The sequence below is a fragment of the Papaver somniferum genome, chromosome 9, assembly GCF_003573695.1.
Source record: "Papaver somniferum cultivar HN1 chromosome 9, ASM357369v1, whole genome shotgun sequence".
NCBI lineage: Eukaryota > Viridiplantae > Streptophyta > Magnoliopsida > Ranunculales > Papaveraceae > Papaver > Papaver somniferum.
In genome coordinates, this window is record NC_039366.1 from 63675859 (window position 1) to 63747947 (window position 72089).

The window sequence follows — 72089 nt, forward strand, 5'->3', positions numbered from 1 at the left end:
ATATTGAAAAATAGAATTACTTATGAAATTTTAATGAGAATAGAAAATAGGAAAAGTGGGGTGGCAAATAGGTGTAACCAAGAAAAATATACAATCTGATTTTATGCCTAAGTCTTTTTTTGATCATCTACGACCTACCTTTTTGATCGATCTCATATCTTCATTTGCCACATTAAACACTGAGTACAAATACTGACTGCCAACAAACATGCTTAAGGAGAGTGTTTTGTCAATCCGTTACCTGATTCATCATCACCCATATATAGGTTACTATCTTTGATAATATGGAAAGAGACAAATGATCTATCTTTGATGATATGGAAAGAGAAACATATGCGCTACACGAATAGAGAATAAATTCGATAAAGGGAAGGTATTGATTTGATATTGAAAAAGTGGGGGTACAACAACCACACCCAATATTTCGCTTAGCAATCTGTATGGAAAAACTCCAATATACTTTCTAGAGAATCAACTAAACAGTCAGACTCAATCTATAAAAAGTATATCAAAGAGTTTATATCTCAATCTCTCGATTTGATATATACTCAAGCAAATAGACATCTGCGAGTCTTTATCAAATACTAGAAAGATAACTTGGATGGTACCAAAGACCAATATCAAGTGTCAATCAATTTAAATCAACAACCAAAAAGGTCGGATATTCTAATTGATTGAACGACGCACGACCTGTGATATTTCAATTATATAACAAAATATAATGCGGAAAAGAAATAACACAGACACCAGAATTTTGTTAACGAGGAAACCGCAAATGCAGAAAAACTCCGGGACCTAGTCCAGATTAAACACACATTGTATTAAGCCGCTACATACACTAGCCTACTCCAAATTAACTTCGATCTGGACTGTAGTTGAACCCCAATCAATCTCACACTGATCCAAGGTACAGTTATGCTCCTACGTCTCTGATCCCAGAAGGATACTACGTACTTGATTCTCTTAGCTGATCTCACCCACAACTAAGAGTTGATACGACCCAAAGTCGAAGACTTTAATAAACAAATCTGTATCACACAGAAAAGTGTACGATAATAGATAAATCCGTCTCCCACGAATATACCTACGAGTTTTGTTCCGTCTTTTGATAAATCAAGGTGAATAGAAACCAATTGATAAACCAGACTTATATTCCTGAAGAACAACCTAGTATTATCAATCACCTCACAATAATCCTAATCGACGCAGCGAAAAAAAATATTGTGGAATCACAAACGATGAGACGAAGTGTTTGTGATTTCTTTTATATCTTTCCTATCGGAGATATCAATCTCAAGACAATTATTACAATTGTACTCGTACGATAGAAACATCAAGATTAGATCACACAACTACGAGAAAGTAGTATCGGTCTGTCTTCACAAACCCAATGAAGTCTTTAAGTCGTTAACCTGGTTTAGAAGAAGAAACCAAAGGTTAAAGGAGAATCAACTCTAGCTTAGCACAACTAGTATCACACAGAAGGTGTGGGGATTAGGTTTCCCAGTTGCTAGAGTTCTCCCTTATATAGTCTTTCAAATCAGGGTTTGCAATCAATGTTAGCTTGTTACAAAGCATTCAATATTCACCGTTAGATGAAAACATGATTTAGATTCAAGTAATATCTTTCAACCGTTAGATCGAAAACTAGCTTGTTACACACAAATGAAATGCACGTTTATAGGCTTGTGTAACCGTACCCAAACTTGTACATTTGTTGGTTCAACAATAGTCAACCAAATGGTTATCCATATGATCACTTTCATATCAACCATATTCTTCTTCACCGTAACTAGTTCAAGTGACTCAAATGAACTAGTTAGAGAGTTGTTCAATTGCGAGGAAATCTTATGTAACTACACAAGACACAATCGAAGCAAAAACGATTTTTATCACTAACATTGAAAAACATGCTTGAGATAGCAACACATGCGAGTTCGACCGAGAAATGCTCTAACAATCTCCCCCTTTGTCAATTTTAGTGACAAAACTATCAATACATATGGAATACAAAAAAATAAGTAAATTAACTTTTGTAGCTACTATTCCATACGTCTAATCTTCAACATTACTTGAAATCTTCGTCACTTCCAAGTACTCCAATGATCCCAAAGGTTGTAAATTCAGCATCATCGTTGTTGAAAATTCATAGCTATAACAACGAGAAAACAATAGTTCTCAACCATTGTTATACAATGTCATAGTATCATTACACAGTGTCAAAGTTCAATTTTATCACAACTTCAACAACAATACTATGGTGATATGTATCACTCCCCCTTAGCCAATACTCCATCTCACATGGAAACCACTCCCCCTTACATAATGATCTGAAAACCATATGTATTTGTAGTGTGAACTACATATTAATCTTCCCCCTTTTTATCAATAAAATTGACAAAGGTACAAGAACGAGATCTTAATGAAATTTACTAAAGAGACATTTCTTGACCAAAAGAAAGAAAAATATATCATCTTATTTAGATGCAATCATAAAGCCGAAGCTAAATGCATTCATCAAGGAGTTTATAAAGATACAAGATAACCCCTATAATATTCCACAACCGCACTCCCCACAAAGATTTGGCAATTAAGCACAAGTTCAATTAAGAACTCTCCCCCATAAAATGTCATTCCCGAAAGAACAACAAGAGCGACCTTAATTTCGAAAGAAAATAGGGATTTCTTTAGACATAACAAATCACATTCAAGTATGAATTTGAATCCAAAATATTCTATTAAACTAACCACAAGACAACCCACGATTAATTTAATCGACAAATGCTCAACATAAGTGAACTTATGGAGACTTAAAAACATACAATTAGATTAATCACAAGAGAACCCATAATTAATCTAATCGAAATACACAACCAAACTAATCACAAAATTAATCAATTTAATTGGTCATGCTCGACATAAGAAAACTTACGGAGCAACAACTAAATAACCAAACAAGATGATTAATTTAGTTGAATATGCTCGAGATAAAGTACCTCACGGAACAACGACATAGCTAATCATAAATATAATCAACTTGGTGCTCAACATAAGACACTTTACGGAGCCTCACAGTAATACATAAAATATGGATCAGGGAAGATCAATACTGCGGAATACACAAGGATTCCTTCTATTTTTCATCACTATTCGCATAACGACATTCAATAGACATAATCCTTGCAAACAAAATATTTTAACCTATCTTCCATCAATAATTGACATAATAGGCTTAACTTTTGTATTTGTCAAAAGTCTATTCATTCTTTTATCAATACATGCATATCGACATACGAAAGACTTTACTTTTGACAAGGTATGGGACAATCATAGTTCACGGAGGTAAACACATAAATCCCATAAATCCCATACCAATATTGCAATATACAACCATAAACTGCAAAAATCATCTTCCAAAAAAATTTAGAATTTAAACCAATAAGTCTAAAAACATGAAAATGAAAATGTTGGACATAGCTATGTGTAATCACAATAATGGCTACTCCAAACTCTAGTTATTCTTCTAAAAAAAACAAGAAAATAGAAGATTTACTAGGGAAACAAAGAAGAAATCAACAAGCTAGGAACAAAAGCAGACTCCAGTGCCATGGCCGAACACGAACTATGGTCAAATAGACGGTTCAGGATCCTCACGAGTCTTAGCGTCTTTGAGCTTGTTATTAGCATCATCGATTGCATCTTCGAAGAAGAGATTCTCTTTATGAAGATCATTGATGTGTAATTTTATGAGACCAAGGTCAGTTGAAACCTTTTTCAACTCAGTTTTCAACACATCAAGACTTTTCATAGTATCAACGAGCTGCAGTTTTGCTTCCTCAAAATACTTAAGAAAGTCATGGACCACTTCAGCAGAAATCATATCATCCTTCTCAACGTTCTCATGAGTATATGCATAGTAACACGAGGCATTGGGATGATTTTCATCTACAAGGGTTCTTGTCTTCTTCCCTTCGGATTCAAAACCAATACCTTTATCAAGAAAGCCTTTAGCAAAACCACACGATTGTGAAGAGGACGACATTCTTGATAAACCCAAATAACCTAGAGTACGCAAACGTGACTCAGAGGTTTGGTATTTATATGGTTTCTTAGGGAAGAATACCTTTAGGGTTTGCAAACCGTTGACTCGTGATGGTAACCCGTGTACACATACGAATACAACATGGCCCATAAGGAATAAAACAACAAAAGAACTTTTTGCTACATGAGAATTCATAAATGGCTCAATAAATTCCTTACCATAGGAGTAATGTAGAGCATAAGTGTAGCAGTCCATAAAGTTGCACAAGAATTGCATAAAGAGAGAAACGATACTAGACAACACAAATACTTCTTAGGAAATATTGTCTGTAAACACTAGTTTAGTTATAAACGATAAGAGGATAGCTCAACTAAGCAGATCACCAAATTGCCATAGTATACCTGATTTTTACACATCTTGCTCAACAAGATTTTCATGAGAAAGTTCTTAACCCTTGTGATTAATTAGCACAAGCATGAGCTCTGAGCTCATTAAAAGAACTGTGTTTATGATCGAGTCTCTTTTTCCTTCTGAATCTATAAAGAAATCCCTTTTTATGTGAGAAATTATCATAAAACTTACTGTCATCAAAATACGAGACATAGTTAGAGTTATTACCAGAAGAATTTTGACTTGAGGAGGATGACAACCTGTCGACAATTTCTTTATATCCTTCAATTATCTCCATCAGGTTATTTCTCATATCATCAATTTTTCTTCTTTCTTCTGGAGTTTCGTTCACATTAAGAGAAATGTTATTTCCATAGGAAACGACATGATCTTTTCTTGGACGATTCTTGTTAAGACTCCTATTCTGCTTTAGAGCATTTGAGGAACTCATTGAACTGACCTTCCTGGTAACATACACAGGGTAAGTACGAAAACCAACTGGTTTAGACATACAAATGTCAATTACACCTTTGAGAATTAAGTCTAAGGTGTGTTGAAGTTGAACCAAGGAGGTTTTATTCAACCTAGAGTTTCTCTTTTGTTTAGCAGAGCCTTTTGCATCACAAAAGAGACATACTTTCTGATCACAAGAGTGATTAGACACGGTAGTCTTAACAACCTCGTTAGGAGATTTCTTCCTTCCATGTGATGTGGAACATCCTTGATCAATGGGAAATTCAGACACATTCTTTTTAAAAGGAAGGGATTTCAATTTTACTTCTGGAGCTGGAAGGTTTTCAGGCGTAGCAGAAGTGCTTGGTATATTAGACTGCTTAGAGCATCCTTGAATAGAGAGTTTACTCAAGCGATGTTCAATTTCCAAAGCATCCTTTTTGAGGCTAGCCTCAAGAGTCATACGTGAAGAATGATCTTCAATATTTTCTTTGAATTTACAGTCTCTTATTACACCAAGCAGAACATCGACATGGTGTTTTACCCGATTAAATCTATCAGCTTGGATTCTAGCAAGATTTAGAATCAAGACACTCTCTTCAACTGTTTCCCGTTCATCGGAAATACTCATGTCGGAGCCTGTCTGTCTTGTTGGAACACATGGTTCGTCTATATTCGAGATTGAAGAATCTTTCTCTTTAATAGAATTAGACAAAACAGAGCCTTTATTTATGGTGACGCGTTTATCAGAGATACTATCGTCTATCCACAGATTGCTATAAACACAAACTTGTAAGGTCTTGAACGTGTTTGCCTGCTCTGATACCAATTGAAAAAGTGGGGGTGCAACAACCACACCCAATATTTCGCTTAGCAATCTGTATGGACAAACTCCAATATACTTTTTATAGAATCACTAGACAGTCAAACTTAATCTAGATAAAAAGTATATCAAAGAGTTTATATCTCAATCTATCGATTTGATATATACTCAAGCAAATAGAAATCTGCGAGTCTTTAACAAATACTAGAGAGATAACTTGGATGGTACCAAAGACCAATAACCAAGTGTCAATCAATTTAAATCAACAACCAAAAAGGTCGGATATTCTAATTGATTGAACAACGCACGACCTGCGATATTTCAATTATATAACAAAATATAATGAGGAAAAGAAATAACACAGACGCCAGAATTTTGTTAACGAGGAAACCGCAAATGCAGAAAACCCCCGGGACCTAGTCCAGATTGAACACACACTGTATTAAGCCGCTACAGACTCTACGCTACTCCAAATTAACTTCGGGATGGACTGTAGTTAAACCCAAATCAATCTCACACTGATCCAAGGTACAGTTATGCTCCTACGTCTCTGATCCCAGCAGGATACTACTTACTTGATTCCCTTAGCTGATCTCACCCACAACTAAGAGTTGATACGACCCAAAGTCGAAGACTTTAATAAAAAAATCTGTATCACACAGAAAAGTCTACGGTAATAGATAAATCCGTCTCCCACGAATATACGTATGAGTTTTGTTCCGTCTTTTGATAAATCAAGGTGAACAGGAACCAATTCATAAACCAAACTTATATTCCCGAAGAACAGCCTAGTATTATCAATCACCTCACAATAATCCTAATCGACGCAGCGAAAAAAGATATTGTGGAATCACAAACGATGAGACAAAGTGTTTGTGATTTCTTTTATATCTTTCCTATCAGAGATATCAATCTCAAGCAATTATTACAATTGTACTCGTATGATAGAAACAGCAAGATCAGATCACACAACTACGAGAAAGTAGTATCGGTCTGGCTTCACGATCCCAATGAAGTCTTTAAGTCGTTAACCTAGTTTAGAAGAAGAAACCAAAGGTTAAAGGAGAATCGACTCTAGCTTAGCAAAACTAGTATCACACAGAAGGTGTGGGGATTAGGTTTCCCAATTGCTAGAGTTCTCCCTTATATAGTCTTTCAAATCATGGTTTGCAATCAATGTTAGCTTGGTAACAAAGCATTCAATATTCACCGTTAGATGAAAACCTGATTTAGATTCAAGCTAATATCTTTCAACCGTTAGATCGAAAACTAACTTGTTACACACAAATGAAATGCACGTTTCTAGGCTTGTGTAACCGTACCCAAACTTGTACATTTGTTGGTTCAACAATAGTCAACCAAATGGTTAGACATATGATCACTTTCATATCAACCATATTCTTCTTCACCATAACTAGTTCAAGTGACTCAAATGAACTGGTTAGAGAGTTTCTCAATTGCAAGGAAATCTTATGTAACTACACAAGATACAATCGAAGCAAAAACGATTTGGTTTACTCGAATCGGTTCATGAACTATATAACCACGGTTTTCAATCTGCATTACTTAGTTTATATAAGAATACGTTCACAAACATCGTTTTTAGATATAACCTACTCAAGTAAGGGGATGGTAATGTTGTTGCTGCTGCTGATGCTGTGAGTATTGGTGATGTTGAAGCGGTTGCAGTGGGTATCGGTGATGTTGCTGATGTTGTCGTGGGTGTTGGTGATGCAGCTGGGGATGGTAATGTTGTTGCTTCTGTTGTTGGTCAGTGATGGCCTTACCATTCTGCCTACCCTATGACAATTTATTAAGTTGTTTGGCCACAACAGGACCCAACCCAGTGTATATGACTCGCCATATCTGACGATGTTGATATGAATTTTCAAACCTCAGTGCTTCCATTTCTTCCCTCGAATAACTTTGCTTATTCCCGTCCAATTTCTTCTGACAGAAGATATTTCTAGCTTCAACAAACATACTCAACACATCTTTCTTCGAGTTTGCTTCCGTAAATCGTTTCCTGGGTTGCCTTATGTTCTCAGAGAAAATTTCAGCCCTTTTTTTACCCAAATCAATGGAACTCATGGTTTCTTTCCTTGCACAGCCATATCCACTAACAATACGAGTACTTCCGATTTCCACAGACATTCTTTCATTATTACTACCTGAGGCTGACAATTCTCCCCAATAACTACTCAACTCAATAAGATTTTGAGATGGAAAAATTGAATTAGATTTGATAAAATCATCTTGTGTTGTCTTTACTACAAGAATGATGTGTTGATCACCAGTAACTACATCTTTCAATTGAAAGACCTTATCTTGCTTACTTTCTGAATTCATCATCTTAACTAGGGGATTTTCATATTGAGACATGGATGGGGGTAAAGAATGAACTTGACATACCTCCTCTTTTGCTGAATCTTTCTAAGAAATCTCTTCTTGGGTTTCTTTCTTTTCTTCAGCAATGAATGAATCATCCAATTCTTTTCCGACTGGTTCTTGATTCTTCTTGACAACATTTTGTATCTGAGAAATGGGTTCATCAGAATCTTCTTTCTCCTTCATATCCACCAATAATAAGAAGAAGATTCATCATTAGAAGTGATGAGAGAATGAACATGAAAACCCTCAGAAATGACCATTTCTTTCTTCTTTTCTTCTTCTCCTTGATCAATTCCTAGAGTAACTTCATCTTTCTTATTATCTTCATCATCAATTACACACATTGCAGGGTGTTGATGCTCAGAGATTTGTGAAGGAATAAAACCCAAGATTTGATCTTTTTCAATTCCTGGTTTGAAATGGGTAAAATTAGAAGAATCCATAATAATGGGTTGTTGGATTTGTTTAGACAACATTGTGCGTTTGAAGGTGAATTAGGGTTTGGTTTTGAAAGATATCGTTTAAATCAACGAGTAGAGACAGAGAGGGGTGAGTTAGGGTTTCAGAAATGAAGAAAAATTATGTGCAGAAATCTTGGGTTCTGGAATTTATAGCTTTTTCAGATCAGATAGGAGGAAAGTGAAGGGGGGAAAAAAGAAGAAAAGCTCTTGCTATGCTTGAAGACTTGGAGTAGCACGACACGGTATGAATAATCTGGCACTGGCATAATACGGACCGACATGTTGCGCCGATGCGAGTCCCTTTCCTTGGGTCCGACCATCTTCCCTTACGTTGCTTTTCGTTTGGGATTTTTAAGGGGTGTAAAGTTTTGAGCACAAAAGTCAACGTCAAACTTAGTACAATTTGTAATATTAATCCACAGCAAGGGTAGCAAAAGAAAAAAAAAAATCTCATATAGAGAGATTTATGGCGAGACCCTGCTGTGATTGGTCATTGAGTTAAATTATTAGAATGGCAAGTGCTTTATAAGTTGACTTATTCACACAATTATGAAAGGAATCAAAGGCACGCAGTCTAAAGCGGCCTCTTTATCTTTTCTCTTTTTTTTTTTTTTTTTTTTTTTTTTTTTTTTTTTTTTTTTTTTTTCTTTTTTAACCTATGGGAATGGGAGAACATAAGGGGAAAATAAAGAATTTGGGTTCTTCAAAACTACACAAGGTCATCACTATTTTTTTTAACTAATCATTAACTTAGTGATTATCCTATTTTAACTAATTAATTTGTTTTTTTATTTATTAAAATTAAAATTTAGGGCATAGATTAAATCATTGATGATAATGATATTTTTAAGGAATTCATTATTTTACATGTTCTTATATTTAGATTTTAATAAATTATATTTATTTTATGAAATGATTTTATTGATTTGTAGGTATGGTTACACGTTTAAAAAGAAAACAAAGTTTGTGATCTCAAAATAGAAAAAGAAAGCTAAAAATTGGTGAGTTGGTAAAATCTCTTTTTGGATCTTTAAATTAATATTTGATTAAACCTAGTGAGTCAATAGTCGAAGATTTAGATGCCAGTTGTGTTAATGAAGCAAATTTGAATCAAATGGCCACTGAAAGACAAATAGCTGAATTAGTTGATTATAAGCCTATTATCAGAGACTTTGCTTCAGAAAATGTCCAACGAGGAGTTTTTACACCTAACCGATAAATTTAATATATCGTTCGAATTCATTTTTTTATTATATTATGGATATAATCCTAATTTAATAAAATAAGCAGTCCCTTAGTAGCTTTTTTTACAAAGTTAAGAAAATTATCAAAAAATATTTTTCTATATATGTAGCCTTGTATGGGGGCATCATTTTGTATATTAACTTCGGGGCATGAATGCCTCAGGGCGACCCTGAGTCGGCATGGTACACATTCAATATCATGACGATGAACAAGGCATTTTTCACATCATTCTCTGAATAAAGAATCTCAGTAGTCATCATGCATGATATAAGTTTCAAAAGCATAACGAAGGTTGCAAATAATTAGTCCGCCTGGTTGTGATAAATAATAACGCCATTTGATGTCATTGTTAAAAGTCGTCATTTTATTTTAATACCAGCCTATCGACTAAACATGGACGACATGTTTAATTTCAGTCGAGCATGACGACTTTTCATAGATTGAATTGTGAAAGTCTGAATTCCTTTTATCATTCGAAGAATAAAAATAACAAAACATTTTGTGGTTCCATTTTGAAAAGTAGTTAACTAGATTAATTCACTTTCGCTACAAGTTTCTCGAAAACCAAATTTTTTCCGGCAACAATCATAAGTTAAACTAACAAAAACAATGATCCAAATGTTTACTTTACTAATTTAATTTAACAATACTCCACTTTATTAATCTAATTAAATAGATAAGTGCTGATAAATCAAAGGTAGTTTTTGCCATTACTAGAGATACGGCTAAAAGGTTTTAGATTCCACTTTCCAATTCTTAAATGACCCTATTCCGTTTCGGTAGCTAATCTTAGATACCCCCTAATCCTGCGAGCATAATTAAGGCAACCATGAAAACATTGGGCAACCCTATTGCTTAAAATGATCGGTATTTAAGGCAACCATCCAAATCTTTGAGACTGGCCGGTACTCATCTAAAAGAGAAATTGTGGAGAAGTTGTGACAGCGTGATCCCGGATCTTGCTGATTGGGTTCGACAAAACGATTTTTCAAGTGAAGATGATGATAAAGGTAAGTATTTCTCATCGCGAAACTCTGCTCAACCCTAACAACGTAAATTGTCCCTTGCTTATTTCTCTGAAGAAAACAGTTACCTTCAATAACTGAATCAAAATTGTAATGGTCATCTTTCCTCTTAAAATCTATATTGTGAAATTAGGGTTTTGTTAAATTTTGACATAATCAAAAACGTGCTGCTGCTAATTATGATAAAAATCGAAGACAAATTTATTTATTAATTTCGTTTATGGATGCAGCTTTTTACTGGGGTGAAAATGATGATTGTAATTTTTGTATGAGTAGTGAAAGTGAAAGTGATGGTGATGAGGGTGATCGGAAAGGGATGCCGCAGGTGGGAACTGGTATCTATGATGCCTCAATCTTAGGTGATGAGAAGCAAAAATCAGAGGTGTCAGGAACAGGTATGGATACACAATTGGATTTTCATGGTAACAATTTAGATTTTCTAGTTGTGAGATACTATGCAATTTAAACTGACTGCGAGTGAGGTTCAAGTGCCTATGCAAAATTGACCCAGATGCATGATTAGGAGTTTCTCGGATATGCAATAGTAAACCAGGGTTTCGCCGTTCCGTGTTGTGTGCTGCTCTTAGTTCATAGATCTTCATAGTTTTCTATATCTTTCTTGTAGGTACTTTCTGCATCTTTATGTGTTATATGACTATAATGCGATTTGGATTTCTGTATAAGTGGCTTTGCTTTTCGTTAATGAATAAATATGGTAGCCTTTGGTTTTAAACTTGATTTCACACCTTATAAGACGAGAATCCTTGTTTGATTTTTTTGATAGGAAAAAGAATTATAAATGACCATGAAGATCATCTTAGAAAGACCAGCTTAAATGATCTGATTGTATTAGGAGATGTTGGATCTTAGGCTTGTCAATTGTCATTCTGCAACCTGGTAATATATAAACTTGTTCACATACTGTTGATACTAGGTAGTATTGGGTCACTGGACACGGGTAGATTAATTGCTCTCTGGCATAGGGAAAACAAGTGAAGCCAAACCCGGAGTAAAATAATTTCATCTTTTAACAAACAAAAAATGGTAGAGTTTCACTCGCAAAACAGTGATAATTTTCAAAATGCAAGTGGAATTTTTCTTGATCTAAAATTATGTAGTAGTAAGTTTTACAGTAGCAGTTACGAAACTAAGATTGCCCGTCAAAACTAAGCTTCAGTTCGCAACAAACTTGACCAATAGTGGGCATCTCAATAGAAAAAAAGTGTACACTATAATTGAGAAACGAATGAAAAGAAAATTGAAAAGCAGCTGGTGAAACGGAAATTTGTTGGTAAAAGCGGGAAATTCTCATTTAAAACATTTTTTAGTCACTCGTTCACTTATCATTTTTAGGTGTATCTATCTATTATTCTACTAGTAGAAAAGAAAGAAGGGTTAAAAAAACTGGTGTGAACTGTGAAATATGAACCAAAATCAAGTGAATGACAAGTTCAGAAGACATGCTTCAAAAACAAGTTCCGGTTTTCGTATATTATTATAGCTAATGTCGCCAACAGACATAATAACACAACTTTCCACAAGACACATTCATGGAGAGGTAATCGAGTATTAGAAAAATCATAGCGCAGCTAATCATGTCAGTTAAATGCACTATGTTTAATTGGTCCTCACATGCTAATCTCTTTGGAAGGGTTGCTCTTTATGTACAATAATCTATGTTTAATTGGTTTTTCTCCTTTCTCTGTACTCCTTTAACTGTACCTTATGAAAGCGAGACATTCATGATACAATAATATATTTCTGGGTCAGCCAAACCTCTTCGTTGAAAATATATTCAATATATTTCTGGGTCTGTCAGTTGTCAACATTCATGATACAATAATGGTACTTTTGATGTGATCTTAACCGTAGAATAGTAGCTAGCTAATCAGTAAAGAATCGAAACAAACATTGATTAACCGGAATCACAAAGTGTATAGTATAATCTATACCAGCATGGTTAAGAAATATTAGGTCAGAATTGCAACACTGGTGGGCATAGTTGGTCAACCAGGCCAAATTTGAATGACCTAGTCTGTCTTATGAGTAAGATTGGGATCTCACTGAAATAAGATGGCGAGGCCGAGTGTTCGATTCCATTCAACAACAACATTATATAAAGGATATTGAAAGCAAACTTCATTACGTAACGATGCAACTCTTCCAGACAAGCTATTTGACAAATTCATAAAGCATGAAAGGCATTTTTAACTTTTAACATACATCTGAGAGTGGCTTAGTTCAAGAGAACTAAGATACTCCAGATTAATTCAGAGTCAATTTAAACTGACCCTTAGTGAGGTTCAAGTACCTAGCAAAAGTTGGCAATCTTTTATTGAAGAAGACCTATACTTTAATGATTTGCACTTTGCCAATGATGCAGTCATAAGCATAGTTATGGTGAGCCTTAAGAGTCCATTTGCGTTGTAAACTTCTTAGTTTGATAGCTATTCAATTTGCACTTTCCTGTTCAATTAGCAGTATGAAATAGTACCCTCTTTTATAATGGCCTGGTTTGCTCTTCACTTTATATCTATCTAACGAATTTGCAATTCACATGTGTATCAAAGACGGAGTTTCAGCAAAGAAAAGCAGCAAGAAGAAGATGTCCAAAGGTGATGCAGAGCCTAAATTAGCAGCGAATAAAGCCACTGATGGGGATGCTTCAGAGGAAGTTATGTCAACTGAGATGAAGGAGAAGCGAAAGTTACAAGACGATGGGGTCGAATCAGAGCAAAATGAAGTGAAGTGAAGAAGAAATAGAACTCTATCAGCACAAGTGGTGTTCAAGTAAGTTTGTAATTAAAATGATTTTCTTTCCCTTTGGTTGTTAGTTAGCTGTAGCGAGGTGTTCTGGCAAGTTCTTTATCCGTATATGGTTTAAACAAACTCTGTCATATTTGAGAAAACCCTTTTTTTTTCCTCACGAAATGCTCAATGATCTGATAATATACTTGAAGTTAGCAAGACACAACATAAGGCCTTTTTGTAGTGATTTATTTGTTGCGTTGCTTATAAAAACCATCGTCCATTTGAACAAAATGTTATAGGCTGGCGAACCAAGTCATGTTAGATGAAAATATGGTATAGGCTGGCCAACCAAGTCATGTTGGATGAAAATATACACAAAAAAAGGGTGAAAAATAACATGGTCAATTTAGTTATTCAATTTGTCACTTTTTGTTGTAATTTCTCAGTTTGAGTTCTTACTTGCTCTAATTAGATATAGTGGGTAGATTTGTAGAGAAACTAGGTAGTGGTAAGTGTTGAATTACTAGCTATCATATGTTGTGTTAACATTACTGGAGCACGAACAAAGAAAAGAAAAGAAAAGAAGAATCACGCAAGGGGAAATTAGGGGGAGACCCAAAAAAATTAATATTCTCATTCTCATGCCCACAATTAATTTTGTATACCGTGACACCCATAATTATATGAAATTATTATATGAATCAATACATAACTGGTTATGCATACTATCTTTTCAGGCATAACTCGTTACGCAGCCTAATTTTTCAGGAGTATAATTGGCAGCGCAACTTGGACATAACATATCTAAAAATCCGCGTCTTAGAATTTTACAAATTCTATATCGTTGGAAATCTTTTTAAAAGAGCTACGCAACGAGTACAAACAAGAATATCAAATTTTTGTTTTTAACGAAAAAATTGGAGGTGATCCTCATTTTAGGGAATTTTTTTGAAAACTTGATACTTAACCATTATGCAGTCACCAAAAACGATGCATAACACATTCTGCAGACGCATAACGAATTATGCAACCATTTTCTCCACTGCATAACAAATTATGCATTTGGATAACAAAATTATGCATCTATAACAAGTTATATTACCATTTTTTTGGTTGATTTTAGCCGTACATATAAAAAATTGATGCATAATGCAGTATGCATCCATATTTACGGATGCATATCAGGTTATGCATCTATTTTCTCGATGCATAATGTATTATGTAGCCATATTTTCGGACGCATAACATGTTATGCAGGTTTTCTGGACTGCATAACAAGTTATGCAACAAATTTTGTAGATGCATAACATATTATGCATCCATTTTCACGAATGCATAACATGTTATGCAGACAGTTTCTCGACTGAATGACATGTTATGCATTCATAACCACATCATCATCTTCTTTCATGTTTCATTAACTCCCACGCAAACCATTATCTTTCAGTTATTCGGGGTCTCTTGGTCAAAATCATGTATTTACACCATCATCTTCTTTCATGTATTTACACCATCATCTGCAATTAAACCTTCTTCACAACTCATCCAGTATTGCTTACTCCAACTCAATTCACGGCTGAGAGTTTCATAAAAATCTGAAATTCATTTCAAAATCTTCATTGAAAACAAGTTTTGATCATAAATCTATGATGATCAAACCGTGTTCTACAAACCCAATTAGGGATTCTTGCTGCTACCATTAATAACAGTAGTGAATTGAAATTGTAATGAAGAGAATCGGTAGTAAGAGGGTTCGTCGTTAATTCGAAGAAGAAGACGATTTGGTGCTGCTGTTGAGATCAATCGAATTTAGGCATGAATTTGTTCTCGAAATCAATCGAATCTCTCCTTTTCTCTGAGATCTAGGTATAATGGAGAAGAAGAAGAAGAAAAAGACGAAGAAGAAGAAGAAAAAGAAAAAAAGTCAGAAACATAATTTTATATATTTTGGGTTTGAGAATAATTTTCTTCCAAAAATTTGGATGCGCGCCTGTAATTTTGGAAGCGTGTTCACAGTAGAAACATCAGGGAGAATGAGTCTCATGTAGTTTTCACATCACGTAAAGTGTTGTTTAAATTGTGACCCATATATGTATTGGACTTAAATTTGGGTGGGCTTTATTTCTTCTTCTTTTGGGCCTTCTCCACGGTTACAGCGAATTTTGGCAAATTTTTGGGGTGGGCTCTAGCCACCCGTTGCCTCCGACACTGCAACAGAGAAGAAAATCTCGTATAGGCACGCGATGCGTGTGCAAAAGAAAGGAAACTGTACCATGCTGTAATTTTAATGTGCCATCAACGGGTGATATTAAATCTATAAACTTAAGAGATGAAATCAAAGGTCGAAAATAAGTCGGTTTTTAATATGAATTACCATATACGTGATGTGCAAGGAATCAGGGTTTTATGCTATGAATAGAAATCCTCTTTCATCCAACCATCTGATGGATGAGATTTTAAAAGATATCAAATCGACGGTTGAAAACAAGTTTGTTTGTAATACGAAGTTTAGGGTTTTGGGTATTACCTTATATGTTATGCGCAAGGAATAGACTTCTATGCGACTTCCAATTCTTCGATTTTTCCAGTGCCTATAAATAGGAGACCCGTAACATTGTTTTAGACACACAAAAATTTTACGCTAAGAAATTCACAAATCTCAGTCTCATCAACCAGTCAAGAAATCAATCTCCTTCAAACAACTTTCTTTTTTTTTTTCACAATCATGGCGGGAATGGCACCTGAAGGTTCTCAATATGATACAAAGAGTTACGACACCAAACACAAAGCATTCGCTGATGGGCAGGAATTCTTTACCTCGTATGATGAGGTTCACGAAACTTTTGATGTTATGGGTCTGAAACAAGACCTTTTAAGAGGAATATATGCATATGGTTTTGAGAAGCCATCAGCAATTCAGCAGAGGGGAATCGTTCCATTCTGTAAAGGATATGATGTCATTGAACAAGCACAGTCTGGAACAGGTAAGACTGCAACCTTTTGCTCTGGTATCTTACAGCAGCTTAATTACAACCATCTCAAGTGCCAAGCCTTGGTTCTTGCACCTACTCGCGAGCTTGCTCAGCAGATTCAGAAAGTTATGCGCGCACTTGGTGACTATTTGGATGTCAAGGTTCATGCTTGTGTCGGTGGAACCAGTGTTAGGGAGGATGAGCGTATTCTTAAAAGCGGTGTGCATGTCGTTGTGGGTACCCCTGGCCGTGTCTTCGATATGTTAAGAAAACAATACCTTCGTTCTGATAGCATCAAGCTGTTTGTGTTGGATGAAGCTGATGAGATGCTCTCACGAGGGTTTAAGGACCAGATCTATGATATTTTCCAACTCCTTCCTCCCGAAATTCAGGTCGGTGTTTTCTCTGCTACCATGCCTCCTGAAGCTCTTGAAATCACAAGGAAGTTCATGAACAAACCAGTTAGAATTTTGGTTAAGCGTGATGAGCTTACCCTCGAGGGTATCAAGCAATATTATGTCGATGTTGAAAAGGATGAATGGAAGCTCGAGACACTTTGTGATCTGTATGAAACTTTGGCCATTACCCAGAGTGTTATCTTTGTTAACACCCGACGTAAGGTTGAGTGGTTGTCTGACCAGATGAAAAGCCGTGACCACACTGTCTCGGCCACTCATGGAGATATGGACCAGAACCAGAGAGACATTATCATGCGTGAATTCAGATCTGGTTCTTCCCGTGTCCTTATCACTACTGATCTACTTGCTCGTGGTATTGATGTCCAGCAAGTCTCCCTTGTTATTAACTATGATCTTCCAACACAGCCTGAGAATTATCTTCATCGTATTGGACGTGGCGGTCGATTTGGAAAAAAGGGAGCTTCTATCAATTTTGTAACCAGGGACGACGTTAGGATGCTGGATGACATCCAGAGGTTTTACAACGTGGTTATCGAGGAACTGCCTGCCAATGTTTCCGAGCTTATCTGAACTGATTTTTCTTTTCTTTATCTGCATATGTTCAGTGATCAATATTTTTTTTTGATTATTAGTTAAGTACTGTTTATTAGTTGGTCTGCTTTTTTGTTAACGTGACAGTTTAAATTTCAGTATCTTTTTTTGAAACTTTAATTTTTCTGAGTAGTAATTGTACCGATGGTAATGAAACAAATTTTGTCATAGCTTTCAGTAGTTTTTATCTTTATTGTCTCCTGCAATTATATCTGGATGAGTTTTGAGAGGTAGTTCTGCCTCTGTATGTTGTTTAAGTATTAATCGGCAAAAATTGTCGAGTTCCCTAATTCCAACAACTCCTGCCATATTCTTATTCATGATTCAGAAAACCAAAAAGACTAGAAACTCGAAACAAACAAACAACAAGTAATAACAAAATAAAACCCAATTGAGGACTTGAAACAGTAGGCAGGATTAGGTTCTTGTCGAAGGAAAATTTACCCAACCACCATCGGGGCGGTACTTGGTCCTGAGATAGGTGACTGAGCAGGAGCATCCACCGGAGGAAGCATAGTAACTGGTGAAAAACGAGGTGTAGCCGAGTGTGGAGCATCACAATAACCCCGTAAAGTATCTCCCTCTTCAGCAGTAAAACCCACAGAAGTAAGCATAGAAGGCCAGCATTCACGAGTTATGATACGGATAGCCCTACACATTCAATTCCTAGATACATCTCGCCATCCATGAAGAAAAGTATAATCTCGTTTGTGCAAGATCGCAACTCATATAGTGCATTCCAGCACTCAACCATGCCAGCACCGTCATCCGCATTGATCCGAGCTGCTAAGTTATGACCTGGGTAATGAATCACTGCTGGCACTTCCCTTGCAGCTACAAATGTTGAGCTACTAACCATAAGAGCTGAAATATTGCCAATAAAAGAACCAACTTGCTGTTGATGAGAGCCATTGTTTGAAAGACTTATGCGTTAAGTTAGACAGGAGACTATGGAGATAGAGAAGGCTGTGTGAATAAGTGGTGCTTGGTGGTCGTCGGGTATATATAGAGGAGAGTGGGAATGCAACCATTATTGTGTATTTAATGGGCTTTGATTGTCTAATTAATTGAATCCCAACGCACATTTGAGTCAAAGTGAATCGACTTTGGGAGAGAGATCTAGAAACGGAGAATTATATAATCGTGGGTCTGATTAATGGCTAAATCAAATCGATTAAACTCTCGTAATCAAGGCTGTCAAAATGTAACTGTCATGATCATTTGGAACCTGAATAGTCTTCTTGTGTCAGATCGTTTATATCTGACTCAGATTTTTTCTTTTTTTGTTATCTGACTCAGATTTTAATTTTTGCTTGTGGGTTTTTCTCGTGGGCAAAACAAATATATGGCGTTGACCCAAAAGCATGGTCATGCATGCAGATTTTTCATAATAATCACTCCGACAGTTTTCGTTTCTCTTTGGCGTTTTGGCGTTGACAGGATGAGTCTCATTCCAGATCTGGATGATATGGACTGGGGGTCAGTGGAAAGTGATGATGAAGATAATGAAATCATCAATAAGCTAAGCGTGATGATGAAGAACTTCACAAAAACCGTAAGTACCTGCTTAACCCTAACAACATATAATTTTTCTACGCTTATTTCTTTGAGAAAATCATTTCCATCCGATACTGATTCAAAGTTGTAGTGATCAAATACATCATATCCCAAGATTTTCAACAACATTTCTTCCAAACTCACCCTGATTGCTTCTCTAATATTTTTCATCAAATTTTGGATCTCTAGCTGTTGTGAACCCACAAGTACTCCTGAACCTAATAGATATGAAATTGGTTTTTGGTACTTTAACTATGAGTTTTATTATTAATAATAAAAGACAAATTTGTTTATTGATTTTGTTTATGGGCGCAGATAGAATGTTTAGTTCTGGTGAGGATGATCATTGGAACTATTTTAGTACTGATGATGAGGATGATCAGAATCAAACATCAGAGGCGCCAGGAAAAAGAACGGGTACACAATTGATTTTTCATGCTACCTATTCACTCCTGTTTAATTTAGCATTAATGAATTTGCATTTGACATGGGTATCAAAGATGGAGCTTCAGCAAAGAAATGCAGCGAAGAAAAGATGTCCGAAGGTGATGTAGAGCCTATGGAGGAGGACAAATTAGCAGCCAATAAAGCCATCAATGGGAATGCTTCAGAGGAGGTTATGTCAACTGAGATGGAGCAAAAGAAGGAGAAGCGCAAGTCACAAGAGGATGGGGTCGAATCACAGAAGAACAATGGTATCGAAACTGCCATTGAAGTGAAGAAGAAAAACAAGTCCGTAAGCATAAGTGAGGTTTGAGTAAGTTCGTAATAAAAATGTTTTTCTATATATTTTCTGGTAGTTGGATTTAGAGAGGTGTTCTGGCAAGTTCTGCCTCTTTATTCGGCTTAAGTATCAATTGACGAATTCGGACAATGTGACCACCATATTGGCCGGAGTATGTTTTTACGTAGCACTTTAGTAAATCCTTGGAAATGTTCGAATTCCACTTCTCGACTGGATCAAGAACTGAAACAGGGTGCACCTAGTACCATATACATTTTGGTATACTAAACAGTATCTTGAACGTCTAAGTTCGATATAATGAAAAGTCAAATGTCAAATCAACTGCTAAGCAAAGTAAATGGTTCTCTACTCCAAATTCATGGATTGTAACAATGACAAACTGGCACTTAAACCAATCAATAATAACGGCAAAGAACTTTAAGTAGAGAAACACAGTGTAGGTAGGAATAAACTGTAGGTAGGAACTATAGCTGTAACCACTTGCCAGAGTAAGCATAATACTTCACATCTTGGTATCTGATGGGGTTATAATAAAGAACTCGTCCACTATGTGACAGAATAAACCCAAAAAAAGAGTCCCAAGTTGAGTATTCGACAAATCAATATATATGTGTGTGTGTCCATATTCATTTTACTCCACTATATGTAGTCTTTGTTGCTTCAGACGGAAAAGAATTATGAGGGATTCAGGTAGTGTCTCGGCGAACATTGTCCGTTTCACAGTTCAAGTTCTTCGAGGTAGATGGTTCATGCTTTTTGCTGCTCTCCTCCTCATGGGTAGTACTGGTGGAGCTTATGTTTTCGGAATTTACTCCAAAGAAATAAAGAAAACTCTCGGGTACGACCAGACAACTCTCAACTTGCTTGGTTTCTTCAAAGACGTTGGAAGTACTATTGGGATTTTCTCTGGTCTTATTGCTGAAGTGACTCCAAATTGGTTTGTTCTACTTGTTGGTGCATCCTTGAACTTTGTTGGATACTTCATGGTGTGGATTAGTATAAGTGGCCGTATTTCCAAGCCCCACATTTGGCAGATGTGCCTCTATATCTGCATTGGTGCTAATTCTCAAAACTTTACACTCACAAGTGTTACAGTCACCTCTGTAAAGAACTTTCCAGACAACCGTGGAACCCTGATAGGTCTGCTAAAGGGATTCACTGGCCTCAGCGGAGCTGTCATGACCCAACTTTACCTTGCCATTTATGGTAACGATTCCAAATCTCTAATCCTCTTCATTGCTTGGCTACCTGCCGTTATATCTATCTTTCTTGGCTATGCGATCCGTTTGATTAAAGTCGGTCAACAATCAAACGTCGAAAAGAGAGTAATATACCAGTATCTCTTGATATCTGTTGTGCTAGCTCTATTCATAATGGTTATTACCATAACCCAGAAACAAAAGATCTTTTCCCACTCCAGCTATGTTGTAACTGCAACTATTATATGCATCTTACTCTTAACTCCTCTATCTATATCAATTAAAGAAGAGCTTGTACTCTGGAGTCTAATGAAGAAAGGCCTTACACCACCGGAGGTGATAACTGTTGAAACTCCATCTCTAGTGAATCCGATTCCCCTGCCACTAAACACGATACCATCAGTGCAAGAAGAGAACCCCAAACCGAAAAATTCTTGTTTTGCGGATGTTTTCAAACCCCCGGAGAGGGGAGAAGACTATACCATCTTGCAGGCAATACTGAGCATTGATATGTTATTACTCGTTATTGGGGGATTCTGTGGACTCGGCACCAGTCTCACAGCGATAGACAATTTGGGTCAAATTGGTGAATCTCTTGGCTACCCAACACTTACGATAAGCACATTCATATCACTTATGAGTATTTGGAACTATTTCGGAAGAGTCTGCATCGGTTTGACCTCTGAAATCCTGCTTACAAAGTGGAAATTTCCCAGAACTCTGGTAATGGCAATCGTCCTTCTGTTTTCTTGTACCGGACACATTCTTATTGCCTTCCCAATTCCTGGTTCTATCTACATTGCTTCAGTGATCATTGGTTTTTGTTATGGTGCACACGTAACACTTATTTTCACAATCATATCCGAACTCTTTGGACTCAAGTATTATTCGACGTTGTACAATTGTGGGATACTAGCAATGCCTCTCGGATCTTACGTATTCAATGTAAGAGTTGCAGGTTTCCTTTATGACAGAGAGGCCTTGAAGCAATTGAATGCATTAAGACTTGGAAGGGATATCGGGAAGGAATTGACATGTATTGGAAAACACTGTTACAGGTTATGTTTTATTATATTAGCAGCAGCAACATTTATTGGAGCTCTAAGTTCCTTTGTTCTGTTTATTAGGACAAGAAAATTCTATCAGGGAGATATTTACAAATATTTCAGACAGGAGACAACCCTGGCCAATACAGAAGCCAAAACTACAGAGCTGGTTTCGCCAGTGACCTCCAGTGTACTAAAAAAGTAAGGAATAAGATTCTTGAGTGACAAGCGTCAGATTCAAGTATTTCATCTTTAAAGGTGACTTAGTTGTACTTTAATTTTCTTGCTGCGTCGGTGCTATGATATCTATGATATTAGTATAAAAGTTTGGCGTTTCTGCTAATAGATAAAAGAGTGAATTACAAGTACTCGCAAATTCTGTTTGCAGGACTCCATGTAATGCAAAGACACATTGCTTTTGCTGATTCGCATTATAAATGATATCAGATCGGTCTTTTTTTTCCCTCTTTGACATGATTAAATTAGCAAATATTCTCGTGATTAAAAACCCACATATTCCATATCTGATTAAATTGGAAAATATTCTTGTTTCCACTAAGCTTGAATGTCGACTAACTTCATTATTTTACATCACCAGAATATGCCTTCTTCCCAAAAGTTGGGTACTATGCCAAATCTACATATTTTTTTAATCAACATTGCGGATGTTCCCAGATTTATAGATCATACAAGTATCGGATTCTGCTTGCCTTTTACTCAAAAAAAGAAAGAAAGAAAAGAACGTAAGTTAATGGGTTATCATTTTGAACCAATGAAGATATTAAAATTTGAAAAAAATAGGCCCTCATGGCCTCATCTCAAAACAGAATAGTATGGTTAGTATAATAATCATGGATAACCTTACACTGTGTTACACCTCAGATGTACTGTTTTTCTGTTATTCCGTTATGTTCTCTTCGGTACTCGTGTGTCCCTTTTATTGTCTTCTGTATGACACAGGCTGGTACACGTATAATTAATAGTGCCATTGGGTTCGGAATTAGGATTATCATTTCTGTTTAGGTCTGCACAACGGGTAGGGTGGGTAGGATATGGCCTATACCCGCCACCCTACCCGTTTATTGGCGGTTAAGAAAATCTTTACCCGTCACCCTACCCGCCAAATAGTGGATAGGGTAGGATACGATTAAAAAACTGGCGGGTAGGGTAGGGTTGGCGGGTATGGGTAGGGTATGTGCATCCCTAGTAGGAATTGCTCGAAGACCAGTAGGGTAGGATAATTTCGAGCTTTACCCGCCATCCTACCCGTTTATTGGCGGTTAAGAAAATCTTCACCCGCCACCCTACCCGCCAAATAGTGGATAGGGTAGGATACGGTTAAAAAACTGGCGGGTAGGGTAGAGTTGGCGGGTATGGGTAGGGTATGTGCACCCCTATTTCTGTTGGCTCTATTTCATCCATTAATGAGCGGTAAATTCATTAATCAGGTCACCAACCCCAAGTAATATTACTACAGTAGACGGTTTCTAACACTGATCTTGATAATAAGAAGAAAAGAAAAATAGACGTACAAGAAATTTATAACAAAAGGCAATACTACCTTGCACAAACTTTAGACTTGAGACTACTGTGATCGTTTAATTTGATCGGTGCTTTTATTAATCAGAAAATGGGCTATATAGTCAAAATTGTGTGTTTCCTGGGCTAAATGGACAGTTAGGATTCAGTCTGGGTCAAATAGACAGAGAAATATTTTTAATTGAAACTGACCCAATTACTTTTGCACAGCAGGGTTATGAAAATCCACGAGACCCTCTCCACATCTCCACCATTTCCATTCTTTCTTCTTCTGCTCTCGATCTTCTGTTTCTCCACCACCACCGTTTCAGTCATGGCTGATGTTACTTCCGTGAGATCGAGAATTGAGAGATTTGATGAGCAGAGAAGATGGTGGTCGACATGATGGGTATGATGGCTAAGATCGAGAATCAGTAATGGGTTGACTCGAATTTGGATTATGAAATTGAGAGTTGCAGTGAATGAATTGAGTTAGGGTTTGCTTCTTCGGGTAAATCAGATGAAGAAATTGTGAATTGATAAGGGTTTCTGAAGATAAAGAGGATGAAATTAAGATGGGTTCGATCTGTGAATCCGTGATCTGAGAGCTTCCACAATTAAATTGATTCGAGACTGTGTAGTTGATGGGTTTAATGGCCGATTGAGTTCAAGAAGATGAAGTTGCCAAAATTGATATGGGACTGAACTTAGTTACATCAGTGGAAGATTGAGAAGCAGATGGGATAGAAGGAGGAGCAGCAGATGCTACTGTTAAATCTGAAACGAAATTGTAATGGTTTTGAGGTTGGATATGTGATGGCTTGCAATGAGGTTATGAACTTGAAATTCAGGGTTTGAATCAACAGAGGAAACGGGGATTTGAAGATGCTTCCGATTGAATGCAATGGTGGTGTTGAGCATTAAAATTTTTCTTCCATCAATTTCACTGGTAAGTTTCTTGATCCTATTGGTTTAACTTTTGTAAAATCCATTTTAAAATTCATTGAATTTTGTTTGTATGTAATTAGTTTCATCTGGGTTAAGCTTGTGTAAAATCTGGATTGACCTGAAATTGCTTTTATCCATGTTATACTAGGATGAAACCAATATCATCCTGTTTTGGATTGACCTGAAATTATTTTCATCCATGTTATACTAGGATGAAACCAGTATCATCCTGTTTTGGATTGACCTGAAATTATTTTCATCAATGTTATACTAGGATGAAACCGGTTTCATCTAGTTATAGTCTGTGATATAATTGCGTTTTCGTCAAAATACTCAAGATGAAATCAGTTTCATATAGATCACTCATTGGTATAACTTTATTTCGTGAAAATACTCAAGATGAAACCAATTTCATCTAGTTGTAGTTCTGGATTGACCTGAAATTGTTATTATCCATGTTATACTAGGATGAAACCAATATAATCCTGTTTTGGATTGACCTGAAATTATTTTCATCCATGTTATACTAGGATGAAACTGGTTTCATCTAGTTATAGACTGATATATAATTGTATTTTCGTCAAAATACTCAAGATGAAACCAGTTTCATATAGTTTACTCATTCATATAACATGCAGATGGTAGTAGTACCGGTGGATTCAATTTTACAAACATGTAAGTTTCTTAACCCTAGTTTTCTTTTTGATTAAATTTTATGAACGACATAAATTGACCTGTGTAAAATAGTTTAAAATCGATTGAATTTGGTTTGGTTTCACATAATTCTAGTTGTTGATCTACCTGTGCAACCATTGGTTTGCTAATTGAATTATTAATTAGTTGATTTTGTTTTAGATTGATTTGAATATGGTTATCCAGCTGCACTTTTGCATTGTCATCTATAAAAAAATATATATATTCATTTTGACGAATTCTTGACTAGTAATTAAATGTACATATAATCGATCCCCTGTCTGGCATTTAGTATATATATGCATTGGATTTTTTTTCCAGAACGTTGCAGTAGTAGGCCTAACACACATGCACCAAGCTATGCAATCAAAATGACTATCAATTTGCAGTGGCTAAATAAAGCAAAATATTCTCTTTTATTTATCTCTTGTCATGGTTGTCATATGTTTAAAACTAGGTTGATAATGATTTCGTTATGTTATAAATTGTATTGAATTTTCCTTAGCCTATGGTTGAACTATGATGAAACTGGTTTCACCCATGTTTAAACTAGGATGAAACTGGTTTTCATCTTATTGTAGATTAGGTTGAATTTGGTTTCACTCATGCTTAAACTAGCTGAAACTAATTTTCATCCAGTTTTGCATTAGGTTGGATTTCGTTTCACACATGTTTCAACTAGGATGAAACCTGGTTTCGTCATATTTTATCATAGTTTTATCAATACGATCACATTTTTTTGCAAACTGAATTTAAATCCAGCACCATATTGCCATGTTTTCTACCTTTAATTTAGTAATTTAGAAGTAGTACTCTCTTTTTCTGCTGCATTACCTGGCTATGACAGCTAGCTCTCAGCCTTTATCTCTTCAACTTGCTTTCTCATTTATACCATTTGGTCTATTTTCTTGTGGTGGGGAAACAAGGAATCTTAAGGAGAGAAAGAAAGAATATAGTTGTATCCTTTGAAAGGCAAGAGCTGTTAACTTTATTTTATTGTCTGCTGAAAAAGGTATGCCATGTTTTATCTTTTAGATACACAGTTACTGTGTCCATAACTAAACCTTGGCTCTTGGTATATTTTGGTAGGCTAGTTAATCATCATTTTCTTTCTTGGCTTTCCTTTTCTTTCTGCATACATTGTATATTGCAGTAATACTATTATCATTATTGATAGGACGATGATGGTAATGGCTTTGAAATTGACTTGACACGTTTATCAATGGAGGGTTAGTGTGTGTTGATTGATAATCTTCATGAATTATTGATCAAAGTAGTGTGGGGGTGGAAATAGCCAACTCATTGTACAGAGAAACCAACAGCTAGGGGCTCATGAAGTTGATTCAATACATGCGTCATGCATATAGTACAGTGACTAGCTAGCTAGACCAACTATGTAGCCAGGGACCAAGTGTTTCATGTGGGAATAGTACCAGACAGTACTGCAGCTACTGCTTAGACAAGCACATCACACATTATATACTAATATTTAATTTATGTTTGTTAATTATTGTTTAATTATTTGGTAAGTGCAGGAGTTAGAATTTTACATGAAGAAGATTTGATTAATTAGAGAGACAACAAGGAGAAATGTACTCGGTATGGAGGAAATGAAATGTGTTTGAGGAGCTGGGGAAGATGCAACTGTTATGAGTCCAAGTGCATCTGAAAATATGAGTAAATAAGTCATGTGTGTTCATGGTGGAGCAGTTGGATGCAGTGAAAGTTGAAGTTGCAGCTAGCTGTAAAAGTTGAAGTTGCTGACTTTCTTCTGACTCAGTGACTCAGCCTCGACATTTTTTTTTTTCTTTCAGATTTGGTATTGTTGGTGCCGCTCAAATACTCAAAGATTTTGGGATATTGATGTTAGATTAAATTTGTACGTGGGACAAATTTGTTTGCTATAAAAAACTTAGTTTAAAGGGTCAAGGGGTATTTTAGGTGATTGATATTTTTTTGTTTTTATTTTCCTGGGTCAAATATCCATTTTGGCTAAATGAACAGTATTTTTCTATTTTTTGGCTATATAAACAATATCTAAAGCTAAGAATCTATTTCACCCATGAATTTTTTGTTTTGGTCTTTTTGACCAATTTTGTGTTTATTAATTCACCAAACTATATTTAAGCAAACCAAGTTTCATATACCAGCGTTACTCCTTCCCGTATAGGCAGTGAGATTTACGTTCTATCGGCCGCAATAAGTCTCTTAATTTTGGCGAAACAGGATTTGGCAGAGAAACTTGACGAGACAGCTGAAATCTAGCCGACATAATATAAAAATTAAGTTACTAAAACCAAAACAGCGCACTAAAATCGGAAAATGGGTCATTTGTCCAAATATTTTTAAATCATGGTTCAAATGGACGAGTAAAAAATAGTTTGGGTGAAATGGCCAAAAAAATAGCAAGGATGAAACTGGATTCATCCTAGCTTAAATTTAAAAAATAGCAAGGATGAAACTGGATACATCCTGTATAAATTAAAAATAAGAAAAAATATTTGAAACGGAAAATGGGTCATTTGTCCAAAAAAATTTAAAACATGGTTCAAATGGACGAGTAAAAATTAGTATGGGTGAAATGGACACAAAAAAAATAGCAAGGATGAAACTGGATTCATCCTGGCTTAAACTTAAAAAATAGTGAGGATGAAACTGGATGCATCCTGATGTAAATTAAAAATAAGAAAAGGTATTTGAAAATGAGTACGATGAAACTGGTTACATCCTGGCTATTTTTATATTTTTGTCCATTTAAACAATATCAAAATCTAGATGTCTTTTTCACCTAGGAATTGTTGATTTTGGTCTTTTTAACCAAGTTTGTGTATTTGAAAATGGGCACGATGAAACTGGTTACATCCTGCCTATTTTTACATTTTTGTCCATTTAAACAGTATCAAAATCTAACTGTCCATTTCACCCAGGAATTGTTGATTTTGGTCTTTTTAACCAATTTTGTGCACTAAAATCTCTGAGGAGGCTCTAGCTCGTTTGTACTTTTCTCAAAATTAGATTATTAGTGTTGTTAATGTTAGGGAAAATTAGGTGTAGACCCAAAAAAAAAATATTTACATTGTTAGGCCCACGATTAATTTTAGGTATCGTGACACCCATAATTATTCCAGTGACACCCATAATTATATGAAATTATTAAAAATGTCTGCACGACAAATTATGCATTCGCATGACGGGCTATGCACCAGGGGTATAATTGACAACGCAACTTGGATATAACATATCTAAAAATCCACGCCTTGGAATTTTACAAATATTTTATATCATTGGAAATCTTTTTAAGAGAGCTACACAACGAGTACAGACAAGAATATCAATTTTTTGTTTTTCACGAAAAAAATCGGAGGTGATCATCATTTTAGGCAAAATTTTCGAAAACTTGATACATAACTATCATGCAGCCACCAAAAAAGATGCATAACACATTCTGCATACGCGTTACGAATTTTGAAACCATTTTCTCCACTGCATGACAAATTATGCATTTGGATAACAAAGTTATGCATCTATAACAAGTTATGTAACCATTGTTTTGGTTGATTTTAGTGCGTACATAAAAAAAAAAATGATGCATAATGCAGTATGCATCCATATCTACGGATGCATATCAGGTTATGCATCTATTTTCTCGATGTATAAAAGATTGTGCAACAATTTTCTCGATGCATAATGCATTATGCAGTCATATTTTCGGATGCATAACAGGTTATGCATTCATTTTCACGACTGCATAACATGTTATGTAGATATTATTGTAGGTGCATGACAAGTTATGCAACCTTATTTTTTGTTGGTTTCAATACTAAGAAAAAAGTAGCTGCATAACGTGTTATGCAACCGTTTTCTGGACTGCATAACAAGTTATGCAAAAAAAAAAAAGAAACTGCAGAACGTGTTATGTAACTAATTTCGAGAATGCATAACAAGTTATGCAACAAATTTTGTAGATGCATAACATGTTATGCATAACTAACCACACCTCTATTTTCTTTTAAATGCACGTCACACGCGCACCAAATACATTTACACTTCCATCTCGATTGCCTTCTTTTAAATGTCAAAGGTAATACAAGTAGAGGTACAAAACTCATCATCCCTCTAGATATTACATCTAGCTATTTTAACTAAAAAGAAAAAAGAAATCAGTGGAATTTTTGGGGTTGATAACTACTGAGTTGAAGAGACGAGAGAGCACTGATGATGATGGTGAAAGCAAGGGAAGTCGTGGTGGGTAATGGGGGTAGAGTATTGTGGTGGGGATAATGGGTTCAAGTTCCAATCTCTGAAATGCTCTCTAACACGGGCCTCCACTGATGATGCAGTGGTCTGATTCCCCCATTCCAACTTTGCTACTACTGCCATTGTTCCTGCAAAAAAACCCAGAAATAAAGGAACCCTCTCATCATTATCTATGTAAGTGCAAATCCAGCTAAAAGGAATAAATGTTTCTATAATGAATCAATGTTAAGGGTATTAGTTAAAAGGATGTGGTGCTCCAAAATTGGTTGGATTATCATGAGAACTGTAGCTTCCTTCAATCAGCAACATGAGATTTTCATTTTGTTTGTTATGTTACTTGTGTATCATGCCTGGTTAGAAATTGTCATTTTAATTTCTTTTTGCTCAGTGATCAATCAATTACAGACTGAAGCAGTCATGCACTACTGCATACCAAACCCATTTCATTCTTAACTTCCCTGACTTCTATCGCGAATAACAGCAACCATTTATTCTTTAACATTGTTACCATCAGTGACAACAGTCACACCTCCATTGGTTCCGGTCACTGTCTCAATGGCAGAAACACCTCTCGCTGCCATCATCTCTGTCGTCTCATCCGAGCACCATCAGGATCATTACCACTTCCATAGCTTCCTCCATTCTCTGAGATTAACAACAACCATCTAAACACCATCGAAATAACATCACCGATCATCACCATCTCCCTGAATCACCGACAACAGCAGCGACTCAGTTATAGCTCATCATCACGATAACCACAGCTTCAACTCCTCACTGTCACTGGCAGCTGCAACCATCAATCACCATTATCACTGTTTTGCTTAAACTACGGTCTATTAGATACATACTCAATTAAATCCGATTGAAGAATCGACAGTGAAATAGACAATGAATTACGTTCTGATTTTTCAAAAACAACAAATCCTAAATACCTTCCTTACCCAGAAAACCCAATTATTAAACAGGATTTTGGGTGATTTAACGACACCTACAGATTTAAGAGTGAATTCATTTGCCGAAAGAGTTTCCAATTCAGTCAAACCCTAACTCAAACCTTCCCAAATCACCATTAAGACCTTCCTGGTTTCATCAGTTTCTCCAAATCGATCTCCCATCTCTTAATTCCTCTTTTTGCATCTCGCTTTACGAAGAAGGGAAAAAAAATCTCGGAAAAACAAAATTTTAGAAAATCTGGACGTGGGAGACATTTTCACCGAGAATACAGGTGCGAGAGTGAACTTTTCTGACGGCGGATTTGACGGCGGAAAAAATCTAAAAAATGGATGTGGCGGTAGTTCTCACTTAAACTTAATGTTAAGTAACACTGCTTCTGTCCATAATTGTTTTTGTTGCTTCTTGTGGACTGTGAACTACTGAACTATGAAGTACTTGGCTGTGTGTTAAAACACCCCATCAAGTAGTCTTAGATCATGTGGATATTTCTTGTTAACAATAAAAACAAAGCCGCTTCGTTCTAGGTAATGTTTGGAGTGGTCTCAGACTGTCATCATAAAAAACGGTAACAATCTTGTTGTTACTCTGGAGCAATTCGTCATCAGTTGGAAGGAGGTGATTTTTCAACCACCTTAAGCTGTGGGCTGTGGGTTCACACGATCTTTGTTGTTCTATTGGTTGATCTTTCTGTTCTTTGTCTTTGTTTCAGTTGTGCTCCGTTTGTGTTTAGAATTTTCTGTGTGGGTAGCTTTTCTAACTTCTTTTTTTTTCTTTTTGGTCGTGAACGTCAGGGATCATATTTCATGTACTCTGACTTATCATCTATAAAATATATCCTATTGTTATACCGTTATAAGATCGGTCATAATCACCGATTAGAAAATATTATCGGGAGACATGTGCAAGGAAATCGGTACTATTTCATTAATTAATTCTGGGTAGTGAAATAATGGGCTCTCCCTCCCACTGTAGGTTTGTGTGAAATTGTCGTCCGTTCATCGATATTTGGTTTATATGATATGTATTGCAACTTTTTATATTTCAAGTGATTATAGTCGTGGTTTAGTAATACAAGTTGCAACTCGAAAGTCAGAAACCCATATTAACAATTACATAGTATAAAATTTGTTTCACATGGTTGTTTAAGAAAGAATGATATCCTCCTCACATGTCAATTCTCTACACATTAATTACATAGTTGAAATGAAAACAATGATGTCCCAGATGTTATTAATATCTCGAGAAGTCAAATTTGGGAGCAGTTTCTACGCAAAGTAAATGGTTCCCTTGAGCACATTAACGTAGCAAGTAGATCACTTAGTAAGTAGGCATAAACTGATAGTGAGCTCAGTACCTATCTGTGACCACTTGCCTTCAAACTCGATTTCGATCATACACTTAGCTTCGTGGGACTTCTGTAGGCTCCAAATTCTTCTATATGCTGGAAATTGTTTTTGGTTCCTTCTGTGAATTTGTATGCATCTTACTTGTAATTATGCGGCCTTCTTAATATATTCCCTTTTATCTCGATCAAAAAAATCTGCGACCACTTGCTCTCCTCACCCACATGTGGTATCTGATAGAGTCATGTATAAAGAAATTTTACCGGCTAATAAAGAGTTTCTCGGCAATCTCTATGTAAGAATATAAATTAATCCACAAGAATCTCAAGTTTGACTTATGGAAACAATGATATGAGTCTCCATCGGTCCATCTTCATTTTTACTCCATTACATACATTTCTTTGTTGCTTCAGATTCCTGAAGAAGATGAGGTTATAAGAAAAGAAAAAGGAGGACAAGAAGAAAATAAAGAATGGTGGAAACAGGGATTGGAAGTGGTGGTGGCTCGATGGACATTGTTCGCTTCACTGCACAAGTTCTTCGGGGCAGATGGTTCATGCTTTTTGCCTCCGTCCTTCTCATGGGTTGTGCAGGTGGGACTTATGTTTTCGGTATCTACTCCAAAGCAATTAAGAGAACTCTCGGGTACGACCAGACAACACTTAACTTGATTGGTTTCTTCAAAGACCTTGGAACTACGGTTGGGATTTTCTCTGGTCTTATAGCTGAAGTGACTCCAAACTGGTTTGTTCTACTTGTGGGTGCATCCTTGAACTTTGTTGGATACTTTATGGTGTGGATTAGTGTAAGCGGCCGTATTTCGAAACCCGAAATTTGGCAGATGTGCCTGTATATTTGCATTGGTGCTAATTCTCAGAATTTTACCCTCACAAGTGTTATGGTCACATCTGTAAAGAACTTTCCAGGCAACAGAGGAACCCTATTGGGTCTTCTAAAGGGATTCACTGGCCTAAGTGGAGCCGTCATGACACAACTTTACCTTGCTATCTACGGTAACAACTCTACATCTCTAATCCTCTTCATTGCATGGTTTCCTGCTATTATATCTATCTTCTTTGTCTATGCAATCCGTTTGATTAAAGTCGTTGGGCAGTCAAATGTCGAAAGGAGAGTTATTTACAAGTATCTCTTGATATCTACCGTACTAGCTCTATTCATAATGGGTATAACCATAACTCAGAAACAAAAGACCTTCTCCCACGCCGGATATGTTATAACTTCAACCGTTGTATGTATCTTACTCTTTATTCCTCTAGCTGTATCAATCAAAGAAGAGCTTGTACTCTGGAATCTAATGATACAAAACCTTAAGCCACCAAATATTTTAACTGTTGAAACCCCATCTCTTGTGGACCCGATTCCTCTTTCATCGACTACAAGACAACTAGTAAAAGAAGAGAACCCAAAACCGACGGTTTCATGTTTTTCGGATGTTTTAAATCCTCCGGAGAGGGGAGAAGATTATACCATTTTGCAGGCAGTACTGAGCATTGACATGTTATTGCTCATCATCGGTTCATTCTGTGGACTCGGCACCAGTCTCACAGCGATAGACAATTTGGGTCAAATTGGTGAATCTCTTGGCTACCCAACACTTACCATAAGCACTTTTATATCACTCATGAGTATTTGGAACTATTTCGGAAGAGTTTGTGTCGGGTTGATCTCTGAAATCCTCCTTACAAAATGGAGATTTCCCAGAACTCTAGTGACGACAATTGTCCTTCTTGTTTCTTGTATCGGTCACATTCTTATCGCCTTTCCAATGCCTGGTTCTATCTACCTTGCTTCAGTGATCATTGGCTTTTGTTATGGTGCACAAGTAACACTAATCTACACAATCTTATCTGAACTCTTTGGGCTCAAATATTACTCGACATTGTATAACTGTGGGACGCTAGCAATGCCTCTTGGTTCCTATGTGTTCAACGTAAGAGTTGCGGGTTTCCTTTACGACAAAGAGGCTTTGAAGCATTTGGAGGTTATGGGACTTGGCAGGGATTCAGTGAAGGAATTGACATGTATTGGAAAACACTGTTACAGGTTATGTTTTATTATATTAGCAGCAGCAACATTTATTGGAGCTTTAAGTTCCTTCGTTTTGTTTATTAGGACAAGAAAATTTTACCAAGGAGATATTTATAAAAAGTTTAGACAGGAGACAACCCTGGCCAACACAGAAGTCGAAGCTACCGAACTGGTTTCACCAACGGACTCTGATATCAAACGAAAGGTATCGGATATGTGAGCAACGGGCGTGAGATTCCGGCCAACAGCTCTCTCATCATTTTATGTTTTCTAATTAATTGTGAGTTAAAGTTCGATATCTTAACGTGTAATTCCATCTGTATACTCCACTGACTCTAGACTCTAGAGAGTGGTCTCATGAGAATCAAAGGTAAATATAATCCCCTTGTGATTGTTATACTGTTCTATTACTGCATTCTTGTGCAGCAGTACATGTTTTTTTTTCTTTTGCAGAGTAAAATGCATATTAGAGTGCAGAATTTTAGAATTTTATTTAACCAAAGGTTAGGTCGGACCACCACTAGTGCATGCGATTTTCTTTCTCTTTTTCATGCAAGGCACAGAGAATCTGGTGGTCATTAGAATAGATATAAAGATGTGGTGAGGGTGGTAATGGTCCTAAAGGAGAATCGTGATAGGGAGATAAAGAGAAGGTGGTGAGCAAAAAGATTCAGCACGCGGTGATAAAGAGTGTGTTTGATGCAGATGTTTTGAGGAAAGTATAGCTACAAATTAAATCTTCCTTTTTTGTGAAGGTCCGATATGAAACAATTCACAACTGAAAGTTTGCTATCTCGAATTGCGTTTATTATTTTTTATAAAATGTAGAGTCTTATAAATGAAACATATCATCAAAATATCAGATGTAAATTCATTGTCATTTGAGTTTTGCAGAGAAAATGACGCAAATCATGTCTGATCTTGTCATCTAAGAGTGAAATTGAGATGGATATATGGTGATGTTTGCTATCTCGAATTGCGTTTATTTTTTTTGTAAAATGTAGAGTCTTATAAATGAAACATATTATCAAAATATCAGATGTCAATTCATTGTCGTTTGGGTTTTGGGTAGAAAATGACACAAATCATGTATGGCCTTGTCATTTAAGAGTGTCCATGATCTCCTAATTGTTAAAATGTTTAAGAAATGTCAATTGAAACTTGAAAAATAAATATACTTGTGACCTTGCATCTAAGAACTTGTTTGTTTGCAGCTGACTCGGCGTCTGAATCTGAGTCAACCCCTGACTCGGACCGAGTCAGCAGTCAGACCGTTTGTTTTCCATTTTGAGTCAGATCTGACTCGACCTCTGACTCAGACATAAACCCTGACTCGGACTCATTTGAGTCAGGTAACAAAATACCCCTGACTCATGGGACCAAACCACTGACTCACTTATTTCTGAGTCAGATGAGTCAGATCTGACTCAAAACAAACATATCGACTCAAATCCAGATGAGTCAGGTGATTTCACTCAGATCCAGATGATTCAGATCCAGACGACTCAGATGAGTCAGGAGTAAACAAACACGGTGTAAGACTGTCCTCCTTTTTCAGTGGCATTCGTACAAAAACGCGTGTTAAGGATTTTTCTAACTCATAAGCCCCGTTAAAAAAAAGTAGTACCATCGTGGATTACCTCAAGTAGACCATGGCACGTTGTACTAAACTTCTTATTCTTAATTAAGCTACTAGAAACTGCGAATCGCCTGCTGAGCAAAAATTATCCGCCGTGTTCAATCTCTCTCCATGAACACAATTATGATTTCTTCATTGGCAGAGGTGGTAGATAGGGAGAGAGGACGCTTTGAGCGTAATCCTATAGATGAATCAAGTAAGATTGAATTACACATTTCTCAGGGTTTTTTTTTTACATACGGCTTAGGGATGATTTTAATGGGTATCTCACTGATAGCGATGATGATGAGGGCAATGATGAGAAGCAAAAATCAGAGGTGTCAGGAACAAGAATGGATACACATTTGATTTCTCATGGTAACATTTTGAACTTTTCTCTTATTTCATAAAAATACAAAAGTTGGCCATCCTTAATTGAAAAAGACCCCTACTTCGCGGATTTACACCTCGCCATCTATAGATGGCTAGCATAAGAGTCCATTTGCTTTGTTAATTCCTTGGTTTGCTATTTACTCCTTTTGAATTAGCATTATGAAATAGTATTGTAATCGTCTGGTTTGTTCTTCACTCCATATGTAATGAATTTTCAGATGGAGCTTCAGCAAATCAAAGCAGCGAGAAGGATGTCCGAAGGTGACAGAGTCCACGGAGGAGAGCAAATCAGGAGCCAATAAATCCACCAATGGGAATACTTCAGAGGAGGATATGTCATCTGAGATGAAGAAAAAGAAGGAGAAGCGTAAGTTCCAAGAGGATGGGGTCGAATCAGAACAAAACGAACGTATCGAAACTGCTATTGAAGTGAAGAAGAAAAACAAGTCTATAAGCACAAGTGATGTTTAAGTAGTAATTTCATTTATTTATTTTTTTGTTCTGTGATCCAGTCTCCTACTGTCATACGGTTTCCTTCAATCATTGGTTCTACTTATGGAAAACATTAGTTCTAGTCAATTGCTAAGCGAAGTAAATGGTTGCAAACAACTTTCAGTAGAAACACAGTATACGTGGGCATAAACTGATCACGAGTTTATTAGCTCGATATATACTTTGAATAGAGAACTTCTCGTCCAATATGTAACAGGAAACCCAAAAGAATCTCAAGACTATTAGGTACAGCTCAAAATATATATGAGGGTCCATCTTCATTTTCATTTTACTCCACTACGTATATATTTGGTTGCTTCCGATTACTGAAAAAAAAAGAAAGAAGTAGGAGAAGGAAAACAAAAGAAAAAGAGAGATGCTTGAAACAGGCAGTGGCTTGAAGAACATTGTCCGCTTCACAATTCAAGTTCTTCGAGGCAGGTGGTTCATGCTCTTTGCCGCTGTCCTTCTCATGGGTGGGATTTATATTTTCGGAATTTATTCCAAAGAAATAAAGAAAACAATGGGGTACGACCAGACAACCCTCAACTTGCTTGGTTTCTTCAAAGACCTTGGAAGTAGTATTGGGATTTTCTCTGGTCTTATTGCGGAAGTGACTCCAAACTGGTTTGTTCTACTTGTTGGTGCATCCTTGAACTTTGTTGGATACTTCATGGTGTGGATTAGTATAAGTGGTCATATCTCCAAACCCAACGTTTGGCAGATGTGCCTGTATATTTGCATTGGTGCCAATTCTCAGAATTTTACCCTCACAAGTGTTATGGTCACCTCTGTAAAGAACTTTCCAGAAAATCGAGGAACCTTATTGGGACTGTTAAAGGGATTCACTGGCCTGAGTGGAGCCGTCATGACGCAGCTTTACCTTGCCATCTATGGTAACGACTCTAAATCTCTAATCCTCTTCATTGCATGGTTCCCTGCAGTTATATCTCTCTTCTTTGTTTATGCAATCCGTTTGATTGAAGTCGTTCGACAGTCAAGCGTGGAAAGAACAGTAATTTACAAGTATCTATTGATATCCGGTGTGCTAGCTTTATTCATAATGGGTATAACTATAACTCAGAATCAAAAGAACTTCTCCCATGCCGGATACGTTGTAACTTCAACTGTTGTGTGCATCCTACTCCTTATTCCTCTGGTTATATCAATTAAAGAAGAACTTGTACTCTGGAATACAATAAAGCAAAATGTTAACCCCCCGAAGGTTATAACAGTTGAAACTCCATCTCTTGTCGACTCGATTCCTCTTCCATTGACTACGAGACAATTAGGAAAAGAAGAGAACCAAAAATCAACAGTTTCTTGTTTTTCAGATGTTTTCAATCCCCCGGAAAGGGGAGAAGACTATACTATCATGCAGGCAATACTGAGCATTGACATGTTATTGCTTATTATTATGTCATTTTGTGGGCTCGGCACTAGTCTCACAGCGATAGATAATTTGGGTCAAATTGGTGAATCTCTTGGCTACCCAACACTAACCATACGTACTTTTGTATCACTTATAAGTATTTGGAACTATTTTGGAAGAGTTTGTGTCGGTTTTGTTTCTGAAATTCTCCTTACAAAGTGGAGATTTCCCAGAACTCTGGTGATGGCTATCATTCTTCTTGCTTCTTGTATGGGTCACATTCTTATCGTCTTTCCGCTTCCCGGTTCTATCTATTGTGCATCCGTAATTATTGGTTTTTGCTATGGTGCACATATAACATTAATCTACACAGTTATATCTGAACTCTTTGGACTCAAACATTACTCGACGTTGTATAACTGTGGCGTGCTGTCGGATCTTATGTGTTTAATGTACGAGTTGCAGGTTTCCTGTACGACAAAGAGGCTTTGAAGCAATTGAAGGTTATGGGACTTGGTAGAGATTCGGTGAGGGAATTGACATGCATTGGAAAACATTGTTACAGGCTATGTTTTATCATATTAGCAGCAGCAACATTTATTGGAGCTTTAAGTTCCTTCATTTTATTTATTAGGACAAGAAAATTCTACCAGGGAGATATTTATAAGAAGTTCAGACATGAGAAATCCTTGGCTAGCACAGAAGCAGAAGATACTGAAATGGTTTCACAGATAGGCTCTAATACCAAATCTAAGGTATTAGATTCATGAGTAACGAGCGTCAAACTACAGCCAGCGGTTCACCTTTTCAATTTATTTTTATTGTTGGTTAAAGTTGGATGTTTTAACATGTATTTTTATATGTATACTAGGTATCACCCGGCATACGACCGGGGCTCAACCTTTTTGGATTTTCTTTTGTTGTTTTGTCGGAGATTAGAACAGTGAAACATCAAGTCTATAAATTAGCCTCGGCCGTGGTCCCTACGCAAATTCCAGTATTTTGTTGGTCGGATAAAATTAGTCGGGGCCTACAGCCCCGGCCGAGGTGCCCTGCGCAAATTCTAGTATTTTGTTGGTCGGGTTTAATTAGCCGGGGCCTATAGCGCGACCATGGTACCCTAAGTGAATTCCGGTATTTTGTTGGTCGAGCCAAATTAGTCGTGGCCTACAGCACCGGACGTGGTCCCCTAAGCGAATTCCGGTATTTTTTTGGTCGGGTCAAATTAGTCGTGACCTACAGCACCGGCCGTGACCAATTAAGCAGTTCCCAGTGTATTGTTGGTCAAGTTAAATTAGTCGGGATCACCTATTTATTTATTTTTAATTAACATCTATATAGGACATATAACGGATCGATCCGCGTCGTGGGATGACGAAATCGATGGCCGTATTTGTAAGACTACACACACACCACTTCTTTTTATGTCGGCCGGTGCTCAACCTTTTTGGATTTTCTTTTGTTGTTTTGTCGGAGATTAGAACAGTCAAACATCAAGTTTATAAATTAGGCGGGCTTACAGCCCCGGCCGTGGTCCCTATGCAAATTCCAGTATTTTGTTGGTCGGGTCAAATTAGTCGTGCCTACAGCCCCGGCCGTGGTCCCCTACGCAAATTCCAGTATTTTGTTGGTCGAGTTTAATTGGTCGGGGCCTATAGCGCGACCGTGGTACTGTAAGCAAATTCCGGTATTTTGTTGGTCGGATCAAATTAGCCGTGGCCTAACGCACCGGTCGTGGTCCCCTATGCGAATTCCGGTATTTTTTTGGCTGGGTCATATTAGACGTGACCTACAGCACCGACCGTGGTCTCCTAAGCAAATTATGGTATTTTGTTGGACGGGTCAAATTAGCTGGGGCCTACAGCCCCGACCGTGACCAATTAAGCAGTTCCCATTGTATTGTTGGTCAAGTTAAATTAGTCGGGATCACATAATTTTTTTTAATTAACATTTACCAATAGAGTTAATCGTCGTTTTTAAAAAACTAAATTTAGGAAACCTATTATTATTCATTGGCAAATCAATGTTTAAGATTAGCAGTGTTTAGGATCGTGGCATAATATATATTGCAGCACAGTCTATAAAGGTGTTGCATGAATTTATCACGTAAGCCTTAATTCTTAGAAAAGAAATATCAGATGTGTGAACTTCAAGGCGCCTTGGGTGGGAAATTGACAACGTCGGAGCCTCTTTTGTTTCTTCTTTTTATTTGTTTTTTTAATGACCACTAGAAGCGGGGGTTTAATATGACGTGAAGTTTGCAGCTGATAAACCTAGTTATAGTTGAGATAAAATCAAAAGAGTTGACAGGTATATTTATATAGTTGTCCGTGTGACAGAAATTGATGGTTGTGTGCTTATTCAGTTAGGAAACATGCTTAAATCCGGAAACATGAGAATCAGGCTTATTTCAGGAATAATTTTTGGTTAGGGTTAGCTTTGTCCTGGGCCGCGATATAATCTACGCCGTCTAAAATTATATATTAAAAACGGGATCGGACGGACATCTATATAGGACATATAATGGATCGATTCGCGCCGTGGGATGAAGAAATCGATGGCCGGATTTATAAGACTACACACACACCACTTCTTTTTATGTAGGTCGGGGCTCAGCCTTTTTGGATTTTCTTTTGTTGTTTTGTCGGATATTAGATTAGTCAAGCATCAAGTCTATAAATTATCCCCGTGGTCCCTACGCAAATTCCAGTATTTTATTGGTCGGGTCAAATTAGTCGGGGTCTACATCCCCGGCCGTGGTCCCCTACGCAAATTCCAGTATTTTGTTGGTCGGGTTTAATTAGCCGGGGCCTATAGCGCGACCGTGGTACCCTAAGTGAATTCCGGTATTTTGTTGGTCGGGTCAAATTAGACGTGGCCTACAGCACCTCCCGTGGTCCCCTAAGCAAATTCCGATATTTTTTTGGTCGGGTCAAATTAGCCGTGACCAATTAAGCAGTTCCCAGTGTATATTTGGTCAAGTTAAATTAGTCGGGATCAACTAATTTTTTTTTAATTAACATTTACCAATTGAGTTAATCGTCATTTTTAAGAAATTAAATTTAGGAAACCTATTATTAATCATTGGCAAATCTATGTTTAAGATTAGCAGTGTTTAGGATCGTGGCATAATATATATTGCAGCGCAGTCTATAACGATGTTGCATGAATTTATCACGGAAACCTTAACTCTTAGAAAAGAAATATCAGATGTGTGAACTTCAAAGCGACTTGGATTCGAAATTGGCAACGTCGGAGCCTCTTTTGTTTCTTCTTTTTATTTGTTTTTTTAATGACCACATGAAGCGGGGCTTTAGTATGACATGAAGTTTGCAGCTGCATAAACCTAGTTATAGTTGAGATAAAATTAAAAGAGTTGAAAGGTATATTTACATAGTTGTCCGTGTGACAGAAATTGATGGTTGTGTGCTTATTCGGTTAGGAAACATGTTTAAATCCTGAAACATGAGAATCAGGCTTATTTCAGGAATAATTTTGGGGTTAGGGTTAGTTTTGTCCTGGGCCGCGATATAATCCACGTTGTCCAAAATTATATGTTAAAAACGGCATCGGACGAACGTCTATATAGGACATATAACGGATGGATCTGCGTCGTGGGATGACGAAATCGATGGCCGGATTTATAAGGATACATACACCACTTCTTTTTATGTAGGCCGGGGCTCAGCCTTTTTGGATTTTCTTTTGTTGTTTTGTCGGATATTAGATTAGTCAAGCATCAAGTCTATAAATTATCCCCGTGGTCCCTACGCAAATTCCATTATTTTATTGGTCGGGTCAAATTAGTCGGGGTCTACAGCCCCGGCCGTGGTCCCCTACGCAAATTCCAGTATTTTGTTGGTCGGGTTTAATTAGCCGGGGCCTATAGCGCGACCGTGGTACCCTAAGTGAATTCCGGTATTTTGTTGGTCGGGTCAAATTAGCCGTGGCCTACAGCACCTCCCGTGGTCCCCTAAGAAAATTCCGGTATTTTTTTGGTCGGGTCAAATTAGCCGTGACCAATTAAGCAGTTCCCAGTGTATATTTGGTCAAGTTAAATTAGTCGGGATCAACTAATTTTTCTTTAATTAACATTTACCAATTGAGTTAATCGTCATTTTTAAGAAATTAAATTTAGGAAACCTATTATTATTCATTGGCAAATCTATGTTTAAGATTAGCAGTGTTTAGGATCGTGGCATAATATATATTGCAGCGCAGTCTATAACGATGTTGCATGAATTTATCACGGAAACCTTAACTCTTAGAAAAGAAATATCAGATGTGTGAACTTCAAAGCGCCTTGGATTCGAAATTGGCAACGTCGGAGCCTCTTTTGTTTCTTATTTTTATTTGTTTTTTTAATGACCACATGAAGCGGGGCTTTAGTATGACATGAAGTTTGCAGCTGCATAAACCTAGTTATAGTTGAGATAAAATTAAAAGAGTTGAAAGGTATATTTATATAGTTGTCCGTGTGACAGAAATTGATGGTTGTGTGCTTATTCGGTTAGGAAACATGTTTAAATCCGGAAACATGAGAATCAGGCTTATTTCAGGAATAATTTTGGGGTTAGGGTTAGTTTTGTCCTGGGCCGCGATATAATCCACGTTGTCCAAAATTATATGTTAAAAACGGCATCGGACGAACGTCTATATAGGACATATAACGGATGGATCCGCGTCGTGGGATGACGAAATCGATGGCCGGATTTATAAGGATACACACACCACTTCTTTTTATGTAGGCCGGGGCTCATCCTTTTTGGATTTTCTTTTGTTGTTTTGTCGGATATTAGATTAGTCAAGCATCAAGTCTATAAATTATCCCCGTGGTCCCTACGCAAATTCCAGTATTTTATTGGTCGGGTCAAATTAGTCGGGGTCGACAGCCCCGGCCGTGGTCCCCTACGCAAATTCCAGTATTTTGTTGGTCGGGTTTAATTAGCCGGGGCCTATAGCGCGACCGTGGTACCCTAAGCGAATTCCGGTATTTTGTTGGTCGGGTCAAATTAGCCGTGGCCTACAACACCTCCCGTGGTCCCCTAAGAAAATTCCGGTATTTTTTTGGTCGGGTCAAATTAGCCGTGACCAATTAAGCAGTTCCCAGTGTATATTTGGTCAAGTTAAATTAGTCGGGATCAATTAATTTTTTTTTTTAATTAACATTTACCAATTGAGTTAATCGTCATTTTTAAGAAATTAAATTTAGGAAACCTATTATTATTCATTGGCAAATCTATGTTTAAGATTAGCAGTGTTTAGGATCGTGGCATAATATATATTGCAGCGCAGTCTATAACGATGTTGCATGAATTTATCACGGAAACCTTAACTCTTAGAAAAGAAATATCAGATGTGTGAACTTCAAAGCGCCTTGGATTCGAAATTGGCAACGTCGGAGCCTCTTTTGTTTCTTCTTTTTATTTGTTTTTTTAATGACCACATGAAGCGGGGCTTTAGTATGACATGAAGTTTGCAGCTGCATAAACCTAGTTTTAGTTGAGATAAAATTAAAAGAGTTGAAAGGTATATTTATATAGTTGTCCGTGTGACAGAAATTGATGGTTGTGTGCTTATTCGGTTAGGAAACATGTTTAAATCCGGAAACCTGAGAATCAGGATTATTTCAGGAATAATTTTGGGGTTAGGGTTAGTTCTGTCCTGGGCCGCGATATAATCCACGTCGTCCAAAATTATATGTTAAAAACGGTATCGGACGAACGTCTATATAGGACATATAACGGATGGATCCGCGTCGTGGGATGACGAAATCGATGGCCGGATTTATAAGGATACACACACCACTTCTTTTTATGTAGGCCGGGGCTCAGCCTTTTTGGATTTTCTTTTGTTGTTTTGTCGGAGATTAGAACAATCAAACATCAAGTCTATAAATTAGCCCCGTGGTCCCTACGCAAATTCCAGTATTGTGTCGGTCGGGTCAAATTAGTCGGGGCCTACAGCTCCGGCCGTGGCCCCCTAAGCGAACTCCGGTATTTTGTTGGTCGGGTCGAATTAGCCGTGGCCTACAGCACCGCCCGTGGTCCCCTAAACGAATTTCGGTATTTCTTTGGTCGGGTCAAATTAGTCGTGACCTACAACACCGACCATAGTCTCCTAAGAAAATTACGGTATTTTGTTGGATGGGTCAAATTAGCTCGGGCCTACGGTCCCGGCCGTGACCAATTAAGCAGTTCCCAGTGTATTGTTGGTCAAGTTAAATTAGTCAGGATCACCTATTTATTTATTTTTAATTAACATTTACCAATAGAGTTAATCGTCATTTTTAAGAAATTAAATTTAGGAAACCTATCATTATTCATTGGAAAATCTATGTTTAAGATTAGCAGTGTTTAGCATCGTGGCATAATATAAACTGCAGCGTCGTCTATAACGGTGTTGCATGAATTTATCATGTAAGCCTTAATTCTTAGAAAAGAAATATCAGATGTGTGAACTTCAAGGAGCCTTGGGTTGGAAATTGGCAACGTCGGAGCCTCTTTTGTTTCTTCTTTTTATTTGTTTTTTTTAATGGCCACATGAAGCGGGGCTTTAATATGACGTGAAGTTTGCAGCTGCATAAACCTAGTTATAGCTGAGATAGAATCAAAAGAATTCAAAGGTATATTTATATAGTTGTCCGCGTGACAGAAATTGATGGATGTGCGCTTATTCGGTTAGGAAACATGCTTAAATCCGGAAACATGAGAATCATGCATATTTCAGGAATAATTTTAGGATTAGGGTTATCTTTGTCCTGGGCCGCGATATAATCTACGTCGTCCAAAATTATATGTTAAAAACGGGATCGGACGGACGTTTATATAGGACATATAACGGATCGATCCGCATCGTGGGATGACGAAATCGATACACACACCACTTCTTTTTATGTAGGCCGGGGCTCAGCCTTTTTGGATTTTCATTTGTTGTTTTGTCGGAGATTAGAACAGTCAAACATCAAGTCTATAAATTAGACGGGGCTTACAGTCCCGGCCGTGGTCCCTGTGCAAACTCCAGTATTTTGTTGGTCGGGTCAAATTAGTCAGGGCCTACAGCCCCTGCCGTGGTCCCTACGCAAATTCCAGTATTTTTTTGGTCGGGTTTAATTAGGCGGGACCTATAGCGCGACCGTGGTACCCTAAGAGAATTCCGATATTTTGTTGGTCGGGTCAAATTATCCATGACCTACAGCACCGCCCGTGGTCTCCGAAGCGAATTCTGGTATTTTTTTGGTCGGGTCAAATTAGTCGTGACCTACAACACCGGCCGTGGTTTCTTAAGCAAATTACGATATTTTGTTGGACGGGTCAAATTAGCCGGGGCCTACATCCCCGGCCGTGACCAATTAAGCAGTTCCCATTATATTGTTGGTCAAGTTAAATTAGTCGGGATCACCTAATTTTTTTTAATTAACATTTACCAATAGAGTTAATCGTCATTTTTAAGAAATTAAATTTAGGAAACCTATTATTATTCATTGGAAAATCTATGTTTAAGATTAGGAATGTTTAGGATCGTGGCATAATATATCTTGCAGCGCAGTCTATAGCCTTAATTCTTAGAAAAGAAATATCATATGTGTGAATTTCAAGGCGCCTTGGGTTGGAAATTGCAACGTCGGAGCCTCTTTTGTTCCTTCTTTTTATTTGTTTTTTTAATGACCACATGAAGCGGGGCTTTAGTATGACGTGAAGTTTTCAGCTGCATAAACCTAGTTATAGTTGAGATAAAATCAAAAGAGTTGGAAGGTATATTTATATAGTTGTCTGTGTGACAGAAATTGATGGTTGTGCGCTTATTCGGTTAGGAAACATGCTTAAATCCGGAAACATGAGAATCATGCATATTTCAGGAATAATTTTAGGATTAGGGTTAGCTTTGTCCTGGACCGCGATATAATCTACGTCGTCCAAAATTATATGTTAAAAACGGGATCGGACGGGCGTCTATATAAGACATATAACGGATCGATCCGCGTCGTGGGATGACGAAATCGATGGCCGAATTTGTAAGGCTACACACACACCACTTCTTTTTACGTAGGCCGGGGCTCAGCCTTTTTGGATTTTCTTTTGTTGTTTTGTCGGAGATTAGAACATTCAAACATCAAGTCTATAAATTAGCCTCGTGGTCCCTACGCAAATTCCAGTATTTTGTTGGTCGAGTCAAATTAGCCGGGGGCTACAGCTCCGCCCGTGGCCCCCTACGCAAATTCTAGTATTTTGTTGGTCGGGTTTAATTAGCCGGGCACTATAGCGCGACCGTTGTATCCTAAGCGAATTTCGATATTTTGTTGGTCGGGTCAAATTTGTCGTGACCTATAACACCGGTCGTGGTCTCCTAAGTAAATTACGGTATTTTGTTGGATGGGTCAAATTAGTCGGGGCCTACAACCCCAGCCGTGACCAATTAAGCAGTTCCCAGTGTATTTTTGGTCAAGTTAAATTAGTCGGGATCAATTAATATTTTTTTAATTAACATTTACCTATAGAGTTAATCGTCAATTTTAAGAAATTAAATTTAGGAAACCTATTATTATTCATTGGCAAATCTATATTTAAGATTAGCAGTGTTTAGGATCGTCGCATTATGGCATAATATATATTGCAGCGCAGTCTATAACGGTGTTGCATGAATTTATCACATAAGCCTTAATTCTTAGAAAAGAAATATCAGATGTGTGAACTTCAAGGCGCCTTGGGTTGGAAATTGGCAACGTCGGAGCCTCTTTTGTTTCTTCTTTTTATTTGTTTTTTAATGACCACATGAAACGGGGCTTTAGTATGACGTGAAGTTTGCAGCCGCATAAACCTAGTTATAGCTGAGATAGAATCAAAAGAATTCAAAGGTATATTTATATAGTTGTCCGCGTGACAGAAATTGATGGATGTGCGCTTATTCGGTTAGGAAACATGCTTAAATCCGGAAACATGAGAATCATGCATATTTCAGGAATAATTTTAGGATTAGGGTTATCTTTGTCCTGGGCCGCGATATAATCTACGTCGTCCAAAATTATATGTTAAAAACGGGATCGGACGGACGTTTATATAGGACATATAACGGATCGATCCGCATCGTGGGATGACGAAATCGATACACACACCACTTCTTTTTATGTAGGCCGGGGCTCAGCCTTTTTGGATTTTCATTTGTTGTTTTGTCGGAGATTAGAACAGTCAAACATCAAGTCTATAAATTAGACGGGGCTTACAGTCCCGGCCGTGGTCCCTGTGCAAACTCCAGTATTTTGTTGGTCGGGTCAAATTAGTCAGGGCCTACAGCCCCTGCCGTGGTCCCTACGCAAATTCCAGTATTTTGTTGGTCGGGTTTAATTAGGCGGGACCTATTGCGCGACCGTGGTACCCTAAGAGAATTCCGATATTTTTTTGGTCGGGTCAAATTATCCATGACCTACAGCACCGCCCGTGGTCTCCGAAGCGAATTCTGGTATTTTTTTGGTCGGGTCAAATTAGTCGTGACCTACAACACCGGCCGTGGTTTCTTAAGCAAATTACGATATTTTGTTGGACGGGTAGCCGGGGCCTACATCCCCGGCCGTGACCAATTAAGCAGTTCCCATTATATTGTTGGTCAAGTTAAATTAGTCGGGATCACCTAATTTTTTTTAATTAACATTTACCAATAGAGTTAATCGTCATTTTTAAGAAATTAAATTTAGGAAACCTATTATTATTCATTGGAAAATCTATGTTTAAGATTAGGAATGTTTAGGATCGTGGCATAATATATCTTGCAGCGCAGTCTATAGCCTTAATTCTTAGAAAAGAAATATCATATGTGTGAATTTCAAGGCGCCTTGGGTTGGAAATTGCAACGTCGGAGCCTCTTTTGTTCCTTCTTTTTATTTGTTTTTTTAATGACCACATGAAGCGGGGCTTTAGTATGACGTGAAGTTTTCAGCTGCATAAACCTAGTTATAGTTGAGATAAAATCAAAAGAGTTGGAAGGTATATTTATATAGTTGTCTGTGTGACAGAAATTGATGGTTGTGCGCTTATTCGGTTAGGAAACATGCTTAAATCCGGAAACATGAGAATCATGCATATTTCAGGAATAATTTTAGGATTATGGTTAGCTTTGTCCTGGACCGCGATATAATCTACGTCGTCCAAAATTATATGTTAAAAACGGGATCGGACGGGCGTCTATATAAGACATATAACGGATCGATCCGCGTCGTGGGATGACGAAATCGATGGCCGAATTTGTAAGGCTACACACACACCACTTCTTTTTACGTAGGCCGGGGCTCAGCCTTTTTGGATTTTCTTTTGTTGTTTTGTCGGAGATTAGAACATTCAAACATCAAGTCTATAAATTAGCCTCGTGGTCCCTACGCAAATTCCAGTATTTTGTTGGTCGGGTCAAATTAGCCGGGGGCTACAGCTCCGCCCGTGGCCCCCTACGCAAATTCTAGTATTTTGTTGGTCGGGTTTAATTAGCCGGGCACTATAGCGCGACCGTTGTATCCTAAGCGAATTTCGATATTTTGTTGGTCGGGTCAAATTTGTCGTGACCTATAACACCGGTCGTGGTCTCCTAAGTAAATTACGGTATTTTGTTGGATGGGTCAAATTAGTCGGGGCCTACAACCCCAGCCGTGACCAATTAAGCAGTTCCCAGTGTATTTTTGGTCAAGTTAAATTAGTCGGGATCAATTAATATTTTTTTAATTAACATTTACCTATAGAGTTAATCGTCAATTTTAAGAAATTAAATTTAGGAAACCTATTATTATTCATTGGCAAATCTATGTTTAAGATTAGCAGTGTTTAGGATCGTCGCATTATGGCATAATATATATTGCAGCGCAGTCTATAACGGTGTTGCATGAATTTATCACATAAGCCTTAATTCTTAGAAAAGAAATATCAGATGTGTGAACTTCAAGGCGCCTTGGGTTGGAAATTGGCAACGTCGGAGCCTCTTTTGTTTCTTCTTTTTATTTGTTTTTTAATGACCACATGAAACGGGGCTTTAGTATGACGTGAAGTTTGTAGCTGCATAAACCTAATTATAGTTGAGATAAAATCAAAAGAGTTGAAAAGTATATTTATATAGTTGTGCATGTGACATAAATTGATGGTTGTGTGCTTATTCGGTTAGGAAACATGCTTAAATCCGGAAACATGAGAATCAGGCTTATTTCAGGAATAATTTTTGGGTTAGGATTAGCTTTGTCCTGGGCCCTGATATAATCTACGTCGTCCAAAATTATATGTTAAAAATGAGTTCGGATGGACGTCTATATAGGACATATAACGGATCGATCTGCGACGTGGGATGACGAAATCGATACACACACCACTTCTTTTTATGTAGTCCAGGGCTCAGCCTTTTTGGATTTTCTTTTGTTGTTTTGTCGGAGATTAGAACAGTCAAACATCAAGTCTATAAATTAGCCGGGGCTTACAGTCCCGGCTGTGGTCCCTACGAAAATTCCAATATTTTGTTGGTCAGGTCAAATTAGTCGGGGTCTACAGCCCGGGACGTGGTCCCCTACGAAAATTCCAGTATTGTGTCGGTCGGGTCAAATTAGTCGGGGCCTACAGCTCCAGCGCGACCGTGGTACCCTAAGCGAATTCCGGTATTTTGATGGTCGGGTCAAATTAGTCGTGGCCTACAGCACCGCCCGTGGTCTCCTAAGCGAATTCAAGTATTTTTTTGGTCGGGTCAAATTATCCGTGACCTACAACACCGGCCGTGGTTTCTTAATCAAATTACGGTATTTTGTTGGACGGGCCAAATTAGTCGGGGCCTACAACCACAGCCGTGACCAATTGCGTTGTTCCCATTGTATTGTTGGTTCAGTTAAATTAGTCGGTATCACCTTTTTTTTTAATTAACATTTACCAATAGAGTTAATCGTCATTTTTAAGAAATTAAATTTAGGAAACCTATTATTATTCATTGGCAAATCTATGTTTAAGATTAGCAGTGTTTAGCATCGTGGCATAATATAAATTGCAGCGCAGTCTATAACGGTGTTGCATGAATTTATCATGTAAGCCTTAATTCTTAGAAAAGAAATATCAGATGTGTGAACTTCAAGGCGCCTTGGGTTGGAAATTGGCAACGTCGGAACCTCTTTTGTTTCTTCTTTTTATTTGTTTTTTTTAATGGCCACATGAAGCGGGGCTTTAGTATGACGTGAAGTTTGCAGCTGCATAAACCTAGTTATAGTTGAGATAGAATCAAAAGAATTCAAAGGTATATTTATATAGTTGTCCGCGTGACAGAAATTGATGGCTGTGCGCTTATTCGGTTAGGAAACATGCTTAAATCCGGAAACATGAGAATCATGCATATTTCAGGAATAATTTTAGGATTAGGGTTAGCTTTGTCCTGGGCCGCGATATAATCTACGTCGTCCAAAATTATATGTTAAAAACGGGATCGGACGGACGTCTATATAGGACATATAACGGATCGATCCGCGTCGTGGGATGACGAAATCGATACACACACCACTTCTTTTTATGTAGGCCGGGGCTCAGCCTTTTTGGATTTTCATTTGTTGTTTTGTCGGAGATTAGAACAGTCAAACATCAAGTCTATAAATTAGACGGGGCTTACAGTCCCGGCCGTGGTCCCTGTGCAAACTCCAGTATTTTGTTGGTCGGGTCAAATTAGTCAGGGCCTACAGCCCCTGCCGTGGTCCCTACGCAAATTCCAGTATTTTGTTGGTCGGGTTTAATTAGGCGGGACCTATAGCGCGACCGTGGTACCCTAAGCGAATTCCGATATTTTGTTGGTCGGGTCAAATTAGCCATGACCTACAGCACTGCCCGTGGTCTCCAAAGCGAATTCTGGTATTTTTTTGGTCGGGTCAAATTAGTCGTGACCTACAACACCGGCCGTGGTTTCTTAAGCAAATTACAATATTTTGTTGGACGGGTCAAATTAGCCGGGGCCTACATCCCCGGCCGTGACCAATTAAGCAGTTCCCATTGTATTGTTGGTCAAGTTAATTTAGTCGGGATCACCTAATTTTTTTTAATTAACATTTACCAATAGAGTTAATCTTCATTTTTAAGAAATTAAATTTAGGAAACCTATTATTATTCATTGGAAAATATATGTTTAAGATTAGCAATGTTTAGGATCATGGCATAATATATATTGCAGCGCAGTCTATAACGGTGTTGCATGAATTTATCATGTAAGCCTTAATTCTTAGAAAAGAAATATCAGATGTGTGAACTTCAAGGCGCGTTGGGTTGGAAATTGGCAACGTCGGAACCTCTTTTGTTTCTTCTTTTTATTTGTTTTTTTTAATGGCCACATGAAGCGGGGCTTTAGTATGACGTGAAGTTTGCAGCTGCATAAACCTAGTTATAGTTGAGATAGAATCAAAAGAATTCAAAGGTATATTTATATAGTTGTCCGCGTGACAGAAATTGATGGCTGTGCGCTTATTCGGTTAGGAAACATGCTTAAATCCGGAAACATGAGAATCATGCATATTTCAGGAATAATTTTAGGATTAGGGTTAGCTTTGTCCTGGGCCGCGATATAATCTTCGTCGTCCAAAATTATATGTTAAAAACGGGATCGGACGGACGTCTATATAGGACATATAACGGATCGATCCGCGTCGTGGGATGACGAAATCGATACACACACCACTTCTTTTTATGTAGGCCGGGGCTCAGCCTTTTTGGATTTTCATTTGTTGTTTTGTCGGAGATTAGAACAGTCAAACATCAAGTCTATAAATTAGACGGGGCTTACAGTCCCGGTCGTGGTCCCTGTGCAAACTCCAGTATTTTGTTGGTCGGGTCAAATTAGTTAGGGCCTACAGCCCCCGCCGTGGTCCCTACGCAAATTCCAGTATTTTGTTGGTCGGGTTTAATTAGGCGGGACCTATAGCGCGACCGTGGTACCCTAAGCGAATTCCGATAATTTGTTAGTCGGGTCAAATTAGCCATGACCTACAGCACCGCCCGTGGTCTCCAAAGCGAATTCTGGTATTTTTTTGGTCGGGTCAAATTAGTCGTGACCTACAACACCGGCCGTGGTTTCTTAAGCAAATTACGATATTTTGTTGGACGGGTCAAATTAGCCGGGGCCTACATCCCCGGCCGTGACCAATTAAGCAGTTCCCATTGTATTGTAGGTCAAGTTAATTTAGTCGGGATCACCTAATTTTTTTTTAATTAACATTTACCAATAGAGTTAATCTTCATTTTTAAGAAATTAAATTTAGGAAACCTATTATTATTCATTGGAAAATATATGTTTAAGATTAGCAATGTTTAGGATCATGGCATAATATATATTGCAGCGCAGTCTATAACGGTGTTGCATGAATTTATCATGTAAGCCTTAATTCTTAGAAAAGAAATATCAGATGTGTGAATTTCAAGGCGCCTTGGGTTGGAAATTGCAACGTCGGAGCCTCTTTTGTTTCTTCTTTTTATTTGTTTTTATAATGACCACATGAAGCGGGGCTTTAGTATGACGTGAAGTTTGCAGCTGCATAAACCTAGTTATAGTTGAGATAAATCAAAAGAGTTGGAAGGTATATTTATATAGTTGTCTGTGTGACAGAAATTGATGGTTGTGCGCTTATTCGGTTAGGAAACATGCTTAAATCCGGAAACATGAGAATCATGCATATTTCAGGAATAATTTTAGGATTAGGGTTAGCTTTGCCCTGAGCCGCGATATAATCTACGTCGTCCAAAATTATATGTTAGAAACGGGATCGGACGGACGTTTATATAGGACATATAACGGATCGATCCGCGTCGTGGGATGACGAAATCGATGGCCGAATTTGTAAGGCTACACACACACCACTTCTATTTATGTAGGCCGGAGCTCAGCCTTTTTGGATTTTCTTTTGTTGTTTTGTCGGAGATTAGAACAGTCAAACATCAAGTCTATAAATTAGCCTCGTGGTCCCTACGCAAATTCCAGTATTTTGTTGGTCGGGTCAAATAAGCCGGGGGCTACAGCTCCGGCCGTGGACCCCTACGCAAATTCTAGTATTTTGTTGGTCGTGTTTAATTAGCCAAGGCCTATAACGCGACCGTTATATCCTAAGCGAATTTCGGTATTTTGCTGGTCGGGTCAAATTTGTCGTGACCTATAACACCGACCGTGGTATCCTAAGAAAATTACGGTATTTTGTTGGATGGGTCAAATTAGCCCGGGCCTACAGCCCCGGCCGTGACCAATTAAGCAGTTCCTAGTGTATTTTTGGTCAAGTTAAATTAGTCGGGATCAATTAATATTTTTTTTAATTAACATTTACCTATAGAGTTAATCGTCAATTTTAAGAAATTAAATTTAGGAAACCTATTATTATTCATTGGCAAATCTATGTTTAATATTAGCAGTGTTTAGGATCGTCGCATCGTGGCATAATATATATTGCAGCGCAGTCTATAATGGTGTTGCATGAATTTATCACGTAAGCCTTAATTCTTAGAAAAGAAATATCAAATGTGTGAACTTCAAGGCGCCTTGGGTTGGAAATTGGCAACTTCGGAGCCTCTTTTGTTTCTTCTTTTTATTTGTTTTTTTAATGACCACATGAAACGGCGCTTCAGTATGACGTGAAGTTTGTAGCTGCATAAACCTAATTATAGCTGAGATAAAATCAAAAGAGTTGAAAGGTATATTTATATAGTTGTCCATGTGACAGAAATTGATGGTTGTGTGCTTATTCGGTTAGGAAACATGCTTAAATCCGGAAACATGAGAATCAGGCTTATTTCAGGAATAATTTTTGGGTTAGGGTTAGCTTTGTCCTGGGCCCTGATATAATCTACGTCGTCCAAAATTATATGTTAAAAATGGGTTCGGACGGACGTCTATATAGGATATATAACGGATCGATCCGCGTCGTGGGATGACGAAATCGATACACACATCACTTCTTTTTATGTAGTCCGGGGATCAGCCTTTTTGGATTTTCTTTTGTTGTTTTGTTGGGGATTAGAACAGTCAAACATCAAGTCTATAAATTAGCCGGGGCATACAGTCCCGGCTGTGGTCCCTACGAAAATTTCAGTATTTTGTTGGTCAGGTCAAATTAGTTGGGGTGTACAGCCCCGGCCGTGGTCCCCTACGCAAATTCCAGTATTTTGTTGGTCGGGTTTAATTAGTCGGGGCCTATAGCGCGACCGTGGTACCCTAAGCGAATTCCGGTATTTTGTTGGTCGGGTCAAATTAGTCGTGGCCTACAGCACCGCCCATGGTCTCCTAAGCGAATTCCAGTATTTTTTTTGTCGGGTCAAATTAGCCATGACCTACAACACCGGCCGTGGTTTCTTAAGCAAATTACGGTATTTTGTTGGACGGGTCAAATTAGTCGGGGCCTACAGCCACAGGCGTGAACAATTGAGCAGTTCCCATTGTATTGTTGGTCAAGTTAAATTAGTCGGGATCACCTATTTATTTATTTTTAATTAACATTTACCAATAGAGTTAATCGTCATTTTTAAGAAATTAAATTTAGGAAACCTATTATTATTCATTGGCAAATCTATGTTTAAGATTAGCAGTGTTTAGAATCGTGGCATAATATATATTGCAGCGCAGTCTATAACGGTGTTGCATGAATTTATCATGTAAGCCTTAATTCTTAGAAAAGAAATATCAGATGTGTGAACTTCAAGGCGCCTTGGGTTGGAAATTGGCAACGTCGTAGCCTCTTTTGTTTCTTCTTTTTATTTGTTTTTCTAATGGCCACATGAAGCGGGGCTTTAGTATGACGTGAAGTTTGCAGCTGCATAAACCTAGTTATAGCTGAGATAAAATCAGAAGAGTTGAAAGGTATATTTATATAGTTGTCCGTGTGACAGAAATCGATGGATGTACGCTTATTCGGTTAGGAAACATGCTTAAATCCGGAAACATGAGAATCAGGCTTATTTCAGGAATAATTTTAGGGTTAAGGTTAGCTTTGTCCTGGGCCGCGATATAATCTACGTCGTCCAAAATTATATGTTAAAAACGGGATCGGACGAATGTCTATATAGGAAATATAACGGATCGATCCGCGTCGTGGGATGACGAAATCGATGGCCGGATTTGTAAGGCTGCATACTCACCACTTCTTTTTATAATATAGATGTCATGCACCCATGACTTCTCTTATTCCTGAGTCCGGTCCATTGATGTTAGGGTCGTTTTGCAAGGGTAAACTAGGAACTTGTCTGAGTAAAGCAATAGTAGATTTTATTTCCTCGAGTTCAGTATTTCTTATCTGATGTAATAAGGGCAGTTGATAACTTCTTAACCGATTGGGTATTAAATACCAATCATTGTAGACCCTAATATTTCCATGAATGAAATTTTTTTTGTTTTCAATTGAAAGTTAGGTTCTGCTTGCAAAGAGATAGCAGCTTGCTGCTATTTATCCCTATTATCTTCTTGTAATTGTACTTATGTACACTACAATGTATCAGATTCATTCATGGAACCTGTTATCATGGATGAGAAAATTACAATTATTGGGGTCAACAACGATCTTAATCAACTAGCCGCTACAATTAATCAACTTTCTCTATCAGTGAATCAACAATCTGGATCTGTTGGTAATCTAACAAAATGTGTTACCCGGTTGGATTCCGATTTTTCTGCGATGAAAACTGATCTCAACGATATTATAAACTTCCTTGGCATCAATCGACATCCAGATCCAGGGTCATCTGCTGAATCTCAGCCAAACCCATAAAATTCTCTCCATGGGTTTCGTACTCTAGTCAATCAGATGTCTCACAGAGAACATGGTAAGTTTACTGGCACTCCTAAGGTTGATTTTCCACGATTTAATGGTACTAATTAACCCTCGTGGGTGGGTTCTTAAATGCGAAATATATTTTCACCTTCATAAATATGAAGAATGTGTGGATATGGCTGCAATCCACTTCGATTCTCAAGTGTATCCATGGTTTTTAAACTATCAATAAGGTAAAGGATTCATTACTTGGGATAAAAAATTTCAGGATTTATGTGCTAGGTTTGAAGATGTTTCTCAGGACACTTATGTAGGTAGTTTCAATAATCTGTGCCAAACTACTGATGTTGAGGTTTATTATGAACAGTGAAAACATTGTACGAGCTATATGGTTGCTAATAATCCTTCTCTACCAGAGAGTTTTATACTTTGAGCTTTATAAGTGGGTTGAAGGAAGAGATCCACACTGTTGTACAAATGTTTAAACCAGAGACTACTTCAAAGGCTTTTTTTCTTGGCCACAATACAACAAGCATCTCTGCATCATCAACCTAGACCACTCAAATCATTCTCTAAACCATTTGCACCAACTCCCTTATCTGTTTCCCGCCCACCTTCTGCCATCAAACCCTTTTTCTCTCCATCTAACTCTTATAGCTAACATATTGTTTCTTCCTCACATCCAATTATGACACATCCCATTACTCCTACTAAATATTCACGTGATAACTCATTTCCACCTATAAAGCGACTTACTTATGCACAAATGCAGCTGAGGAAGGACAAGGGGATTTACTATAATTGTGATGAATTTTATAGGAAGGGTCACAGATGTAAGTCTCAACAACTATTCATGTTAATCACTGATGATAAATTAGAGAATCAAGGACAGTTATCAACTGAAGAAACCCAAGTTACTTCTCTTTCTACTAGTGACTCTGATATTCAATTTCGCATCTCTGATCACATGCATAAACATCCTATCATGATCTTAATTGACACATGGAGTGCACACAGTTTTATAGACTCTAGCCTTACTGATAAATTAGGCCTCTCCTACGGGTCAAATGGTGGTTACAGTAGAAATTGGGGACATCACTGTCAGTAACGGTGAAAAGAGGGGGTCTAACAACCACACCCAATATTTCGCTTAGCAATCTCTATGGACAAACTCCAATATACTTTTATGAGAATCAACTAGACAGATAGACTCAATCAATGAAAAGTGTATCAAAGAGTTTATATCTCAATCTCTCGATTTGATCTTTACTCAAGCAAATAGAAATATGCGAGTCTTTATCAAAGATAGATAACTTGGATGGTACCAAAGACCAATATCCAAGTGTCAATCAATTTAAATCAACAACCAAAAGGTCGGATATTCTAATTGCTTGAACAACGCACAACCTGTATTATTTCGATTATATAAACAAATATAATGTGGAATAGAAATGACACAAACACCAGAATTTTGTTAACGAGGAAAACCGAAAATGCAGAAAAACCCCGGGACCTAGTCCAGATTGAACACACTATATTAAGACGCTACAGACACTATCCTACTCCAAATAACTTCGGTTTGGACTGTAGTTGAACCCCAATCAATCTCACACTAATCCAAGGTACAATTATGATTTTACGCCTCTGATCCCAGTAGGATACTGCACACTTGATTCCCTTAGTTGATCTCACCCAAAACTAAGAGTTGTTACGACCCAAAATCGAAGAATTTAATAAACAAATCTATATCACAAAGAAAAGTCTACGATAATAGATAAATCCGTCTCCCACGAATATACTTATGAGTTTTGTTCTGTCTTTTGATAAATCAAGGTGAACAGAAACCAATCAATAATACCAGACTTATATTCCCGAAGAAAAACTTAGTATTATCAATCACCCCACAATAATCTTAATCGACGCAGCGAAAAAAGATATTACGGAATCACAAAACGATGAGACGAAGATGTTAGTGACTTCTTTTCTATATTGCCTATCGGAGATATAAAATCTCGAGCCAATTATTACAAACGTACTCGTAACGATAGAAATAGCAAGATCAGATCACACAACTACAAGAAAAGTAGTATCGGCCTGGCTTCACAATCCCAATGAAGTCTTTAAGTCGTTAACCTGGTTTAGAAGAAGAAACCAAAGGTTAAAGGAGAATCGACTCTAGCTATGCAACTAGTATCACACGTAAGGTGTGGGGATTAGGTTTCCCAGTTGCTAGAGTTCTCCCTTATATACACTTTCAAATCAGGGTTTGCAATCAATGTTAACTTAGTAACAAAGCATTCAATATTCACCGTTAGATGAAAACCTGATTAGATTCAATCTAATATTTATCAACCGTTAGATCGAAAACTTAGCTTGTCACACACAAATGAAATATCCAATTTTGGGTTTATGAACCGTACCCAAACATTAACATTTGTTGGTTCAACAAGTCAACCAAATGGTTAGCCACATGATTACTTTCATATCAACCATATTCTTCTTCACCATAACTAGTTCAAATGACTCAAATGAACTACTTAGAGAGTTGTTCAATTGCTTAGATCTTATGTAACTACACAAGACACAATCGAAGCAAAAACGATTTGATTCACTCGAATCGGTTCATGAACTTTATAGCCATGGTTTGCAAAAGCATTCCTTAGTTTAAATAAATGTGAGTTCAAGAACAACCGGTTTTAGATATAACCTGCTCAAGTTTGCGGACTGGGTTCGCGGACTTAAGCTCATGGAAGGAGTTCACAAACTCCAGCATAAATTCTCGGGTCGAGAACTTCCGCCAGTTCGCGGACTTGGCTCACGCCACTTCCATTTCTCTTGATCAACAAAGTTCGCAAACTTTGGTTCAAGGAATAAGGACTTATACATATATGTGTTTCCACAATAATGCTTATATCCTACCAATGGTTATGTAATCTAAACTCTCATTTAAATCATTGAAACATTCTCAGAGGATGGATATAGCCGTTATTCACAGACCATTTTTCGTCAGAGCAATTTTCGAAGTGGTTGAAACATAACATAAGTTTCGTCACTTGGAAAAGATGAATTCGGCTAAAGCGAAAGCTTACCAACACATATTTCGAGAAATAGATAGGCGGGATAAACTCGGCTCGAAATAGAAAATGCGTATAATGAAAGTCCATATATCAAAACGATTTTTGTCTCAAGAGTAGGAGATATAATAGATAGACTTTTGAGTGACAGATAAGTTTAAGTCTCCACATAACTTTTAGTCGATGATGATCCACCAGTTCCTTGAGTATTCCTTCGTCTTGTATGATGATTGCCATGGAGTCTTGAGCTCAACTACACTTTCTATCCTAGTCCGAGACCTTTAGCTATGTAGGCTAGAAATCAAGACTTATAGTTTTGATCACTAACATTGACAAACATGCTTGAGATAGCAATGTATGCGAGTTCGACCGAGCAATGCTCTAACAATCTCCCCCTTTGTCAATTTTAGTGGCAAAACTATTAATACATATGGAATACAAAATATAAATAAATTAACTTTTGTAGCTCCTATTCCACATGCCTAATCTCAACATTACTCGAAATCTTCGTCACTTCCAAGTACTCCAATGATCCCAAAGGTTGTAAGTTTAGCATCATCGTTGTTGAAAATCCGTATCTATAACAACAAGAAAACAATAGTTCTCAATCATTGTTATATAGTGTCATAGTATCATTACACAACGTCAAAGTTTAATTGTATCACAATTTCAACAACAATACTATGGTGATATGTATCAATCCCCCTTAGTTAATACTCCATCTCACATGGAAACCACTCCCCTTTACATAATGATCCGAAAACCATATGTATTTGTATTGTGAACTACATATTAATTCTCCCCCTTTTTGTCAATAAAATTGGCAGGTACAAGAACAGGATCCTAATGAAATTTCCGAAAGAGACATTTCATGACCAAAAGAAAGAACACGCATCATCTTATTTAGATGCAATCATAAATCCGAAGCTAAATGCATTCATCAAGGAGTTTAAAGATACAAGATAACCCCTATAATATTCCACAGCCGCACTCCCCACTAAGATTTGGCAATTAAGCGCAAGTTCAAAAAAACTCTCCCCCATAAAATGTCATTCCCAAGGAAACAACAAGAGCGACCTTAATTTCGAAAGAGAAAAGAAGGATTTCTTTGGACATAACAAATCACATACAAGTATGAATTTAAATCCAAAATATTAAATTAACCACAAAAAGTTCATGATTAATTTAACCAAAAATGCTCAACACAAATAAACTTATGGAGACTTAAGAACGCTCGCTCAATTAGATTAATCACAAGTAAAACCATAATTAATCTAATCCAAATACACAACCAAATTAACCACAAAAGTAATCAATTTAATTGGTCATACTCACATAAGAGAGTCTATGGAGCAATGACTAAGTTAAACAATCAACCCAGTCATGAATGCTCAAACATAAGAAATGGGGTCATAACTAAATAACCAAACAAGATGATTAATTTAGTTCAAAATTCTCAACATAAAGTACCTTACGGAACAACAACAAGGTTATTCATAAAAATAATCAACTTGGTTGTTTCGTGCTCAACATAAGACACATTACGGAGCCACACAATAATACATAAAATATGGATCAGGGAAGATCAATTACTGCGGAATACACAAGGATTCATTCTATTTTCCATCATTATTTGCATAACGACATTTAATAGACATAATCCTTGCAAACAAAAGATTTTAACCTATCTTCCATTAATAATTGACAATATAGGCTTAACTTTTGTATTTGTCAAAAGTTCATTCATTCTTTCATCAATACATGCATATTAATTCATGAACAACTTTACTTTTGACAAGATATGGGACAATCAAGTTCACGAACGCAAACAAACACATCCCATAACAATATTGCAATATATAAAACCATAAAGATTAATACTGCAAAAATCATCTTCCAAACAAGTTTAGAATTTAAACCAATAAATCTAAAAACATGAAGATGAAAACGTTGGACATAGCTATGTGTAATCACAATAATGGCTATTCCAAACTCTAGTTATTCTTATAAACAAATAAAATAGAAGATTTACTATAAAAATAAAAGAAATCAACAAGCTAGGGAACAAACATAGACTCTAGTGCCATGTCCGAACACGAATTAAGGTCAAATAGACAGTTCAGGATCCTCACGAGTCTCGTGTCTTTGAGCTTGTGATTAGCAGCATCCATTCCATCTTCAGAGAAGAGATTCTCTTTGTGAAGATCATTGATGTGAGATTTTATGAGACCAAGATCAGATGAAACCTTTTTCAACTCAGTTTTCAACACATCAAGATTTTTCAGAGTATCAACGAGCTGCAGTTTTGCTTCCTCAAAATACTTAAGAAAGTCATGAACCACTTCAACAGAAATCATATCATCCTTCTCAATATTCTCATGAGTATATGCATAGTAACACGAGGCATTAGGATGATCTTCGTCTACAAGGGTTCTTTTCTTCCTCCCTTCGGATTCAAAACCAATACCTTTATCAAGAAAGCCTTTAGCAAAACCACTCGATTATGAAGAGGACGACATTCTTGACAAACCTAAATAACCTAGAGTACGCAAACGTGACTCAGTGGTTTGGTATTTATATGTTTTCTTAGGGAAGAATACCTTTAGGGTTTACAAACTGTTGACTCGTGATGGTAACGCATGTACACATACGAATACAACAAGACCCACAAACAAAAACTAAAAAAAAACCTTTTGCTACAAAAATGACTCAATAAATTTCATAACAGAAAGAAATCTAGAACACAAGTGTAGCAGACCATAAATACAAAAAGTCTTGCATCAAAGCAGAGAAACGATACTAGACAACACAAATACTTTTTAGGCAATATTGTATGTAGACACTAGTTTAGCTATAAACGATAAGAGGATAGCTCAACTTGACAGAACATCAAATCGCCACAATATACCTGTCTTTTACACATCTTGCTCAACAGGATTTTTATGAGCAAGTTCTCAACTCTTGTGATTAATTGGCACAAGTATGAGCACTGAGCTCATTAAGAGAATTGTTTTTCTGATCAAGTCTCTTTTTCGTTATAAATTTAGAAAGAGATTCCTTTTTATGTGAGAAATTATCATAAAACTTACTATCATCAAATACGATACTTAGTTAGAGTTCTTACCAGAAGAATTTTGACTTGAGGAGGATGACAACCTGTCGAAAATTTCTTTATAATCCTTCAATCATATCCATCAGGTTATTTCTCATATCATCAATTTTTCTTTTTTCTTCTGGAATTTTGTTCACATTAAGGGAAATGTTATTTCCAGAGGAAACGACATGATCTTTCCTTGGACGATTCTTGTTAAGACTCTTATTTTGTTTTAGAGCATTTGAGGAACTCATTGAACTGACCTTCCTGGTAACGTACACAGGATAAGTACGAAAACCAACTGGTTTAGACATACGAATGTCAGTTACACCTTTGAGAATTAAGTCTAAGGTGTGTTGAAGTTGAACCAAGGAGGTTTTATTCAACCTAAAGTTTCCTTTTTGTTTAGCAGAGCCTTTTGCATCACAAAAGAGGCATTCTTTATGATCACAAGTGTGATCATGCAAGGTAGTCTTAACAACCTCGTTAGGATATTTCTTCCTTCCATGTGATGTGGGACATCCTTGACCAATGGGAAATTCAGACACATTCTTTTTAACAAGAAGGGATTCCAATTTTACTTCTGGAGCTGGAAGGTTTTCAGGCGTAGCAGAAGTGCTTGGTATATTAGACTGCTTAGAGCATCCTTGAATAGAGATTTTACTCAAGCGATGTTTAATTTCCAAAGCATCCTTTTTGAGACGAGCCTCAGGAGTCATACATGAAGAATGATCTTCAGTATTTTCTTAAAATTTGCAGTCTCTTATTACACCAAGCAAAACATCGACATGGTGTTTTAACCGATTAAATCTATCAGCTTGGATTCTAGCAAGATTTAGAATCAAGACGCTCTCTTCAGCTGTTTCCCGTTCATTTAGAGAGATAGACTCTTTTGAAGGGTAATCGTAAATACTCATATCGGAGCCTGTCTGTCTTGTTGGAACACATGGTTCGTCTATATTCGAGATTGAGGAATCTTTCTATTTAATAGAATTAGACAAGACAGAGATTTTATTTCTGGTGACGCATTTATCATAGATACTATCGTCCATCCTCAGATCGCTACAAACACAGACTTGTAAGTTCTTGAACGTGTTTGCCTACTCTGATAACAATTGAAAAAGCGGGGGTCTAACAACCACACCAATATTTCGCTTAACAATATGTATGGACAAACTCCAATATACTTTTATGAGAATCAACTAGACAGTTAGACTCAATCAATAAAAAGTATATCAAAGAGTTTATATCTCAATCTCTCGATTTGATCTTTACTCAAGCAAATCGAAATCTGCGAGTCTTTATCAAAGAGAGATAACTTGGATGGTACCAAAGACCAATATCCAAGTGTAAATCAATTTAAATCAACAACCAAAAGGTCGAATATTTTAATTGATTGAACAATGCACAACCTGTATTATTTCAATTATATAAAAAATATAATGTGGAATAGAAATAACACAGACACCATAATTTGGTTAACGAGGAAAGACGCAAATGTAGAAAAACCCCGGAACCTAGTCCAGATTGAACACACACTGTATTAAGCCTCTACAGACACTAGCCTACTCCAAATTAACTTCGGTCTGGACTGTAGTTGAACCCCAATCAATCTCACACTGATCCAAGGTACATTTATGCTCCTACGCCTCTGATCCCAGCAGGATACTGTGTACTTGATTCCCTTAGCTGATCTCCCCCACAACTAAGAGTTGCTACGACCCAGAGTCGAAGACTTCAATAAAAAAATCTGTATCACACAGAAAAGCATACGATAATAGATAAATCCGTCTCCCACAAATATACCTACGAGTTTTATTCCGTCTTTTGATAAATCAAGGTGAACAGGAACCAATCAATAATACCATACTTATATTCCCGAAGAACAGCTTAGTATTATCAACCACCTCACAATAATCTTAATCGATGCAGCGAAAAAAGATATTGCGGAATCACAAACGATGAGACGAATATGTTTGTGACTTCTTTTCTATCTTTCCTATCGGAGATATAAAATCTCGAGCCAATTATTACAATCGTACTCGTAACGATAGAAAAAACAAGATCAGATCACACAACTACAAGAAAAGTAGTATCGGCTTGGCTTCACAATCCCAATGAAGTCTTTAAGTCGTTAACCTGGTTTAGAAGAAGAAACCAAAGGTTAAAGGAGAATCGACTCTAGTTATGCAACTAGTATCACACGTAAGGTGTGGGGATTAGGTTTCCCAGTTGCTAGAGTTCTCCCTTATATACACTTTCAAATCAGGGTTTTCTATCAATGTTAGCTTAGTAACAAAGCATTCAATATCCACCCTTAGATGAAAACCTGATTAGATTCAAGCTAATATTTCTCAACCGTTAGATGGAAAACTTAGCTTGTCACACACAAATGAAATGTCCAATTTTGGGTTTATGAACCATACTCAAACATTAGCATTTGTTGGTTCAACAAGTCAATCAAATGGTTATCCATATGATTACTTTCATATCATCCATATTCTTCTTCGCCTTAACTAGTTCAAATGACTCAAATGAACTAGTTAGATAGTAGTTCAATTGCTTAGATATTATGTAACGAAACAAGACACAATCGAAGAAAATATGGTTTGATTCACTCGAATCGGTTCATGAAATTTATAGCCACGGTTTGCAAAAGCATTCCTTAGTTTAAATAAACGTGAGTTCAATAACAACCGGCTTTAGATATAACCTGCTCAAGTTCGCGGACTGGGTTCGCGGACATAAGCTCATGGAAGGAGTTCACAAACTCCAGTTCGCGGACTGAGTTCGCGGAATTGGCTCACGCCACGTCCATTTCTCTTGATCAACAAAGTTCGCAAACTTTGGTTCAAGGAATAAGGACTTATACATATATGTTCTTCCAAAACAATGCTTATATCCTACCAATGGTTATGTAATCTAAACTCTCATTTAAATCATTAAAACATTCTCAGAGGATGGATATAGTTGTTATTCACAGACCATTTTTCGTCAGAGAAATTTTCAAAGTGGTTGAAACATAACATGACTTTCATCACTAGGTAAAGATGAATTCGGCTAAAGCGATAGCTTACCAACACATATTTCGAGAAATAGATAGGCGAGATAAACTCGGTTCGAAATAGCAAATGTGTATAATGAAAGTTTATATATCAAAACGATTTTTGTCTCAAGAGTAGGAGATAGAATAGATAGACTTTTGAGTGACAGATAAGTTCAAGTCTCCACATAACTTTTAGTCGATGAAGATCCATCAGTTCCTTGAGTAGTCCTTCGTCTTGTGTGATGATTGTCATGGAGTCTTGAGCTCAACTACACTTTCTATCCTAGTCTGATACCTTTACCTATGTAGGCAAGAAATCAAGACTTATAGTTTTGATCACTAACATTGACAAACATGCTTGAGATAGCAACGCATGCGAGTTCGACCGAGAAATGCTCTAACAATCTCCCCATTTGTCAATTTTAGTGGCAAAACTATTAATACATATGGAATACAATAAATAAATAAATTAACTTTTGTAGCTCCTATTCCACATGCCTAATCTTCAACATTACTCGAAATCTTCGTCACTTCCAAGTACTCCAATGATCCCAAAGGTTGTAAGTTTAGCATCATCGTTGTTGAAAATCCGTAGCTATAACAACAAGAAAACAATAGTTCTCAATCATTGTTATATAGTGTCATAGTATCATTATACAGCGTCAAAGTTCAATTGTATCACAATTTCAACAACAATACTATGGTGATATGTATCACTCCCCCTTAGTCAATACTCCATATCACATGGAAACTACTCCCCCTTACATAATGATCCGAAAACCATATGTATTTGTAGTGTGAACTACATATTAATTCTCCTCCTTTTTGTCAATAAAATTGGCAAAGGTACAAGAACGGGATCCTAATGAAATTTCCGAAAGACACATTTCATGACCAAAAGAAAGAACACACATCATCTTATTTAGATGAAATCATAAAGCTGAAACTAAATGCATTCATCAAGGAGTTTAAGGATACAAGATAACCCCTATAATATTCCACAGCCGCACTCCCCACAAAGATTTGTCAATAAAGCGCAAGTTCAAAAAGAACTCTCCCCGATAAAATGTCATTCCCAAGGGAACAACAAGAGCGACCTTAATTTCGAAAGAGAAAAGAAGGATTTCTTTGGACATAACAAATCACATACAAGTATGAATTTGAATCCAAAATATCAAATTAACCACAAGAAGCTCATGATTAATTTAACCAAAAATGCTCGACACAAGTAAACTTATGGAGACTTAAGAACGCTCACTCAATTAGATTAATCACAAGTAAACCCATAATTAATCTAATCGAAATACACAACCAAATTAACCACAAAAGTTATCAATTTAATTGGTCATACTCACATAAGAGAGTCTATGGAGCAATGACTAAGTTAAACAATCAACCCAGTCATGAATGCTCAAACATAAGAAATGGAGTCATAACTAAATAACCAAACAAGATGATTAATTTAGTTCAAAATGCTAAACATAAAGTACCTTACAGAAAAACAACATGGCTAATCATAAAAATAATCAACTTGGTTGTTTCGTGCTCAACATAAGACACATTAAGGAGCCACACAGTAATACACAAAATATGGATCAGGAAAGATCAATTACTGCGGAATACACAAGGATTCATTCTATTTTCCATCACTATTTGCATAACGACATTTAATAGACATAATCCTTGCAAACAAAAGATTTTAACCTATCTTCCATCAATAATTGACAATATAGGCTTAACTTTTGTATTTGTCAAAAGTCCATTCATTCTTTCATCAATACATGCATATCAAATCATGAACGACTTTACTTTTGACAAGATATGGGACAATCAAGTTCACAGACGCAAACACATATCCCATAAGAATATTGCAATATATAAAACCATAAAGATTAATACTGCAAAAATTATCTTCCAAACAAGTTTAGAATTTAAACCAATAAATCTAAAAACATGAAGATGAAAACATTGGACATAGATATGTGTAATCACAATAATGGTTATTCCAAACTCTAGTTATTCTTCTAAACAAAACAAATAAAATATAATATTTACTAGAAAAATAAAAGAAATCAACAAGCTAGGGAACAAAAGCAGACTCTAGTGCCATGTATGAACACGAACTAAGGTCAAATAGACAGTTCAGGATCCTCACGAGTCTTGGTGTTTTTGAGCTTGTGATTAGCAGCATCCATTCCATCTTCAGAGAAGAGATTCTCTTTGTGAAGATCATTGATGTGAGATTTTATGAGACCAAGGTCAGATGAAACCTTTTTCAACTCAGTTTTCAACACATCAAGATTTTTCAGAGTATCAACGAGCTGCAGTTTTGCTTTCTCAAAATACTTAAGAAAGTCATGAACCACTTCAGCAGAAATCATATCATCCTTCTCAATATTCTCATGAGTATATACATAGTAACACGAGGTATTAGGATGATCTTCATCTACAAGGGTTCTTTTCTTCCTCCCTTCGGATTCAAAACCAATAGCTTCATCAAGAAAGCCTTTAGCAAAACCACTCGATTGTGAAGAGGACGACATTCTTGATAAACCAAAATAACCTAGAGTATGCAAACATGACTCAGTGGTTTGGTATTTATATGTTTTCTTAGTAAAGAAGACCTTTAGGGTTTACAAACTGTTGACTCGTGATGGTAACACACGTACACATACGAATACAACAAGACCCACAAAGAAACACAACAAAAATCTTTTGCTACAAAAATGACTCAATAAATTTCATAACAGAAAGAAATCTAGAACACAAGTATAGCAGACCATAAATACAAAAAGTCTTGCATCAAAACAGAGAAACGATACTAGACAACAGAAATACTTTTTAGGCAATATTGTCTGTAGACACTAATTTAGCTATAAACAATAAGAGGATAGCTCAACTAGACAGAACATCAAATCGCCACAATATACCTGACTTTTACACATCTTGCTCAACGGGATTTTTATGAGCAAGTTCTCAACTCTTGTGATTAATTGGCACAAGTATGAGCACTGAGCTCATTAAGAGAATTGTGTTTCTGATCAAGTCTCTTTTTCCTTCTAAATCTAGAAAGAGATCCCTTTTTATGTGAGAAATTATCATAAAACTTACTGTCATCAAAATACGAGACATAATTAGAGTTCTTACCAGAAGAATTTTGACTTGAGGAGGATGACAACCTGTCGACAATTTCTCTATATCCTTCAATCATCTTCATCAGGTTATTCCTCATATCATCAATTTTTCTTTTTTCTTCTGGAATTTTGTTCACATTAAGGGAAATGTTATTTCTAGAGGAAACGACATGATCTTTCCTTGGACGATTCTTGTAAAGACTCCTATTTTGTTTTAGAGCATTTGAGGAACTCATTGAACTGACCTTCCTGGTAACGTACACAGGATAAGTACGAAAACCAACTGGTTTAGACATACTAATATCAGTTACACCTTCGAGAATTAAGTCTAAGGTGTGTTGAAGTTGAACCAAGGAGGTTTTATTCAACCTAGAGTTTCCTTTTTGTTTCGCAGAGCCTTTTGCATCACAAAAGAGTCATACTTTCTGGTCACAAGTGTGATTATGCAAGGTAGTCTTAACAACCTCAAATGAACTAGTTAGAGAGTTGTTCAATTGCTTAGATCTTATGTAACTACACAAGACACAATCGAAGCAAAAACAGTTTGATTCACTCGAATCGGTTCATGAACTTTATAGCCATGGTTTGCAAAAGCATTCCTTAGTTTAAATAAACGTGAGTTCAAGAACAACCGGTTTTAGATATAACCTGCTCAAGTTCGCGGATTAGGTTCGCGGACTTAAGCTCATGGAAGGAGTTCACAAACTCCAGCAGAAATTCTCAGGTCGAGAACTTCCGCCAGTTCGCGGACTTAGTTCGCGGAATTGGCTCACGCCACTTCTATTTCTCTTGATCAACAAAGTTCGCAAACTTTGGTTCAAGGAATAAGGACTTATACATATATGTGTTTCCACAACAATGCATATATCCTACCAATGGTTATGTAATATAAACTCTCATTTCAATCATTGAAACATTCTCAGAGGACGGATATAGCCGTTATTCACATACCATTTTTCTTCAGAGCAATTTTCAAAGTGATTGAAACATAACATGACTTTCGTCACTAGGTGAAGATGAATTTGGCTAAAGCGAAAGCTTACCAACACATATTTCGAGAAATAGATAGGCGAGATAAACTCGGCTCGAAATAGCAAATGTGTATAATGAAAGTCTATATATCAAAACGACTTTTGTCTCAAGAGTAGGAGATAGAATAGATAGATTTTTGAGTGACAGATAAGTTCGAGTCTCCACATACCTTTTAGTCGATGAAGATCCACTAGTTCCTTGAGTAGTCCTTCATCTTGTATGATGATTGCCATGGAGTCTTGAGCTCAACTACACTTTATATCCTAGTCGGAGACCTTTAGCTATGTAGGCTAGAAATCAAGACTTATAGTTTTGATCACTAACATTGATAAATATGCTTGAGATAACAACGCATGCGAGTTCGGCCGAACAATGCTCTAACAAAAGGCATGTGCCATAATCTTCACCGACGGATGCAATGTTACCAGTCTTCATTTGATTTGAGGGTTCTTCCATTAGGTGGATATGACATGGTCTTAGGGGATGATTGGTTACATCAGTTGGGAGATTCACCTTCAATTTCACTCAACTCGGGATCTCATTCATGCATCAAGGCAACTACATTATATTATGTGGAAGTTCTACTAATCCATTTCTTAGCCTCATTAGTGCATCTTCCCTTGAGAAATTTATCAAGAGTAAAGTTCATGTATTACCTAGTCAATTTTTTGCCATTTCCACTACTCATTCTACCCCTATACCCGCCCTCAAGTCACTGAACTATTGAATTTTTATTCCAATATTTTTGCTGAGCCATCTTCATTGCCACCTTCTAGAACACTGGACCATAAAATTTCTCCTAAACCACAATCCACCCCCATTTCTCAGAGACCCTATAGAGGTCCCTAGATCCACAAATCTGTTGTTAAACAAATGGTTCGGGGAATGTTGAATGCACGACTTATTCAAAACAGTAATAGCCATTTTGCTTCTCCCATCCTTCTTATTAAGAAAAACATGGTACTAAGGTACTTCGAGATTCTGTGTTGATTACAGGAAGCTTAATGAGTTAACTATTAAAAATAAATTCATATTCCCTTTGATTGACGAGTTGCTTGATGAATTGAAGAGAGCCATCATTTTTTCTAAGATAAATTTCAGATCAGGTTATCATCAAAACAGGGTGTATGGTCCTGACATTCACAAGACAACATTCAGAACTCATCAGGGTCATTATGAGTTTAGAGTGATGCCCTTTGGGCTACCCAATGCAACTGCTACATTCCAGGATCTTATGAATGAGATCTTCTATCCTTTTCTAAGGAAGTTTGTCTTAGTCTTTTTTTATGACATACTTGTCTACAACTCATCATTAGAGGAGCATATTCTCCACTTGCAACAAGTTTTTTCAGTATTGAGACAACATTCCTTATATGCTAAAATATCAAAGTGTGCATTCTCTCAACCTCAACTTGACTATTTTGGTTACTTAATCACTGTCGAATATGTAGCTACAGATCCTGATATTGGCCTCAACCTACAACACTGAAACAATTAAGTGGGTTCTTTGGATTAACATGATATTATAGGAGATTTATTCATGGATGATTCTAAATCTAAACCTCTCACGGATTTGCTCAGAAAGGATGCCTTTCACTGGAATCCATCAGCCCGTCAAGCCTTCAACGATCTTAAAGCTGCAATGACAAAGGCACCAGTCTTGGCCCTACCTGACTTCTCTAGACAGTTTACTCGGGAAACTGATGCTTGTGATAAAGGAGTGGGAGCAGTTTTGATGCAATATGGTGTGCAGTGGCACACCTAGGCCGACCGGCTCCCAAACCTAATTTCTTAAAAACATGGGCTTGCAAGCCCATTTATAATGTTTAGTTGTACCTCTAGCCCATGAGAATCAAAGCATCTTGCTCCGCCCTTGCTCATTAGAAATAGAATCAAAGGTAAATTATAGGAATCCACTTGTGATTGCCTACACATAAAAGCAACACAGTTTTCTGCACAATTTTGGATCAGATAACCTCGACTGGTTGCACCTGGCAAGACCAATCTAGAATTTTTGTTATAACAAAATTAGTCCGTAGTTGATGACATTTCTTTCTTACGTTTGAATGTTAATAAGAGTAAGTGTTCCCACCTTAAATTGTCCATGTTGTGCAATTAATTTTCAAAGTGCGTCATATAGCCGATCAATGTGAACACATTAAACTTCAAGGTCCTGCTTCTGTCGCCTTGAGGTCGGGGTATTACATCACAACCCCGGGGGCTGGGTTTAATTTAAAATGCTGCAATTGATATGTCTGTCTGCAAGTCAAGATATTTTCACACGATGACAACAATAGAGTTGGTCATTGGTACCAGTCACGGCATAGCTGTAGGCGTTTGCCAGCCCATGAAGAAAATCACTGATATGATTCTATGGTAGGTCATGCTAAAGACCTATCATTTAGTATTGATAAATATGAAATTATGAATTATTCATGCTTCCATCACCTTGTTTGTATTTGCTTTGAATACAGAAGATTCATTCAGAGACTCAAACGAGTTGACTTAAAAAATTGGATATTGCTTGATTTTCTCTATTTTTCTATATATACATACTCTGCTCCATGTCGGTCTCTCATTAAGCATTTCACAGTTTTCCAATTCCTTTAGACTTCTAAAAAAAGAAGAACAAAAGGAGACGGAATAATGGCTTTTTCCGGTGGTGTTGGCCGCTTTGGCAAAGCCGATGTTGTTCCATTCACTGTGCAAGTACTTCGTGGAAGATGGTTTATGTTGTTCAGTGCTTTTCTCATTATGGGAAGTGCTGGTGCAGCTTATGTCTTTGGTATTTACTCAAAAGAAATCAAAAAAGTTCTTGGTTACGATCAAAAGACCCTTAATTTGCTTGGTTTCTTCAAGGACCTTGGAACTACTATTGGAGTTCTCTCTGGTTTGCTTGCTGAGGTAGCTCCACCATGGTTTACGCTTCTAGTTGGTGCTGGCCTGAATTTTACCGGTTACTTCATGTTATGGCTCTCTGTTGCTGGTAAGGTGTCCAAACCTCATGTATGGCAGATGTGTTTGTATATTTGTATGGGTGCCAATTCTCAAAATTTCGCAAACACTAGTGTGCTTGTAACTTGTGTCAAGAACTTCCCTGAGAACAGAGGAAGCATGATGGGACTGCTAAAGGGATTCACTGGCTTGAGTGGAGCTGTCATGACTCAAATCTACCTTTCCATTTACGGTGATGATCCTAAATCTCTTATCCTCCTTATAGCTTGGCTCCCTGCT

General features: G+C 37.1%; 5 protein-coding genes and 1 pseudogene across 6 annotated transcripts in view; all 6 read left to right on the top strand.

Moving 5' to 3' along the window:
• The first annotated feature begins 10473 nt into the window (after positions 1-10473).
• LOC113313714 lies at positions 10474-13800 on the top strand. 2 transcript variants are annotated; one of them, XM_026562511.1, is made up of 3 exons: positions 10474-10815; positions 11107-11225; positions 13401-13800. In XM_026562511.1, exons 2-3 carry the CDS (start codon positions 11147-11149, stop codon positions 13580-13582), a joined length of 261 nt encoding a protein of 86 aa, XP_026418296.1. In that variant the 5' UTR covers positions 10474-10815; positions 11107-11146; the 3' UTR covers positions 13583-13800. The 2 variants fall into 2 exon arrangements, with proteins under 2 accessions (XP_026418296.1, XP_026418295.1); XM_026562510.1 differs by having other exon boundaries at positions 10478-10815; positions 11061-11225.
• Positions 13801-16306: 2506 nt separating this feature from the next.
• On the top strand, positions 16307-17542 carry LOC113314293 (eukaryotic initiation factor 4A-6-like). The gene has a single exon (XM_026563082.1). The coding sequence runs from the start codon at positions 16307-16309 to the stop codon at positions 17540-17542; it is 1236 nt and encodes a 411-aa protein (XP_026418867.1).
• Positions 17543-20519: 2977 nt separating this feature from the next.
• Positions 20520-22416, top strand: LOC113314409 (protein NUCLEAR FUSION DEFECTIVE 4-like). The gene has a single exon (XM_026563206.1). It carries the CDS (start codon positions 20543-20545, stop codon positions 22313-22315), a length of 1773 nt encoding a protein of 590 aa, XP_026418991.1. The 5' UTR covers positions 20520-20542; the 3' UTR covers positions 22316-22416.
• Positions 22417-30112: 7696 nt separating this feature from the next.
• On the top strand, positions 30113-34270 carry LOC113313509 (protein NUCLEAR FUSION DEFECTIVE 4-like). The gene is made up of 2 exons (XM_026562292.1): positions 30113-30820; positions 32240-34270. The coding sequence occupies exon 2, from the start codon at positions 32299-32301 to the stop codon at positions 34093-34095; it is 1797 nt and encodes a 598-aa protein (XP_026418077.1). The 5' UTR covers positions 30113-30820; positions 32240-32298; the 3' UTR covers positions 34096-34270.
• Positions 34271-36526: 2256 nt separating this feature from the next.
• LOC113313990 lies at positions 36527-38678 on the top strand (annotated as a pseudogene).
• A 32673-nt stretch (positions 38679-71351) lies between these two features.
• The window catches only part of LOC113314174 (protein NUCLEAR FUSION DEFECTIVE 4-like), a 2194-nt gene continuing 1456 nt past the window's right edge, over positions 71352-72089 (top strand). Inside the window, exon 1 of the mRNA XM_026562939.1 lies at positions 71352-72089. This exon is cut by the window's right edge and continues 1456 nt beyond it. Within this exon, the coding sequence (XP_026418724.1) occupies positions 71502-72089 (588 nt within the window). The 5' untranslated portion in view covers positions 71352-71501.

Bases quoted from the DNA above. Each gene is read 5' to 3' on its own strand.
- LOC113313714 (XM_026562510.1), top strand. From the start codon at position 11,099: ATGAGTAGTGAAAGTGAAAGTGATGGTGATGAGGGTGATCGGAAAGGG. The intron at 11,226-13,400 runs GTATGGATACAC...TGTGTATCAAAG, and splicing joins ATCAGAGGTGTCAGGAACAG to ACGGAGTTTCAGCAAAGAAA.
- LOC113314293 (XM_026563082.1), top strand. From the start codon at position 16,307: ATGGCGGGAATGGCACCTGAAGGTTCTCAATATGATACAAAGAGTTAC.
- LOC113314409 (XM_026563206.1), top strand. From the start codon at position 20,543: ATGAGGGATTCAGGTAGTGTCTCGGCGAACATTGTCCGTTTCACAGTT.
- LOC113313509 (XM_026562292.1), top strand. From the start codon at position 32,299: ATGGTGGAAACAGGGATTGGAAGTGGTGGTGGCTCGATGGACATTGTT.